This window comes from Pogona vitticeps, chromosome 1 (genome assembly GCF_051106095.1).
Source record: "Pogona vitticeps strain Pit_001003342236 chromosome 1, PviZW2.1, whole genome shotgun sequence".
Taxonomy (NCBI): domain Eukaryota; kingdom Metazoa; phylum Chordata; class Lepidosauria; order Squamata; family Agamidae; genus Pogona; species Pogona vitticeps.
Genome location: NC_135783.1, coordinates 136,818,788 through 136,890,691, shown reverse-complemented (window position 1 = coordinate 136,890,691; position 71,904 = coordinate 136,818,788). Strand labels below are relative to the sequence as shown.

General features: G+C 45.0%; 1 protein-coding gene and 2 long non-coding RNA genes across 4 annotated transcripts in view; 1 reads left to right on the top strand and 2 right to left on the bottom strand.

Moving 5' to 3' along the window:
• Positions 1–27,408: 27,408 nt before the first annotated feature.
• On the bottom strand, positions 27,409–52,395 carry TRIB2 (tribbles pseudokinase 2). Of its 2 annotated transcripts, none has more exons than XM_073001692.2 (3): positions 51,122–52,395; positions 47,103–47,395; positions 27,409–30,280 (listed from the first exon to the last, which is right to left on the bottom strand). In XM_073001692.2, exons 1-3 carry the CDS (start codon positions 51,407–51,409, stop codon positions 29,812–29,814), a joined length of 1,050 nt encoding a protein of 349 aa, XP_072857793.2. In that variant the 5' UTR covers positions 51,410–52,395; the 3' UTR covers positions 27,409–29,811. The 2 variants fall into 2 exon arrangements, with proteins under 2 accessions (XP_072857793.2, XP_072857801.1); XM_073001700.2 differs by lacking the exon at positions 51,122–52,395 and adding an exon at positions 50,002–50,409.
• Positions 52,396–53,176: 781 nt separating this feature from the next.
• LOC140707604 (uncharacterized) lies at positions 53,177–65,350 on the top strand. Its single transcript, XR_012087757.2, has 2 exons — positions 53,177–54,269; positions 62,129–65,350. It is a non-coding gene; the product is annotated as an uncharacterized LOC140707604 (long non-coding RNA).
• A 5,844-nt stretch (positions 65,351–71,194) lies between these two features.
• The window catches only part of LOC110083689 (uncharacterized), a 5,230-nt gene continuing 4,520 nt past the window's right edge, over positions 71,195–71,904 (bottom strand). Inside the window, exon 3 of the long non-coding RNA XR_002301351.3 lies at positions 71,195–71,546. This is a non-coding gene — a long non-coding RNA (uncharacterized LOC110083689). The remainder of the gene's footprint in view (positions 71,547–71,904) is intronic.

Sequence of the window (71,904 nt, the reverse complement as noted above, 5' to 3'; positions counted from 1 at the left end):
CAAAAATCTATAGGAAACATCGTTTTGCTATCGCAATTGCAATCGCAAAAAAGTCATCATCAAGCGATTTCATCATTCAGCAGGGTAAGCGTCTAGCGGGGCACCACTGTAGTCTGCTGAGTTTATATACAGTGGGGGAATTCTCGTCCCCTGCTTTCTGGCGAGTAAGGGAAGCTATTAATTTGCCAATATCCTGAAGTGGTTCACATATTAAACTAACTTCACCATATTGGCAGGAGCCATTTCCACATGAATGGGCACGCTTGATCAGATCATTTTAAGAGGTAGAATCGTTCATCACCTCAGTCAACAAAATGTCAGAGGCTGTCCCAGCCTAGAAGACAGCTGAACTGCATCTGCTCCCCACCTCACCTCCTATATATGGTCACCAGAGAGACTGCAAAGTTGAGGTGAATGAGTGTGAATGGAGGTTAACTGGCAGGTGGAAATTCCCCTTCCCCAAATAATCCCACCCTCTGGTAAAGATAGGAAGCACTGAATTCTTTCTATTATTGTGGCATCAGTCCACATCCTGTTGGGTAAATTACACCGGTGTAAGACCAATGAGTCAGACTCATTGCATGCAAATTGTGTGAACCCCCAGGCTCAAAGCAGGAACTTTTTAATTACCAGCAGTCTTCCCCTCCCCCTCCCCCCGCCAGTATTATCATGTCCCTTACACTGACATAATTTATATAAAATGTGAGTGTGGGCCATTATCTTGAAGACTGAATGACGGCACTGTTTCCTGCCCTTGTTCTAGGAGGGAACTGTGGTGATGGAGAACAGGACCCCCAAAGGTTTTGTTGCCTCCACTAGGCGCAGAGAATATGCAGTAGAGTCAACAACAACAAAAAATGCTTAGGGATAATTAAGTAAAGCCGCACAGAGAGAGAGAGAGAGAGAGAGAGAGAGAGAGAGAGAGAGAGAGAGAGAGATTACTTTGTTGATGAGCACTGCTTTCCACACGTTCATTTCCACAGCGTATGACCGCCATCTGCAAAGGGTTGAGCCCATACTTTATCTAAATGGAATGTCTTAAGTATATTGTTCCTGCCGAAAAACAGAAGCGATGACTCTTGGGACTGATGCTGAGTACCTTGCCCTACTTCCCCTATGAAGGAACATACTTTAGATTACGGAGATATTAAAGCCAACAAAGAGATGACATCAAAAAAAAAAAGGAAGAAAAAATTAAAAAAAAGAAAAAAGGGAAACAATAGACCCAATAGAACAATAGAGTGCTCACACAACACACATGCCCATATTGTGCTCTTCATGCTTAAGTGAAGATTGTTTATGGATTTGCCATCCATCTTCCAAAGGACTTTGTACAGCACAGCACACTCATGGTTGCGTTGTGTCGGGGAAGTGAACATGTTTATACTGAGAGTCGCCTTTTCCTTAAGGCTTAATCTGTCAGGTGCCCCTTGCTAGCAGTGGAGTGGGTTGAAGCCATTGCTGGGAGGGCTCCCAACCTTGTCTGGCTGGCATCTTCTCCCTCTCCCTCTCTGTCTCTCTTTCCAACTCTCTCCCCTCTCTCCTCCCTCTTTTCCTTGCAGAGCAGATGGGCAGGGCAAGGGGCAGGCAGAAAGATGCTTGACAGAGGTCTGGAGACTTTTTTGAGATGAGGGCGAAGTGCCAACATTTATGGTTTGTTTCATTTACATCTCTTTGTTCCTCCACTGAGCTCCAGGTGATGGTATATATGATTGTCCTTCTTCCTGCTTTGACCCCCCCAAAAAACTCTTTATCAGGTAAGTCAGGCTGAAATTGTGTGACTTAGACCAAGACCACTCAGTGAGTTTCATAATGGAATCAGGATTTGAACACAGGTCTCCACTCCTACCAATGTGCCACACATCTACTCTGCCTGTTTCCAGAATTCTACTCAATTATTTTCTAAATACCTAAATCCCATAGCTGAGGCAAAATGTGAGAAATCAGAGTGCATCGTTTTCTACAGAAGATCTCAGGAAAGGGAGACTGATTGGCATGCATTACAAATGGGGAAGACCTGTGATCTTGTTTAGCATAATGTCTATGCAGGGCCACAGGGGACCCCCCAGACAAAGGGTAACACCGAGACAACTTTTCTTTAACAAACACAATGATAATTTATAGGAAAATCTAACCCCAAAGCATTCTACCAAGGGTGCACAGTATGTTCAATAAATGTTTATGTATGTACATTAGTTATAACATAGCTCAAGGCAATGTACTCTTAAACGAGGTGTCCCCATCAATCTTGTATTTCTCCCCGACTAAATGCAAACTGCTTCTAAGCCTGTTCTGCTCCAATAAATGCAAAAGCCATTTGCACAGCAGCAAAGTAATGCATTTATTAACCAAGATTATCATCATCATCCATGTTTCCAGGGTTAAGAACTCAATTGAAAAAGGAATGCCTCTTCACATTACACGAGCACATTTTGTAATGAATGATATCAACCTGCCTGGCACCCAATGTTCCAGGTTGTTTGGTTCTGTGCCTTTTAAATAACAGGCAATTGACTCTGGTGGACAAATTAGTGGCATGTCCAGTTTGAGAACTTACAGTTGTGAGTCCCTACGTGCAAAGCTGCATTATGAGATAGACTCTTGGCAGAGGCACAAACAGTGAAAAGTATCAATCTAATACAGGATGGAGAACCTACAGCTCTTTGGATTCATTTGGACTCCCCAAACACTGGTTATTCTGACTGGCTGGGGCTGATGGGATTTGGTGTCTATCTACATGTGGGAACTTACCAATTGCCCAGCTTTGACTTAACAGTTTTAGTACACCCCAGGCATACTAGATTCTGGAAAAGCTGCACTGCTCACAATAGATGATCATGATAAATTCAGATTTAATTATAGTGAATTTCACCAGTTGTGGTGGGTTTCAGTGTGCTTAGCCATATGTTCGATTGTAACTAGTAAGCAGAATTTATATAGCCACTGTTGCACTCATGAACTCAATGAGAAGGCAGCAGCTAGATATAAACATTCAAACTTGCATAGAAATGACTTCTTGTAGAACAGAGAAGTGGGATAGTCCTGATGTAGCAGAAGAAATATGTTATTTGGGCCACAGTCCTTTGCATACTTACCAGCTATCAGTCCTCCCTCAACATCATGGGATCCATGGCTTGGAAATGCTATTAATTTTGTACAGTACTGAGTTTATGCCGGCCCATGGTTCACCAAATGGCTTTTTTGTTTTTATATGTTCAATTTTAAAAAATTATTGTACAGTATATTTTTGCTATTTCCTGGAAGCTGCCCAGAGTAGTAGCTTGTCTACTAAATGGCCAGGGTACAAGTTTTTTAAACAATAATTTAAAGAAATGTTGGGTTTTTGAACTACAGTTCCTAGAATTCCCCAGCCAGCTGTATTAGCTGGAGGATGTCTGGAGCTGTCGTCGAAAAACCCAACATTCCCAAGCAAACATTTTGTGCCACAGGACAGCATACTTTGTGCCCATCTGTGACAAAATATGCCTTTGGTTAGAGTACTGTAGCGTGCATTGGGTTCTAACGTAGACCTTTAGATAGTGGGGGGGGGGGGAACCCATTGATTTTTCTTGACTTGGAGGAGGAGAAAAATTAGGTATCAGGTTGACACTCTGTGGGCATTTCATGCTGATCTCCCCCATCTTTCTTCCCAGTTAGAAGCAAGGGAAGGCCCAGAGAAAGGGTAGGTGAGCCATTTGAAATGATAATGGGCCCATTCAATCACTGTCAGCTCATTCTGTCCACCTGGGAGTTGCGCAACAGGCAACAGCCCCTTTCTTCCTCACCTACCAGGAGACTTTACAGGTCAGGAACTTATGATTGGACAACATTGAGATGAATAACCAAGGGAAACAGCTGAGCAGGTACTAATTGTGACATGGGGACAGGAAAATGCCATTTGAAACCAGTACCTAGACATACTGGCAATTACTCCCTGAGTATCTAGACTAGGCTTTCACAAAAAGGGCCTTGCATTGGGAAGGAGTAACTCTAGGGTGGCCCTTTATCTCCTTGGCCTCTGACCCTGGAAATTAAAGAGATGGTGCTTGGGAACCTAGGGCGAATGCCAGAACTTGAAAATGTTAGGCTCCATCCTCCAACCCATGTGGCCAGTGACACAATGACTTCCTTGTTTAAAAACTAGCAGCAGAGCTATCCCCTTCCCTCTTGACACTTTCATGCTTTCTCGTGTCACTTGATTCTGGTCCCTATCCCCACCTACCCCAATCGCAGCTGGTATGCCCTCCTCTTCAGCAGGACCAGGCAGTTCAACCCAATTTGGGGGGGGGGGGGGTTATAACAAATAGTGCAAATCAAGGGACAAAGAGAACCATGGCTATCTTCAGTTTCCTCCAGCAATACATAGAGTATTTCACAGTTCGGTGGGTTTAAAAAACCTCATTTTCCACCCATGAAAATCCTTCACTAGCTGTCATTCTCTCACACTGTTCTATCTAGGATGGCTATATTATCCAATTGGGTGGGTTTTGCCCTGACTTTGGAAATGCCACCTGGTGTTCATTTATCCCATCAAGTGATGTGAATTTTATGCTTCCCCCCCCCTTTCTTGTAAGGGTAAGCCTCTAGCCCTTATAGCAGTGGCCCCCAACCTTGGGCTTCCAGATGTTTTTGGACTTCAACTCTCAGAAATCCTGGCCAGCAGAGGTGGTGGTGAAGGCTTCTCGGAGTTGTAGTCCAAGAACATCTGGAGGCCCAAGGTTGAGGGCCACTGCCTTGTAGAACCAGATATAAAAGGCAAAACGTGCAGTTGCTGTTCAGGCCAATTGTTTTGCAAGAAAAAGAAAGGTTTTCTGTATGATTTGCGAATGAGTGAAGCCGCCCACAGGTTAACAGTAGCTTAGAGATAGATAAAGCAAAGTCTAATAGGTAGATGCTTCAGTCATGGGAATGCTTAGACCTTACAGAGCTGCTGGTAAGTCAGTGGTCCCCAGATGTTCTTGGACTACAACTCTCAGAAATCCTGGTCAGCACAGCTGGTGGTGAAGGCTTCTGGGAGTTGTAGTCCAAGAAAATCTGATGACCAGATGTTGGGAATCACTGCAGTAAATGCTATATAAAAGTAGATAAATTATAGCATTGAATGCTGGCTGGAGGATTATGGGAGTTGCAGTCCACGAAAAGATTTTTTTTGTAAGCTCTGATATTATTACTGTACTCTTATTGCATATTCTGCGGTGCCAGAGGGGTTTGGACTCTTGGGGCGCTATGGTTCCATCATTCTGTGTGTCTACTATTCTGTGACCTTCTGTCATTCTGTGTGTCTGTGATTTTATGTTTCTCCCAGAAAAATCTATTGAATTTTATCTTCCACAGCCTTCTGGGAGCTTAGCTGGAGTTTAGGTAGGTTTTGCCCCAAGGAAATGAAGAGCTGGCAAAAACAAGGATGGGAGGAGTAAGGAGTGTAAATTGTTATATGCTTTCTGTTGCTGTTGAATTTGGGCTTAGTGTTGTAGTGAATATTAAAATTCTGGGAAGAGGTTTAAAAAAACAATAAGGAAATCAAAACACTATTTTCTAAGAATGAATTTTGCATGTTTTTCTCCTGAGAGTATGCTAGGACTCTTAGTACTGCCTACTCATAGATGTGGATGCTACGTCTCAAGAAACGTGCATAGAAAGTTGATATAGATGTATTTATTGCAAAACAGAAGACAGGAGAGGGGAGGGCAGGCAGTGTGTCTGCAATGGCTGCTTCTCAAACTCCCCTACCATGCTCAGCACAGAGACAATGTGGAGTGGAGGAGAGAGCCAGGGGATATTGCAAGAGGGGAAATTTGGCAACTGTCGATATTGCCTCTTAGTGCTTTCTTCAGTATGAGGTAAGATAAACCAGGCTAAGTTCCAACTTAACTTGGGACCACTATAGGTTCCAACGTATTCTTAATGATTAACACAAAGTTTATGTTCAAATAAATGTTAAACTGAGTGACTCTCCTCTTACCACCACCACCCCAGAACTAATTCAATGGACTAACTCCATATATTTCTGATTGTTGCTCTCAGAATATTAATGAGATCTTTAATACATTGTACAGTACAAATGTAAAACAAGTACAAGCCACAGCAAAAGACCAATAGTCACGTGTTTGATACCCAAAGCCATCCAAGTTATTTTGGCACGTGAGAAAGAACATTCCACAAGCAGCTTTCCCACTATGGTAATAATGCAATAACAGCAACTAAATAATGACAATGTTGTTGCTGCACTTTTGCAACATCTAGAACCTACATCTTTATTTATTTATTTCTTTATTTTATTTATATCCCCCCTATCTGGTCCTGCATCAATTACTACCACTCTAGGCGGCTTACAACATAAAATACAGAGATAAATACAAAAAGGATTATTACATAATAAACAAATCCAACAAGATGGAAGGCGAACAATAAGAGGAGTGAAGAAAGGAAAACATCAGGGATTAATTGGAGGGAAGGCCTGCTGAAACATCCACGTTGATTTTTAAAGATACCCAGCGAGGGGGCCGCGTGAATCTCTGGAGGTAGGTTGTTCCAGAGGCGAGGAGCCACCGCCGAGAAGGCCCGGTTTCTTGTTTTTTCCTTCTGGGCTTCTCTCGGCATTAGGCTCCTCAGCCTCACCTCCTGACTCGCACGAGTGACACGGGTAGAACTTGGTGGGAGTAGGCGTTCTGCCAAGTATCGAGGTTCTAAACCATTTAGGGCTTTGTATGTAAGCATCAAAACTTTGAAGTCAGCATGGAAACGAATGGGCAGCCAGTGCAGTGCGGCCAGAATAGGAGAAATATGATGGCATTTTCTTGCTCCAGTAAGAAGTCTGGCCGCTGCATTCTGAACCACTTGGAGTTTCCGCGTCAACCTCAAAGGTAGGCCCATGTAGAGCGCATTGCAGTGGTCTAATCTGGAGATTACAAGCGCATGAACCAAGGTAGTGAGCGCCCCCATATCGAGATAGGGTCGCAGCCGGGCTATCCGCCAAAGATGGAAAAAGGCGGAACGGACCACTGACGCCACCTGAGTTTCCATGGTGAGCACCCGGTCCAGATGGATCCCCAGGCTGCGGCCCCACTCTTTGTGGCATAGGTGAGCCCCCCAAATGAGAGAGAGTCACCCAAGCCACCAACAGTGAGGGCAACCGTTAAGCGAGGCACCCACTCTCAGAACCTCCGTCTTGTCTGGGTTCAGCCTCAGCCCATTTCCTGCATCCATTGCAGTACAGCCCCCAGGCAATGCTGAAGGGACAGGGTGGCATCTCCTGCAGTAGGTGGAAAGGAAATGTAGAGCTGGGTGTCATCAGTGTACTGATGACGCAATGCCCCACACCCCCTGATGACCCCACCCAGCGGCCTCATATAGATATTAAACACCATTGGGGAGATAATCGACCCCTGTGGAACCCCACAGTTGAGACTCCACGGGGCCGAGACGCTCTCCCCAAGCTGTACTCTCTGGGGATGGTCCCCCAAGAAGGAACAGAGCCAGGCAAGCGCCAGGCCACCAATTCCCTACTTGAAAAGCCTCCCCAGGAGGATACCATGGTCGACGGTATCAAAGGCAGCCAAGATGTCGAGAAGGACCAACAGATATTTTACCCCTTTCAGCTTCCCTCAACAGGGTACATGTGGCAGATGCCTCACTTTATCTAATGTTAGAGCTCTGTGGTTGAACTTTAAGAGAGCGGTCTTGATAACAACAAGTTCTACAATGAAACGAATTATTAGTAAGCTGTACCTAAAAATTGAAATGATTATCTTATATATATATATATATATATATATATATATATATATATATATATATATATATATATATATATATATATATATATATATATATATATATATATATATATATATATATATATATATATATATATATATATTATTATCTTATCTTATATAACTTATTATGTATACAGAGGTGCCTCACACAGTGACGATAATCGGTGCAGCAAAAATTGCTGCAAAGCAATTTTGTCGCTATGCGATATTAAAAAGCCCATAGGAATGCATTGAAACCCCTTCAATGCATTCCTATGGGCTTCAGACTCACCTTTAAGTGAAAATCCTCCTTACGGTGGCCATTTTCGTTGCCCGGTAAGCGAGGAATCCATCCCAGAAAACAGTGGGCAGCCATTTTTTTACCCAGTGGCCATTTTGGAACCGCCGATCAGCTGTTTAAAAATCATCGCTTTGCGATGATCGGTAAGTGAAACAGGGTACCAATCATCGCAAAGCAATTTTTTCCCATTTAAAACATCGCAATGCGATCGCAAAAGCGATCGTAAAAAGTTCGTCGGTATGCGGTTTCATTGTTAAACGGGGCGCCCATTAAGCGAGGCACCACTGTATATTCCAAAAGCATCTTTCCCACTATGGTACGTATATGTGTGTGTGTGTGTGTGTGTGTGTGTGTGTGTGTGTGTGTGTGTGTGTGTGTATGTCTATACAGTATATATGTGTATATATATATGTGTGTGTGTGTGTATTGTATATATATATATACTGTGTGTGTATATATATATATATATACTCTCTCTCTCTCTCTCTCTGTGTGTGTGTGTGTGTGTGTGTGTGTGTGTGTGTGTGTGTGTGTGTGTGTGTATGTTTTGTGCACCTGAAGAAAATGCATAGAATTTTGAGTTTTTAATCCCAAATCCTCTATGAATGGAGGATTTGGCACAACATTATATGCTAAGTAAGATTTGTTAGTTTTTAAGGCACTACAAGACTTTTTGCTGTTAGTACTGCTTCAAACTCTCCAATCAGAAAAAAAAAGCAGCTAGCATGGCTACTAGGGGTTGTAATCACCAAAAATGCTTTTCCCACTTCTCATTACCTTGCCGGAGACTTATGCTACCCAGCTGTTTGGAGGGATTTTCTAATTATATTTACTGTGCCAAGCAAGAACTTAACACTTGTTGTCCTACAAGTGCCCCTCTAACTCTATGATTCAGTGTTTAATGCCTTCTCAGCATTTCTGAATGTGCCTCAGAATTAGTGTGACATCACAGACAGAGCATCAGGGGGAAAGCACAGAGGTTCAGATTCAACCCAAACTGAGCCGTGAAGCTCCCTGGGAAGAGTCAGAGTTTGGTGCTTCATATTCTCCAGCTGCAACCTATTTTTTTGATCAGTAAAACCATAATATCACTTCTGACTCTTTTTGTGCCTTTCAGGGCACAAACTTCATATTCCCCCCCCCGCCTCCAAGTATCTGAGCAACTTGCTTCATCTTGCGCAGTGGTATGGGTTGACCATGAGGACTGCCTTGCCGGTAAGCACATTCGTTCATCTCTTTACTGATAGAGACATGAGTTCTTCTAACACTGACAGTGTAACTTGGAAGCAATCGTGCACAACAACAACCGTTGCAGCTGGCGAAAGCCATGATCATGTTGTTGAAGTAAACAAGACGTTTATCTTTGGTAAGACCAGAAACAAGGGTTGGTTGTTCTTACTCACAAACTGCTTACATACCTAGAAATGCATGTTGGTTCAACCTATGTTCAGGAAGTTAACCTACTGTTCCGAGGAAGCATCTTTGCAGAAGAAACCCCCAGAAACTCCCACCTGGAACTCCTTGTTGGATTCCAAAACAGGAAGAGAGAGCGGAAGAAGATTAAGGAGCCTGGACCAGGGTAGAGTGTCCCCATTAGCTATCTAGTTTAACTGTTCAATCCCTTGAACTCTTGCATAAAAGGTTATATTATGTCCAAAAAGTATTTTAGATGGAGAGCCCCCACAAAGAAGCATCTTCACTTTGGATTCTAAAGTCCGGAGTTGTTCCCTTCCCTGTTCTCGCCATTTGCAACAGAAAGCTCTCATGCAACATTTTACTCGGCCTTGTGCGCACACAAAATGGCCCTGGTTTTATCTGTGAACTATGTGGTGGTGATGTGATCTTTCCCAGCGTACTTTACCTCACGGGTTGTCACTAGGATGAAATGACAGAAACTTTATGCATGCCAGCTACAAATAACATTTTAAAATAGCCTATTCACTTTCAAAGGGTACCTTCTTCTACCTTATCCTGTGATTATAAAGCCACATGGTATCCTTGTCTTGTAAACATGGCCTCAGTTCTCCGGATTCTTCTGCCACAAAAGCGCCACTATTTGGGAAATGAAGTGACCCATTGTGAGCTTTTGTGTAATGAGGTGGCCAGCAGCTGCTTCTACCCATGTGAAAAATGACTCAGACGGGTTTCAGTGATGGATATAAATGTCTGGGGTGGGACAGGAAGACTCAGTTAAAGATAATTCTCCCTTTTATGAACACACACACACATACTGTATACATACTTCCTCCTCCCCTCCCATATGTGCCCTCAAATAATATGAACTGAAAACAAGATACTGTACGGTTTATTTCTGAAATATTTTCGGGCATATCTGCAAAATATATTTTGCGTGCAGAAGTCAGTGGCAGAAACTGGTGGTGACAGCAGTGGCTTAGTAGCTTTGGTGGACTGTAGAATATGGAATGGGTTTCGCAACAAATACTAAGCATTTTACCGATCTGAAATATTTAAAAAATATGGTAACAGATTGTTTTACAAAATACAAGAATTTTGAAATTTGAAATGGACTTTTGACTCTTAACCACAGTTTGAGTGGTCTTCCCCAAAGAATTGAATAAAAATGTGTGAAACAGGTAGAGCTCAAATGTTATTTTTAAAGGTGATTTGTTTTTGTGAACTGGTATGTTTTTGACATACTAATTTATCATTATTACATGTTGCACTAGTGGAGTGGAAGCTTGTCTCATTACTTACTACTTTCCAAATGAAAAACATGTCATAAATTGATAGGAGAATGATGTAATACTTGGGGAGAAAAATCCACCAAACAGTCTTCTAAAATAACTTCTAAAAATAACCAGAAAAAAAGAGTCTAGATCTAGAATAATTTATTTGTTCAACAACAGAATAGAATGTGCACAGAATAGGGTCATCCCACCAAGAAATTTGAGAGTGAACTCCCCCATACGTAGATTCAAGCTTCCCCCACATTACATCCAAAATAGATAATTCTTGATTCTTTAGTTACTTTTGAAACATAACCTTGTCATGCCCTCATTCCACCAACAACCACATATTTCAGGTAAGTTTGACATTTGGAATGCATGCCTTCCACGCTTTTGCTGGCAAAAACCAATTTGTCCTGCACCTCAGTCTGTGGTACCTCTCCGTAAGCCCCCTGAAATTTAAAGGATCCTGTTGCAACCCAGTCAGCTGAGGGAAATAGTCTCCCCACATGAGGCCGAGCTAAGCTGTTGCTTTTTCATTGTAAGAAGCAAACTCCTGCAAGCAGCAACTCTGCTGTTCAAAACTGCCTGATTTTTCCTCTCAGCCCCAATGTCACAAGTCATCCCATTTGGAGCCACTCACTGACATATAAGGAGTTGCTTGCAGAAGAAAACTTAGAGGAGATGGGTGATGGAGCCACAGAACTCTCTCTTTACATTCACCCAGTTCTTAAAATTTGGACATCTGGTCACCGAAAACAGATCCTCTTAAATATTCTCTGTATCCAGCCTTATTTCTCAGCTCACAGCCTTATTTGCAAAGCCCACTGACAGAGTTGTGGAGGAAAACAAGCTTTCAATCTACCGATCAGACGACGTTGAAAACAATTTGCTATGAAAAATTAGAAAGCCATGTCAACGGTGCAGGTGACCTTTTTCTAGATGGAGGGGACAGAGAGCAGGAAGATCTTTTCATTTATTCTTAATATTGCATGCTCCTAGTTACATTTGTGTGGTGCTGAAATAGATTATTACTGTGTTTTGCTCTCAAGAGCTGGGCTAAATCCTGCTTAGGCTTTGTGTGACAAATGGATTTGGTGATTTTCAGGTCATTCTTCTCTGGACATGTAGGGTTTTGTTTGCTTTTTGAGTTGCGGGGAGAGAGAGTCTGGAATTGTTACAGGAGCCTGGCTGCCTGGCAGCCATCTTGCAAAATGGCTCATTATTTTTTGAGAGGCGAGCACCAAGCCCTTATTTTGTCTTTCCTCCCAAGATAGTATGGCAGGTCATTTGTATTTTGTTTAGGAATGTAAAAAAGAGAGGAAGGCAGGATTTCCATAAAAGTGAATAACCATGAAATACGATCCTGTGGTCAAAGAAATTAAATTAAGTGAATACGGCTCTTGTCAGCAGGAAAAACAACACCTTGCCTGTGAACACACACGCTCTTACAGAATTTTGTGTGTGTGTGTGTGTGTGTGTGTGTGTGTGTGTGTGTGTGTGTGTGTGTGTGTGTAAATTCATTTATATGAGGCCACCCAAGTTTGAAGCCAGGCTTTGGAAATTCAAAATACAATTACACAGGGCAAAGGGTGTCAAATGAACAGATGGCTCCAATATCCAGATCTACCTGGTGTGTCAGGGAGCTAGTTGATAAGGAGGGGTTGTTGGTGTGGGTACGTGTTGTTCGGGGTGGGGGGGAAAGCAAGCAGGCAACGGCGCTTGTCTTTATATATGAGACAGGGTGAGAGTGTGTGAATCCTTTTTCTAGATGTACAACTTCTTGACAAACAAATATATATATCGTGATAGATCTGAGCGGTACATTCAACTTGATTCAGTTACTGGAGTGATCCATTTTTATGTGGCATTTAATTTTGCTTCCCCAGTTTCACTGAAATTCAGATCAGATATTCTCTGCCACTGAAGCAGCCATTGAAAAGGAGAAAATGTCTAAGCAGTTTTCATCCACCCCATTTGCCAATGAATTCTACCCTCCCAACCCAACCCCACATGTGTACACTCCCAATAACTTCACACTTCCTCCGAATGCTATCCATTCAGGGTGGATGGCCTGGTCCTCTCGTAGATCCACACCTACTTTCAGCCTCCCCAGGGCTTCACTCTTAGCTCCTCTACCGTTCAGCGGAACAGGCCTATGGGGTGAACGGCTGTTCTAGATGCAGCGGCGGTGGAGTGGGGGAAGAGAGCAGGGACTAGTTTGGCTCAGCTTCACACACAGAGCTGTCCTGGTGACTAGGTATGCCTAGTCATCAGCATTCCCATTCCCCGATATTTGGGGGCAAATACCTGAGACAAAGAGATGGGCCCTTGGAATGTCAAAGAGACAAAGCCAATTTGTGAGGAGGCAGCAGAAATGCTGCTGGGCCAGCCGACTGTGCAAATGGGCATAAGGGGAGACGGGGGATCTGGTTAAGGCCTGGCTAATCAGGTAGTATGGCAGAGTTGTGTGGGGGGGTCATTCTTCATTGACCGGAGAGGTAGCAAAATGTGCCTGCTGGCTGCCACTGTTCTTGCCAGAGCTCACAGCCTATACAGCAATACCTTACAGCAGCAGTCCCCAACTTTTTTGGGACCACAGACCGGTTGGGGTGTATGGCTCCGTGCACAGGGGGAGGGGGCACCCCCACGCTCATAGGGGCGTGTCATGCTTGCGGAGGGGAGTGTCACGGGTGCACATCACACTTGGGTGGGCATGTCACCCCCCCACGCATGTGCGCAAGCGTGACACACCCCTCCACGAGTGTGACACACACCCCATGGGGGGCCAGAGATCTGTCTCTGCAGCCCAGTTCCAGGAAGCCCACGGACCGGTACTGGGACGGGGACCAGGTGTTGGGGACCCTTGCCTTACAGCACTCAGGACACTTCAAGGCCAGAATCTTACCTGTATTTGTGTATTGCATAACTTGCTGCCACTAATTGGTGAGGTGCCAAGGCGTATTTTGCTCATGTTACTGGCCATGCTCCCAATTGCTCATCCAAGCACCTCATCAATAAGCCACAGCTACTACTGCAAGCCATGCAAACTTCTTCCTGGCCTTGTGCAGCTGCTGTTGTACCTTATGCAGTGAGAAAGCTCATTGTTCATGATGCTTGCAGTCAAGTCCCTGCCTTATGCCGAAGAGTATGAGGGCCCGAAATTGCATGCATTCACTGGCTCTCTGCCCGACCAGCTTCCCATTGCTTTTGGTCTCTTGCTGCACCAACACCATACCAGTGCAACTTACCTCTCAACATCTTCATGCTGAACCAGTAAGCCCTGAGTGGAGGTGGTTTTCCAGACTTCAAGCCAATTCACACGGAAAAAATCAGACTTAGTTCTTTTCCACCACTGCTTGGAGTGAGAATTGGCTCCCTGCCTGAAGACCTGGAGAAGCATAGTTGTTCCCTGAGGTCCAGTCAGGGCACTGAAATCTGGCCATGGGGGGAGCATGGGGGGGCAGGGGGGGCGGAGAAGGCAGAATAACTTCAGCCTGAAGATTTAAAACAAATAAAACCGTCATCATATTGCCTACAGCAAGTCCCACCCAATTTTCCCTTCAGGCAGAGATTTGACATACTCGAGGTGAAGACACAAGCAAGAGAAATTACTGCAGGTCCCTTGCCCATGGTGCTCAGCTCATCTTTTCCTGCCTTTTCCATCTTCACATACTAGTTTAGCCATTATTAGTCTTGCCAGTGCCTGATCTATCGATCCTCCAGGCTGCCTGCATCTGACATATATTTAATTCATGCACCTAAGACCGTTCCTTAAAAACCAACCAGTACTTTTTGTTGTGTGGGTGATGTTTGTTGTTGCTTTGATTAGTTACAAAGCTTCTTCAGGGATGCTTGCCACCAGATGATGTTTAAATGGAGGGCTGATTAGCTGGGTGAGAGGACAGCAGTACAAAGTACACAACATAAAACTGTCTTTTCTCTTTCCTTCCACGGCTCCGTGCTTAGCATGGAGAAGCTGAGGAAAACTGATGAACATTTGTGTCCAGTTTGATATAAATATAATTCATGGAGATCTCCTTCTAAATGTGAGGACAAAAATGTTTTCATCATGCGCATTTTGTACTTAAACTCAGAGAGAGAGAGAAAGACATAAGGCTAAAATTTTCTGAGAAGTGAGAGCAACAATACATATCTTCGTGGGTTATGGAAGATCAGGACAGCCTCATGGAGAGAAAGTATTAGTGAGTCATTTATTTCTGTGAATTACCCAAACATTCTTTGAAAGTAGAACACCACATAAGGCAGAGTTCAAAAATAAGGGAAGTTACACAAGACAAGCAAGAAAATAAGCTGATGACTCCTCTAAAATAATATTGCAACACATTCTGACTCATTTTTATTTCACTAGGATGTTTGCTGAGCAACTAAATGTTGGAACTCAATCAAGTCCATGCCATAGACGGGGTCAAATAAACACACTGAGGCCCCATAGCATTTTCTTATAGATGATGGTGGTGATGGTGGTGATGCTGTTGATGATAAAATTCAAAAGGTATTAAACTGGCAGGGGTAAAAAAATATCATGGCTGAAATTCAGTAGTAAGTCATGGCTAGAGTAAGCCCATTAAATCTGTGGGGATTAGGTAAGACAATTTGATGGATTCAATGGGCCTATTCTACTGGATTTTAGCTAATATTTAGAGACATTATCTGAGGCAGTAAACAACAGTATAATTAAGTTTTGTACCTGAAGCCAGCATTCGCCAGGGGTGTCTTTAAAGGGAGGAGAACAGGTGTTAGTTAAAGGTTAGAAAACATGCACATACCACTATTTCCCAGTTGTTTTAATCCAAACATGCTGGCAACTGGGATATGATTTCTGGAAGGCTAATCTGGATCGGAATCTCTCTCACTCTCTGAATATTTAGGTTTCACTGTGAAATAGTCACTTGCCATGCAAGGCATCACAACAGAAGTCCAAGAAAACTAAATTAAGAAACAATGAAATGCATCAGGAACACTCCTCATCCATTTTCAATGAGATAACTGCTTTCTGTGACTTGATTGCTTGAATATAGAATTCACTGGGATAACTGTGATAAATCGGGGGGAAACCCATTACTTGTTGGACTACAGCTCCCAGAATCTTCTAACCAGTGAGAATATGGGCACTGTAGTGCAAACAAGTAACTTTTCCAAAGTTTGACAAATAGGAGTGAGAATGTGGATGATGTATCTGCTCACAAGATGTTCTGACCTTTCACTTTTAGCCGGAGAAGTAGGGCTGGTGAATACATTGTATGCCAACAGATGGCTTCCTTCAAGGAGAGTTGACCAAGACTGTGTATGATTCGAGAAAGTTTGGAGGAAATGTTTTAATCTTGAGTTTTATTTGTGAGCTTTCATGAACTGTATACCCTGGAACATGCTCCTTCCTCAGTTCATCAGTATATGCAGTTTTGTGGTACAGGCTTTGGAGTTTCATGGCAGATAAGAATCGCTTCCCCCCCCCCCACACTTTCTTGCGAGGAAAGTGCTTTCCCCCTCACTTTCTTTGCAAAACGCTGCTTTCCACTTTTTGTGAGGGGGAAAGCAGCTTTTTGCAAAGGAAGTGGACGGGGAAAGCAGAGATCAAAGTGCTTTGATCCCTCCACCTCCTTACTTCCGTGTATAAAACGACCCTCGGTTTTTTCTCTATTTTAGGAAAAAGTGTCATTTTATACACAGAAAAATGTGGTAAATGCCCCTGAATTCAAATAGGGCTTCCTTCTAAGTAAGCTCCCAAAGGAGTGCAGTGCAAGGTTGTGGTGGGTTTTTTTGGGGGGTGGGTTGGCACTTATTTATGGTCAACTCAAGGAGAGGATGCTTCTGGATGTCTACCAGTGATCCTATCTACAAGGATACTCCAGAGAAAGTCCGATTGAATTCAATGACATTTATTCCTATGGGAAGGGATGCAGTCATTGGCTCACTCTTGCCAAATACCTGAGAAGGAAAGAAAGAAATGGGGAGAGGAGGGGCGAATAGATGGTTTGGGTTGCTACAACCTCCAAGACATTCCAGAGGGTATCTGTCTCTCCTGTGCAAGCATGGACAAGGCCAAGCATCTTGTTAATGTGGGCAATTTGCCTCTAAGGCTTATGCAGTTTCCCTTATATAAGCAAATATTGGCAATAGGATTGTGACTACAGAAATATTCATAGAATTGTGCCAATACCTAGATCACATCACACTCACCCAGACAATTCCACACCTCAGTGGGCACTGGATCCCACAAATCTCTAATGCCAGCCCAACACTCCGGCCTTTGCACCGCACTGCCTCCCCATGTTCTTGGAGGATGAATTCTGCTGTTTTTGCAAGAGTTGCTCATCCTGTGTGGAAACTCAAGAGAGCAAGAACATGGTTGTCTTACTGAAATCATAACCTTTTGTTTTCCGTAGAAGTGAAACAGTCAATGAGCCTGAACCAAAGCCCTTTGACATTCTTGTTCCAAAAGAACAAGAGCTTGCGCTTCAGTTCAGCCACAGCCCTTCAGAACAGATCAATAGCATCCCATTCCAGGGGCTTGTGACCTGTAAAATAAAAGGAGATGCAGAATGTGCTGACTCTTCTTCAGGTGTTGTAGGAACAGAGAGACGGGGAGAGGTGATCTCTTCAAACTTTTTTTCCCCACATGGGTAACCTTCCTTATGTGAAGTGTGCATTCTCCCATGAACGCATGATTAAGACCACACCATTTACCCACATGCTGAATAACCACATACCCTTTCGGCCACATCTCGCATGTTCATACAGTTAGTGTAATGTGAGAAAGAGGCTGTTTAATGATTATACATGTACAACTATGCATATGTAGTGGCTTCCATACAACCAAGTACTCTACATGTTCAGTATTCTTTTCTTTTTTCCTCCTCCTCGAAAAATTGACATAACTGTTAAAATTGCAAGCTACAAATGTTTAACATCACAAACATAAAATCAGAAATTACACAGCTCTAAAGCTACAAATATCTAAAATCCACTATTACAATATCTTTTCGTATCTCAGTCACATGTGTATAACTGCAATCTTGCCCCAGCGCTAGAGATGGGCATGAACTGGTTCGTCCTACTTCGTCCCAGTTCATAAGGTGCTGCTGCTCCTCTCCCCCAACTCCTCAGCCGATCAGTCACTCACCAGGCCCCGCTTGCTTGCTCTTCCTACCGCCTCAGTCCACCTCCTATTCTCCCAGTCATGAGCAAGAGGAGGGGACCAGTCCAGAGGGAGGGGCAGAGAAGCTGGAGCTGTTGCCGGAACTGGAAGATTAGCTGAGGAGGTGCAGGAAGCTACTATGCTGGACCTCGGTGAGGGGCTGGTTGAGCCAGAGGAGGAGCAGGAAGGAAGCAGCAACACTTGTGCTGCCGCCTTTATGAACTGAGACAGGCTGGGATAAACCAGTTTGTGCCCATCTCTAGCCAGCACCTTGTCAATTAACCACAGACACCAATTTACACAAATGTTATATGAAAGCAATACAAACAAAAAGCAACTGAAAGCATGTTGAACACATGCTTATTCCTTAAATCCATTCAGAATTAGAAGTTTTTTAAATGGGATCTGGAAGACAAAAATTTGAAGGACACACAGATTTTTGACAGAAAGGAGTTGTTTAACTCGACTGGTATAACCTCTCTTGAGCACCACAAGAAAACTTTCACGGGCTAACCTGAAATCTCAGATGTGACAATAACTGGAGCAGGTAGCCATTCAAGTCTCTTGGTCCTGACCTGTTTAGGGCTGAGTACACTAATACTAGCATTGTGAATTGGACCTGATAGTTTATTGACAGGCAATACATCAGCTCTTGCCTCTGTATTATCTATCGTCAAGGGAAGCTCCAGATGGAGTGCATTGCAGGAGTCCAGTTGTGTAGTTACTAGATCATGGACCGTGTGACCAAATTATCCTTGCCCAGGGACAGTCATTGCAGGTGGAAGTCCTGTGGACTTGTACAGAAGCTCTAATTTTCACACAACAGTATACACAGTGTTGGTAGATCACTAGAAGGACATGCCAGTACTGGGCATACAGTTAAGTGGTGAGGCCCACTCCCTGCTCAGATGGGGTCCACTGAAGGGGTGACCACTCCATGTGAAAGGAGTGTATATTCTGAAGAAGTATTATGGGGGGGGGGGAGTGAAATACTCACCCCTTCTCCATTCCCATGTATAGGCCACCTTCTGTGTAGTTACAGACAAGACAGAAGCATGACAGCTCCTTGCTCTGAATTTAAATGAGACAAACAATGTGTTTTTGTCGCTCCGATACAAATGCAGTTACAGAGTCAGAGCTGAGTTGTAATGCCTGTCATGAAATAAGGCAAAATTTTTACACTTTAAATCTGAAACATTAGAATGTTTCTGCAAATCACTCCCGGGGGGGGGGGGAATAATACAATGCAAAGTTTCTCTAAGTAATAGAGTAAGTAATAAAACAGAAAGTGCATACCTCTATGAGTCACAAACATTTACACTTAAATAGTTGCCGGGTCCTAGGCCAACCTGCATCTGAGAGCCGATTCATCCTTTTTTATTTTTAGCAGAGTCGTTTAAATGTTTAAGCAAACATTTTGAAAAGGTTTAAATGGCAAAACACACATGCAGTGGCAACAGCTATGAATGGTACAGCGGTATAGAGATGGTCAGGTTTCCCAGCAATAAACATAGAAACTACTCATTGGAAAACTATTTGTGGACCTCCATTTATTGCAAGGAAGCTTGGCAGTTTAAATGTGTGTGCATCATTCACAGTTCATGTCAATACATAGAATCATAGAAATCATAGAAAAGTGAAGTCGGAAGGGGCCTTACAAGGCCATCGAGTCCAACCCCCTGCTCAGTGCAGGAATACAATCAAAGCATATCTGCCACGTGATTATCCAAGTTTGTCCTGAATGCCTCCAGTGTTGGGAGCCCTCACCAACTCCTGAGGTAACTGGTTCCACTGTCGTACTGCTCTAACAGTTAGGACGCTTTTCCTGATATTCAGCCAAAATCTGGCTTCCTTTAACTTGAGGCCATTGTTGAGTATCCTGAACTCTGGGATGATCGAGAACAGATCTTGCCCGTCCTCTGTATGACAGCCTTTGAAATATTTGAAAAGTGCTATCATATCACCCCTCAGCCTTTTCTCAAGGCTAAACATGCCCAATTCTTTCAGCCTTTCCTCATAAGACTTGGTTGTCACCCTCCTCTGAACTTGTTCCAATTTGTCAGCATCCTGTGTATGTGTGTGTGTGCGCGAGCGCGAGCATGTGTGCATGCATGTGCACCGTTAAATTTGGATGGGCCTTATACCCTCATTCATAGTATGAAGTATGACTTGGCTTCAGCTCTTGAGGTGAAGCAGATGTTACTCCTTCCCTATTAACAGCTTAATGTCCTGGAGGAGAATTGCAGCAAAGAAACCCCAGCAGATGACCTTAAGCAAACATTCCTCTCCGTCTCCCCATCTGGTCAGAAGGATGACTGGCCACACAGGCTTGTTGAGAGAGTGAATGAAATTACAGTGGTACCTCACTAGACGACGACCTTGCAAAACAACAAATCCGCATGACGATGAGGTTCTGTGATTGCTATAGCGATTCGCAAAACAGTGATTCCAATGGGTGATTTTCGCTTGATGATAATTTGGTCCATGCTTCGTGGAACATTTTTTCGCAAGACAATTTTTACAGCTGATCTGCAGCTTCACAAAATGGCTTCCCTATGTTTTTGGGACCGATGCTTCGCAGGACAGCCATTTTTACAGCTGATTGGTACTTCGCAAAATGGCATCCCTATGGGTGATCCTCGCAAAGCAACGATTTTTCCCCATCGGAACGCATTAAATGGGTTTCAATGCATTCCAATGAGGAAACGGTTTTCGCAAGACGATGAATTCGCTAAACGATTTTTACGGAACGAATTATCGTTGTCATGCGGGGCACCACTGTAAAAGCCTTTTTGCCTGGACACACTGTTGTATAAATGTTCCATTACAACATTAAGAGCCTTGTGGTACAGTGGTTAAACTGCAGTACTGCAGGCAAAATTCTGCTCGCAACCTGAGTTAAATCCAGGGCTCAGGTAGCCGGCTCAAGTTTGACTCAGACTTTCATCCTTTTGAGGTTGGCAAATTGAGTGTGGTGGGGGTGGGGAATGTGCAGCCTTGTAAACCAACCAGAGAATGCTTTATGTGCTATGGGGTGGTATATAAGCAGCACACTTTGCTTTGCTTTTAATTTTACCACATGATAAGAAACACACACTATAAATGCATGCATATGTCAAAAAGACTTCACGAAAGACTTCTGATGCTCTAAAAAATTAAAATATATTCAAAGGTTAGAATAAGTAATATAAAGTACATAATAATATAAAGTGGATATAGACACAAAAAACATCAACTCTACTGAAATGTGGAATTTTCAAAAAGTGTTATACTCAGCCCACTTTTCAGAATCATGCGAAGTTTTAGGTTATAATGCTGATTCAGATTTAGTTGCCTGAGGGCAGGTTTTGATAGTCACTCCAAGATTTATGAAACTTCGTGCCTTTTTTTCAGACAACGTAAATTCTATGATGTACCTTTGACACCTTCCCTGCTCTCATCCCTTTAAAGCAAGACACCATCCAAAAAACAAAAAAACCTCCAACCTAGGACTTTAAATACCAGCATGATAAGCACAAAGGCTAAAGCCATTAGTCCTAATTAGAGGAAGCCCACAACACTAATGTAAGTTCCATTAATTTACTAGGTCTGCTCTAAAGGAGACCAACAATTGGATTTAGCTGCCCAGGAAACATGCTAAAATAAAACTATTTTTTCCTATGTAGTACTCTGTTTTCCTGAAAATAAGACAGGGTCTTATATTAATTTTTGCTCCAAAAAACACATTAGGGCTTATTTTCAAGGGATATTTTTTTCATGTACAATAATCTACGTTTATTCAAACACAGTGACGTTATCGTCTTCTGGTTGCTGCACAATGGTGGAGGGCGGGCTTTCACTTAACTAGGTCTTATTTTTGGGTAGGGCTTATATTACAAGCATCCTGAAAAATCATACTAGGTCTTATTTTCAGGGAAAATGGGTAATGTATAATTTCTAAAGATTATAACTTCCAGAAAATCCCTACCTGACTTTTCTAAGCTTTGCTCTTATGTTCAACATGTGGGCAGCATTTCCTTGGGGTAACAGAAACCCTGTTCACACATTCTCTAAAACCCTGTTCAGGCATTCTTCGAGGGGTGAAGTGACCACGGGAGGAAAGGTTCTGCTTGCCCTGCCTCGTCTGTCCTGTCTCTCTGAGTGTGAAGATCAAACCCTGGACACCTGTGTCCATCTGTGGAGTATTTGCCCACAAGCAGAAGCTCTGAAAAATCAGAGTTCCCGATCCCATGGAGATGCTCCATGAATGGCAATAGCTCTCCTTTTCAGATCTAGCTGTACACACAACGAAGAGGTGAGACAGAGGAGGAAAGCCCTCACACACTCCTTGCTGTCACACATCCTCTAACTCCTTTGTAGAAAACCTGAACAGAGCATAGGTAGGTTAAATAAATACACAAGGCATTCATTCAACCCCGCCAGGCCTCCGAATCACATGTAAAACCTCCACGAACACATTTCTTCTTCACAAAACTCATTGTAGGTCTGTGCGGTTGAGTTTCAAAAGGTGAGAAAAGTCTTATCTGTGCTGATTTCTTTGCTACTTGCTACACCATTATTCTTAAGGGTCACTCAGCTATTTCCAGTGCAGAATTATTTCAAGATTTTGAAAGACATTCTTCTTCCTCGCTCTATGGGCGTAAAGTTCCCATTTACAGCTTGGAAAATATGGGACATTTGGTTTGGATGAAGACCTTCATCTCCAATTTAGCAGGACAGCGTTCAGTTTATAGTGGGATGTTATCGTACCGTGATGTTTTTAAAATGCCATAGTGAATAATCTCCTCTAACTCAGCTAAAACCTGCTGTAAGACTGCAGAGGAAAAGCAATATTGAGTTTAAACCTACTGGAGTGACCACTCTTCCTCCGAAGCAAAGCTCCACTTTTTTTAAGCAGGTCCATGCGGCATAAAAAAAGTCTCACGGCCTCAACTTTCGCCCACACAACTTATCTCACAGGGTTGTTAAGTAGAGATTTGAACCTGCGTCTAGGTGAGGAGTCAGTCCTAATCCAACACTGACCATTACACCACATTGGCCTCTTAGGCTTGGGTGTGTTGTTTCTGTCATTATCACTCTCTGAATTCAATCTTTACAACACGAATCATATAGTTCTGTCTCACTGGGCTGCTATTACGTTCTACCACTGAGCTATAGACTACCCTTACGCATTTAGTATAAGGAGTGCTAATTTCTCAAAGATTAGTATGCAATGCAGTGCTTTTCCATGAGTTCTCAAACCTGTCCACCTCAATCAGAATAAGCAAATGTGGGTTCTCCAGATATTGTTGGACTGCAGTTGTCAGGATCCCTCACTCCAGCAGTGCTAGCTAGCAGAGCTGATCGGAGCTGCGGTCCCGTAGCTTCTGGAGGGCCACGTTTGCGCATCCCTGATCTATGATTTATCAGTAAGTCCTGTGGGCTAAACCGCAGAAGCCTGTGCTGCAGGGTCAGAAGACCCAGCAGTCGTAAGATCGAATCCACGCGACGGAGTGAGCGCCCGTCGCTTGTCCCAGCTCCCGCCAACCTAGCGGTTCGAAAGCATGCAAATGCGAGTAGATAAATAGGTACCATCTCAGTGGGAAGGTAAACAGCGTTCCGTGTCTAAATCACACTGGCCATGTGACCACGGAAAGATTGTCTTCGGACAAACACTGGCTCTATGGCTTGAAGAGCGGGACGAGCGCCGCCCCCTAGAGTCGGACACGACTGGACAAAAAATTTCAAGGGGAACCTTTACCTTTACCTTTTTTACCTTTCAGCCTAGTGTATTAAGGCAACATCATCCCCATTTTATAGTGGGAAGGAGGGAGACTTGAAAGTGAAAGACTTGTATAGCTTTAAGTCTTCTAGTAGAACGCATTTGAGGGAAGATCACAGATAAAACAAACACTTCACCAACATGAATATCAAGCCAACCCATTCACCCTTGCTATCTTCAAAAATCTATAAAAATTATTATGGGTCACCTGAGGTGTGGTGAAAAGAGTAGCAGTTCCGTGGAAGCACTTGCCAATAAAGTCCAACAGCTCCACACTGCAGAAGTTTTTTCATTAATGTTTCCTGCGGTAATTATCACCCAGTGCTATTAAGGTAAACAACCCTCTGTCAGCTTCACAGATGGCCGGCAGAATACAAAGTGGAGTTCTGGAGCTCAAGAGTATGAGCAGTGGGGCTGCTATACAGTGCTAGGCAGTGTGCCAGGAAACACACACACACAAAAAAGGAGCACAGGTGTAGCTGCAGGAATGTTGTACGAAAACAAGTTTTACATTAATGGAATAGGCGAAGGAAACCGCCTGTGTTCCGTTATGTTTGGAGCAAGGCCACAGGGTGGAAAACTTGTGACCCTTAAAAGTTTAGAGGCTGCAAATCCCATTAGGTTTAGCTAGTATAGCCAGTTGTGAGGGGTGACAACAGGAGTTGAGTCGAACAATATGCAGAGGGCCACAATTTGCAACCCATGGGGTACGCTGTCAAGTATACCACCCAAAGGGCTACCTTGTGGGATCTGTCCATCTGTTTGCCACATCCCAATAGCAAAAAGGAGTGAAGACAAGGGAAATTACTTTTTCAGACAACACACCCCAGAATCTCTTAATCAACTGGCTGGACGATTCTGGGAAGCACAGTTCAAAAAGGAACTTTTCCCCGCTTATGGGAAGTGTTACTGGTTGTGCCTCCCACTTGTGGAATTCCTCTTACATAAAGACCCTTTATGGGCTTAGGGGCCACTTCTCACAAGATCTTAGGAGATACAGTACAGGGCATCTGCTCTGTGGCAAGGTGCCATGCTCCTCTGCGCTAAACAGCAGAGCTCAAAATACACAGGGTCAGAACCAGCTGTGTGGTGCTTTCTCACGCACGTTGTCTACTGGCTGGAAGGGCAAGAAAACAGGAAAAGATCTACACCTGAGGTGCTCCACTGCGCCACACAATCCCGGGATAGAGAAAAACTTTCTAAGTAGGTGAGAGGACTATGCCAGCTGCAGTAATGAGAAGCTTACACCCTCTTCAGCACAAATCTTTCTCATTGCATTGCTAGCGTGGAACAATCTGAATTTCGTCCTAAATCATAACGGCTGCACTACGGTGCTGTAACAGTTGTTGCTTGCCCCACATTTATGGTGACCTGGGGACTGAAGCATTGCTGCTGTCTCTAGTTGTCAGAACTCATTTCTAATCCCTGTACTGTACGGTCATCAGCAGTGATTAATGATTTAGCATCAGATCATGCGCGAACACATTTCTGACAGAATCCTGAAGGAAAATCAGAACCTTTCAACACGCTTGTCATACTGGAGTTATGCACTTTTTAAAAAGTCCTTAAAAGACCTTTGGAGATACATATTAAAGCCAAAAATAAAAAACTGGAAAAAAATTTTTAAAAAACCTATGGCGAACCCAGGTGTGTCAAGTAGGAAAGTTCAGTCCTGTGTAAGCACAAGGCAATTATTATTGGCCTCTGACTCGTGTTAGGAAATTGGCAACTTTAGCCAAAAGGTTTTCTTCATACCAGCATGAAGCAGACCTCAGTATTTAATATAATTCACTGCAAATGAGCAGCCATTAGTCAGCTACATTTTTTAATATAATTATTGGCAGTGTAAAAGAAACATGCATGCTTCTATTTCCACCCAAACAGAACAGAAACTGCTCACACAGGCTGTAAAGGAGGTGGGCTGAAGTAAGCATGAGCTCGTGTGTGTGTGTGTGTGTGTGTGTGTGTGTGTGTGTGTGTGTGTGTTGTGTGTGTGTGTGTTGTGTGTGTGTTTGTGTGTGTGTGTGTATGTAGATACAATTACTTTCATCCAAACGTTTCAATCTTTTTGAAAGAACGAAGCAAGCAAACAACCACTCTGCTTCGTGAAAAAAAAGCACATTTACTGTAGGAGTATAATTAGAAAGTGTTTAAACCCGTTTAAACTAGATGCATTAAAAAACTAATTTCTCCCGATGTTTACATATTGATGACATTTTAACAGTTTTGCCTTCCTGAGAAAGGCTATGAAACTGGAAGACCACAGCTGGGCCAAAAGGCCCCAGGGAAGAGAGCAGAAAACAGGTTCCAAATTGTCCGAAATGTGGCATGTTCTTCCAAAATCTATATCTATTTTTTAAAGAAACATCCCCATCTGAGACTCCACAACGGCCATTGTTCTTGTCATGATGAGGGTTGGGTTTTTTTTAAACCACTACTATTACTATTTTATTCAGTCAGCCGTTCAGTGTGTCAAGGGTAAGGATTCTGAAGAGAGTTTAAAATCCTGTTTTTTCACTTGGGAGCATACAATTCAGTTTGTACTACTAGCAGACGCTGACTGAAGAACAAGGCTGTGAGGTATTTCTTGTTCTTCATGGAAACTTGTAAGACGCTCTTTTTGAAAGTGTTATTGGTCAATCTAGCTTGGTCTTCTTGTCCACAGTGACCAGTGAGTGGTTCTAGTTTAGACTTCAGGGCAGGACTTTGTTTAGAAGTAAGGGATTCAACTTCAGACCTTCTGGCAGACAGATGCCAATGGTCTGTTGCTGAGCTACAATTCCCTCATCCTTTTATTTTTCAGATCTTGCAAATATTCCGTTTGGCTTACTCCCTGCAAGGCACCTGCAGTTCTCCACAACTGAGAAAGAAGGTAGACTTTTGCCTAATAAATACTACGGTAAGAAGACAAAGATCTGTTATTAAGAGTTGGGAATTTTTAGCTACAATCTCCAGAGTGCCCCAGGCAGCATTTCTGTGAGACTCTGGGAGTAGGAGCTACAAGGGGAAAAAAAACACAAAAAATAAAAGCAAAAATTTCTGCAAGTCTAAAAGTGCACTATCAAGCCAGTTAAGCTTTTAAAACCCATTGATTCCGGCTGGAGGCTTAAGTACACATACAAGGCTGTAGTGCTTGTTTACATTTCCATGGAAGAAGGTATCACAGGAAGCTGCCTTATGCTGAGTCAGACCATTAGTTCATCTAGGTCAGTACTGTTTCATCCACACCAGGCGGAAGCAAATTTCTAGGATTTCAGGTGCGGAGTATTTCAGCCCTATCTTGAGATGTTGGGATCTAGGGCCTTGGCGCGCCACTAAACGACTACGGTCCCTCTTGAACTCAAGTGAAAACTGCAGATCTGAGCGCACCATAGAAGAAGCTGCTCTTCCAATGTGATTTCCATGAAAACGCATTTATGTTGCAAAGAAACAACCAGCAATGTCAATAGCCCTATTCAGGAATTACCTTCCCTCCTTTTATCCATCACACCAGCAGGTGAGTTCTTGCTTGTGTAAAGAACCTACCTAAGGACAGGAAGCTGCCCCCTGCAGACCCTGTTGTTTCTCTTGTAGAGAAAATGATAATGGTAAGTGGAAGGTCTAGGGGTTCCCCTGCTTCCGTGATGGATAACAACAGACTGAGTAATGCCTGAACAGGGGTGACTGTGACGAGTAATGTCAATGTTACTACAGCATTTGGAAGCAACAAAGGGGGTGGGAAAAAGGAGCCATCACAAGCTGAATTTAGTTAAATATGCACAATTTTGTTTATTGAAGAGATTAGGACAAAAAACATTAAACCAAATACAAGACAAAGCACCAGAGGCAGTAAAATCCCACCATGCACATCACCAATCTTTCTTCCTACAAGTTTATAAAATAAACGTTCAAAAAACAAAAACAAAAAAAGAGAAGTCCCTCAACACAGCACCATCTTCAGAGTGTAAAAACATTACTCCTCTATATTTTCTTAGATACCAAAATAGAACCAAGGCAGGTCAGCTGCAGCTTTATCTCTTGATAAGGAACTGTGAACCATCAGCTTGAGAGTGGGATTGAAACCTTCCTGCAGGGCAGGCAAATAGCATCCATACGTCAAATGCCGAATAGCCGTACGCACATGCCACATACTACAATAAAGCACAAAATTCAAGTAACATTTACATACTACGGAGTCCACATGTACCTATCCAAAGAACATGACCACTTCACAAAAACGCATACAGGCCGTAACATCAGAACAACTGAGGTACTGGAAACACAAATATTTATGCCAGGAGATCTGCTTGCTTTGTTTTGTTTCCCCCATATCAAGACAGCAATATAAAAGCAGTAATAAAATCATCTGCCAATCCTAAATCAAAATGAAAGCTCAAAGGAAGGTGGGGTTGGTAGGAGAAGATTAAAAATAAGAATCAAAAACATATGTCATTCAGGGATAGGAACACCTGAAGATGAAATATATATAAAAAAGAAGAAGACGTGTTAACTACAGCATGTAACATGTCACCTCAAGTCAACCCGTAATTGAAGTACTGGCTTAATTCATCACAACTGTGACAGTTTCATCAATAAATAAAAAGTCTTGACTATACAAAAGGTGCATATTACTGTGTACTTTTTAGGAGACAGATCTGTGTCCTAGTGACGTTCAGCTTATTAAGATGTCAACGAGAAGAAAACGAACAGCATCCTTTTCAGAAAACAAAACCAAAAGCAAGAAAACCTAAGTCACCGCCTTTCTGCAAAATTAGAGGGGGAAAGAGGAAATTACATACACTTTTTTCTTCAATAGTAAAGAGCTACTCTGTTCATATTCAGGGCACTTTGACGAAGAATTGGTTCCAGGATCCAGTTTTATTTTTATTTCTTGTCTAATAGATTTAATATATTTGCCTCCCACCCTCAAATATGGTCAAATTTATGTGCCATGTAGTAAAGTAGAAGCTACTATTGGAAATTCCCTTTTATTTTATTTTCTTAAAAAAATAGAGGATTATGATTTTCTTTTGCTAATAAAGCAGGCAGATGCATCTGGATGTCTGGCCTATAAATGCTTCCTGCAATAAATCCAAAACTGTAAAAAAAAAGCCCCACTCAACATGAGTTATATCCAGCTGTAGTGCCTCCACTGACAGAATATTCTGTGACCCAGTAGCAGAATGAAGCAGAATGGTGGTCATGGGGAGGAGATTTTTTTTTTCAAAAATCCCTACTTGTGTGTGAATGTTCCTCATGGCATATCCCACACTTTCCAATATTTTTCTCAAGGAAAAAAGCCATCCCCAGTCCTTAAGGGCTGCTCACCGAAGCCTTTGGCGGCCAAAAGAGCCTTCCATTGGTAGGGACAATACAACAGGATATTACCCAAGTTGTGACACAATAGTCCCTTCTCTCATGAAAGGAACAGAACATTTCAAATATCATTTCTCCAGACAAGAAGTTGTTGATTTAGAAAAACTGTGAATTCAGAACTAGCCATTCACAGAACATGAACTAAAAGCTTCCTTTAAGCCCCCCACTTCAAACGTCTTCATTTGTGCTCTTCCCAACCTCCCTCCCGAAGATTAACCCCACTGTAACAATTAAACATCAGGGTTTTCTTTTTTAGAAACAGGAAACAAAATGGAATAACGTAATAGCTAATTGTACCTTCCCTGAATAATGGCTGAAGTTAAATATCTAACAGTGCGATGCCAAGATGCAAGTTGAGGCAAAAGTTTTTATTCAACTGGGAACCCTTTAAGTATCTGAATGAAACGGAATCAGGAGTGGATCAGTGGCTGCCCAGGAACCCGAATGAATGTGCAGTGTCCTTGGCTCCATAAAGATGAGAAGCTACAGTTGCTCCATGCTGCTGCCGCCTCCTTCTTGTTCCTTGTCAATCTAACTTGATAGCAATTATTCCTCCCATCCAGGCATCTTCATGAGAGAGTTGTCTTAGCTCTTTTCTTGGGCACTCTTTTTCCGACCGAAGAAAGCAAAAAATAAAAAAACGGTATCTCCTCCCAAGTCATTTTTCTTTTCTTCTTTTTGCTATCAAGCCAGGCTGACACACAAATGTCATTTCTGCATGATCAGAAAAGACTCCCTTCACGTTATCTTTTTTCTGCACCATGCAACTGCCCAAACATAACATGTCATGTTCAGTTGAAGAATGGGTCCGAGTCCTCCTCCATATTGACATCAGGCACCAGCTGATCTGTTACTTCCTTAGCACCATATCCTGAATTAGACACATTAAAATCTGTGGAAAACCAAGGGTGGTCCAGAATTTCGTGCGAGGTCAGCCTTTCCGAGGGCTCCCGGCGCAGGATGCTACGAATAAGGCATTTTGCCTTAGGGGATAAAGTCTCTGGAATGCTGAACTGCCCGCGACGGATCTTGCTGAAGAGAGAACTAGGCTCAATGTCATGAAAAGGGTAGCGTCCAACCAGCATCGTGTAAAGCATGACCCCCAGGCTCCACACGTCGGCTGCCTTTCCAGAGTAGCTGCCATTTGTGTTCAAGATCTCTGGACTCACGTAGGCGGGGCACCCATGCTTATCGGAAAGGGAGTCATCATTTCCTCGCAAAATGTAAGCATCTTCAAGGCTCTCCAATTTTACTCTAGTCCTGTAAGGTAGGAAGCAGAGACAAGTATTAGACTTCACAGCAACATACACACATGCAGTTGCCAAAACATACAATTCAAGATGTGAGCACACACATACAAACCCAAAAAGCTATGTGGCTCCTTGCACAGAATAGAAAAACAACAGTGGGTAAAACCTTCATGGACTTTCTGGTTTCTTAGTACTTTGGAAAACAGCATCTAACTAGAGATCTGGAAATTGAGTCATGGCAACTGGACTTCTTTCTTATTAGGTTGAAACATTTACCTACTCATCCAAGTAGCTTCTTCAGTCTGAGGAGAGTTGGTAGGAGACCCGTGATGTATCTCTCCTCCACATTGGTTTCATCTCCCCATGATCTGAAGAGGCTTGTTAGATGGACAAAGGACAGGGTGAGTGAAAATCCCACCCCTGCAGTCCTTCACCCACTGTCAACGCCTGCTAACAGTTGTTAACAGTGGTCTTTCTGGTGTGTGCAATCCTAATCTTTTTGGGGATGGATGAAAGAGCAGCATGACAAATATGATACAGACTGTGTCTAAGGCCTGTTGAATGTTTGTTTTGGGTTTTCGGGCTCTTTGGCCATGTTCTGAAGGTTGTTCTTCCTAACATTTCGCCAGTGCTGTCCTCTGAAGATGCCGGCCACAAAGACTGGCAGAACACGGCCAAAGAGCCCGAAAAACCCACAACAACCATTAGATCCCAGCCGTGAAAGCCTTCACGAATACCTGTTGATGTACTCATTCTGGACCAAGAAGATAGGTGGTTAGAGAGAGGGGTCAGGGAAGCCATAAATGTGCATACAGAAAATCCCTCATTCAACAGGGGTGGCTACATGGTCCCATCCCATCCTGGCCAGATTCCCCCACTTACCAGTCAGTGCATGCTCCACCCCTCCTTTGCTTTGGTCGTTTCACCAGTCACAGCAGGAGCACGGACTTCCCTTCTCCGCCTCCTCCAGCAGATGCCCACTCAGACAAGGAGGCGCTGCTTCTGAGTGGACAGCTGCTGGAGGAGATGCAGAAGGGAGGTCCGTGCTCCTGCTGCAACTAGGAATGGGACTGCACAGCATCTTTTGTGACAGTACAAAGATCCAGCACAATCTGATGATCTTCAATCATGCCCATTTCTACTTTCAGGTTCAAAAGCCTTCGGAGATGAGGGAAGTTATTCTTTTATTTCCAACAGGGCTTCAGGAGTGGTAAGAACCAGGGTACACGTAAAGAAAGCCACATTCCAAACTCCAAAGTAAAACTACACTCCACCCTAAGATGTCTGAACTGAAGAGGTATAAAGCTTCTCTCGCACCATGACTGTCCACAAGTGCAGTTGTCTAGAACAGGGGTCCCCAACCCCTGGTCTGTGGTCCATTGCCAGTCTGTGGTCATGGCAGGACCGGGCTGCGGAGATAGATTTCCCACCCACCCCACTCCCCCCTGCACACATGGCCTGCCCACCTGCACACATGGGTGCCCCATCCCCATGTGTGCAAGCGCACCCTCTGTGAGTGCGCCCCATCCATCTGTGCATGCTCATGAGTGCGCCCCACCCATCCGTGAGTGCCCCCCCCCACACGGACCCCACCCTCCACCCCAACCAGTCCGTGATTCAGAAAAGGTTGGGGACCCCCTGGTCTAGAAGACCTTCTCGGCTTCTCCTAGGAGGTATCTTTGTGAGTCCTGATATTTGTCATTCACATGTTCAGTCATGTGAAAAGAAGCAGTCCAAAGACTCAAGGAACAGCGCATTAAGAAAGAGACACAAATAACTGCTGAAATGCCAAATATCCAGAGAGTTCAGAAAAGCCCAATGGAAAGATGGGCAGAAGCTCTTCCTAAACAATTTTTGTTCCTTCCACCAGCTCTCAAACAGCTTGATCAGAGGGGCTAGATTCTGTTCCTCTTTCAATTTGTGTTTTAGAGCATAATTAACAGAAATAAAAAAGTGTAGATATATCATGTGTTAGGTGAACTGCAACCAAATAAAAATAACCAGAACACGGTAAATGTGAGGAAGATGAAAAAAAAAAATCCCAAATTGTTTAACCCCCAAATCAGATTTCTAGATATCTGTGCAGCAAAGCACCCGAGTTAGCATATACTTTCCCCTTTAAGTTTAATCACCAATATTTCTGCAACATACTTTTAATTCTATTTAGAAATTTATAAAAGTAATACTATCCATTTGTTTAAAAAAAAAAACACTAACAAAACAATAAGAGAACAAACCAAATTATCCTGCTGCACAGCATCAATCAAAGCTCTGCCTATATATATAAATAAAAAATAAAAAAAGAAGATAGATAAAATTCCCTTGGAAAAGTCTTCTGAATTCTTATCCAGTGAGACAGTATTGCATTGTGTAGTCACCAGCCCTAACCCCTAGTGGTAGGAGCAGAGAGAACAGATCCTGAGATGATCCCCTGAGCATACTAGGTAAAGTCCATATAGGAGTGGGAGGAAAAGCATTTTGCTTCTTGTGTGTGAGAGAGATAGTTCTAATTCTCATAATGAAGAACTCAAGATTATTATGACTAACAATGTGACATAACCATGAATGACCTTCCCTCACAGTTGAAGTACCTGATTAAAAGTTTCCACAGATTGAGAAAAGCCACAGGTTTGATGCAAATCCCCTCAAATACAAAACTATAAGGCAAGTGGTAAGAGAACAGAAGAATGTGTTTCATAAAGAGAGAATAATTATGCAGTAATAATCTTAGATGTTCGTGACTTCCAGGAACACTACCTAGTCTCTGCAGAGCTGGTTAACATCAGCGGCCCTAGGCTGTGACAAAGGAATTCTGCAAATTTCAGAGGAAGGGCATTTACTGCGAATCCATCACAAACTATGCTTCACTTTGGAAAAATCTGTATTTATGAAACCTGAGAGGTATTCTCACTCTTTCAATCATCTGTGAGGGGCAGGCACAAAAGGGTGAGGGGCCAAGCACCACACAAGCAAAAATGTTCTCCAAAGTCTCCTCAGCGATTCTCATCAATGACAAAATAGGCATATTCCAATTCTACAGATTACTGAAAAGCTCCAAAGCGAAAACACCAGAGACTCAATGTCACTTTGAGGAAAGTAGCCCAAGTAGGCTAAATTTAGATTTGTCCGACTGTAGTAGAAAGGATGAATGAATGGGACCTATTTAAGTGTTGACTATCAAGTCCCATTGATTCAGCAGGTCTACTCTAGCTGAGACTAACAGCTGTATTTAGTCCAATGTTTCAGTAGAACAGTTTAAAAAAAAACCTGAGATGCCCTACCCAGTGTTACCGGAACTGAAAAAAGAGGGCAGGGCTCAGTTCTATGTGCTTAAGAAAATTGGTAATACTGTATTTTTGATTTTGTTAAACACAACCTTTTAAAGCCTCCAGCCACCTATGGAGTCTTTTTTAAACACTGACGACATATTTACTAGCAAAAATTGCAAGTCCATTTAGAAAACTCTTCACAAAGGAAGTAATATATACATTATGACCAAAATCCTATTGTGCCATAACTCCTGTGGAAAGCAAACAGCATAACTTGACAGACTTTTCACTGCTACCTAATGAGTCCCTACTTGGACTTTGTAGCGTACGCTAACCCACTGGCGGTGCTGAATGGTCAAAAAACCAAGCAGGGACTCATTAACTAACCAGTGAGAAGCCACTGCGAGTTAACCCGTTTTCCTTCCGTAGAAAGGAACAGGATTTTGGCCAATCAATAGTAATTGGCTCCACCTAACAAGGCAGAAACTGGCTCTTTCTTTGCAGGACTCTTCCTTAGCTTTTCACAAACTCCCCTGCAACCCAAAACAGACTTGCGGGGAGCACGACTTGCACCTGCTAAATGGTGCTGAGGGGGACATAAAGCAGGGAAGGAATAGAGAAAAGAAGACTCACAGCGGTGGTTAGTTGAAGAAGTGGTGATTTCTGAAGAAAATAAGATCAGGAAGAAGGGAATTAGGAGACCGCAGCGGTAATCAACAAGAGTGGCGGTGTCAATCCACAAAATGCAGCAGTTCAAAGCGAAGTAAATTAAGCCAGTCCACAATCCAAAGAGTAATCAGAGTCAGTCCACGGTCAAGGGGCAACAGAGGAGTTCCCGAATCGAAGAACTGTCCGAGTCAAAACCGAATTTTTCAATCAAAAAGAGTTGTGAAGAGAGCTCTAACCGAGAAGTTCCAAGCATGATAGCTTAGAAGTTCCAAGAACTGAAGGCTGAGGTGCGCGGAGCATGCGCAATGGGGCAATGCTAAACTTTGTTACTTTTTTAGAAAAGCTCTAGAAGATTCCAGGCGCTGTTAACCCAATTGTGTGCATTCACAGAGGCCACGAAGAACTATCCATTATAAACATAAACTGCCAACAGTTAACACTCAGCTAAGTTTCACCTATATATATATTTTCCACATATCACTCACAAAGCAGTAAGGTGGATTTGATACTATCCAAATTAGTTGACTGAAAGTGTAGGAAAAGCCAATTATGAGTAATATTATCAGGTGCTTCCATAAGTCCTAGAGTGCTATTTAGCTGACCAAGTCTGTCTCCTTACTTTTTAGCTAAATAATAATAATCCTCAAATGGGAATGGTAAAAATAGGTATTTGAAGACACAAACACCACAGATGAACATTTGCAGACAGGAAATGACCTATGGTTTTAATACTGAATGGCTGAGATGATGAACTGGGGGTCTGGACTGTACCACTTCTATATTCAAGTGGGGCTCGTGAAACGGAATGCTTGGCCATACAATGAAATTCCTTCCATTTAGAAAATGTATCTATTAGTGAAGTAAGTAAATTAGAATCTTTCTCCCTCCCTATGTGGCTTTCTACATGTTTTGTTTTGTTTAAATGGAGGAGAAATATTATGTAAGTCTCTTCTGCTCCATCTAAGGCTCACGGTGGTACAGCCCAAGAAATGTTTATTCAGCTCCCTGGGGAAGCATCAAACCCAGGCTGGCTTTATTGTATAAGTTACAGAACCGCCCTGCTCTTTCTCAGCATCTAAGCCAGTGCTTTCTGACCTTGGGTTCTCCAGATGTTCTTGGACTGCCAACTCCCAGAAATCCTGGCCCCCCACAGCTAGTGGTGAAGGCTTCTCGGAATTTCAGTCCAAAAACATCTGGGGACTCAAGGTTGGGAACCCCTGATCTAAGCAGCGCGGCGAACCCAATCCCACCAGCTGCCAAGTAACCCCTGGTACATGGATGGGTGCCCCTGGCTGGTTCCTGCAACGGGCAGCAGACCCACTACTACTACTGCCGCTACTCTCTGGTTGGGCTTGCTTCTGAGAATGGAAGAAAAATAACCTCCCAGCTTCCAAACTATGAAACCGATATCTTGAGAAACTGCTTTTTTCTCTCTCTTCCCTCTTCATAATACATTTGCTCCACTGCTGACTACAACGCCAGTTATTTCACACAGTGCTGACTGCTTTCTTGGGGCGCTAATGAGGAAGGCAACAAACACCACTAAAGAAGCTGCTGCTGACACAGGACACTTCTGCTGCCTCCTATTTTGCTTTCTGTTTTGTGACATGCCTATAAAACCTCGCTTCCAGAAATAATTGCTGGCTTGTTCATCTGCAGGAATATATATATATACCCCTGCAAGCTGGCTTTGATTCCTTTGTCCCCCTGAGGGTGGCTCATCACAATCATCTGGAAATATTGTTTGCACAAGAGACACTGGGCCCCGCATGTGACCCTCACCATGGGTAAGACGTAACACACCATGTGAGTGCCATGGCCCATTTCCATTGTTCTTCTACTTCCAAAAATAGGTGGAAGGTCTGCAGAAATCCAGGCCATCACAAGCACAGCCACAGTCACATGCTGAGTTGCACATTTAGTTAGATGCACAATGGAGGGCTTTGCCAGACTGCTAAGCAGGGGTTCCTATACTGACAGCAAAGCAGTTCTGAGAGAATGCTATTGGATTTCCACTTTGGGGGGGGGGGAAGGGTTTTGGGTCTGGGCTGTTGGGCTTAACGACCAAGCTGGAAAGCTGAATGGTCGTCTGGCCAGTGAAATGCCATTCGGTGACTGGGTTGGCTAATGAGATTAAAAACAACCAACCCTGCTGAGTACACACAACACTTCCAACCTCCAAACATCTGAGCCAAATCTTACAAGGTAAATGAAAGCAGGAGAAGAATGAGGTAAGATATTACTGAACATAATCTCAATTCATTCATCTGCTACCAGGTATTGTTATGGCAGGGGTGGCCCAATGACGGCAAGAGGAAAAAAAATTCTGGACCCTGTCAGATCTTCACCAAGAAGACATGGTTTACAATGCTGCTTAAAGCTTCACTTAAGGTACAGGAGTACATCTCCACATGGTTTCATGGAAGGAAAATATTACCTGCCTGCGCTTAAATAACATGTAAAAGAAAAGTACTCTCAGTCAGATTATGAGTGCATCGAACTCGGCACTCTTGGCTGGCAGCAGTTCCTCAGGATCTGAGAGAAAGATTTCTTCAGCCTTATTTGGGAGATGTTACAGACTTAACCTATTTTATTTTACATCCAAAGCACAGGCTCTGCCAGTGAGAACAGGCTGGCTGTCCTTGGCATTTCTCATTAAGATAAAGGAAATTAATCCCCACCCAGAGAATACACACAGAGGATCTGACGCCACTGCATTTATCCAGCAGCAGTGCATATCATATCTGCCCATTCACTTATTTACCTGCCTTATTATCACACCTCTAGTACTACATACTCACTTCAATGAAAACTTATTTTTTTCATTATATCTCTTTATACTATTTCTGGAACACAGAATTTGCCTTCATTTGTTTCTAAACCAAAAGAAAAAGACTTGAAGCCACCCTCTACTGTACAATATATATATACCTTTTTTTAAAAAAAAATCAAAGCTCTGCATTCATAGAAAAAGAGATTTGTTTAAACGAGGGCGTTGAACAACAGCTGGCCTCTATCTCCTTGCTCCACCATAATCTCTGACAGGATAAAGCAAACGAGGAGCAGCCATGTTTTCATCCTGCTGAATGGATTAGGCCAGAGCAAATACACTGAGGATGAAGGTTTGTGTAGCTCACACACTCTTGTCACACACGCACTTCCTTCATTACAAAATGAATACATTCATTACCCAGAGGTTCCAACCTACAAGTCTCCTATTATTTGATTCTGAAAATTGTTGCAGTGCTTTACTCAAAACAGTGACAGAAGAAACCAAACCAAACACACATAACCACAAAACAAAAACTCCCACATTTTATACCATACAGTGAGACATAACAGCCATATGCCAGCATCCATACTGTTGGCTGGTTTGGCATCTCAGAGAATAGAACACAGACAGAAGATCCTTCAGGCTAAGCACTGTAGGGAGAAGCAGTGACAGCCAAGGAGGTCCTTCTGATCATCTTCAAAGCCTAGCACAACGAGAGCCCATTAGGAGGGCCAGAACATGGCAAAAAGAAGACTCTCCATAACCCCTCCGCATACTCTGTAATTTACCAAAGCCAAACCAAAACCAGAAGAACCCCAAACCCACCAGTCTACCCTTTTGTGCTGCTCATCCAATACAGGTGCACATAGCCATTACCAGGCTGGTTCCCATGGGTATATCTTTACAGCCAAACACACTGAAATATGCAAATACCCTCTCACCCCAAATCAGGGTGCATTTGATTTAAATCACCATTTAATGTTTTTAAAAATCTGATTTTTTTTACTATTTAAATTTGCAAAAAAAAGCCCATGTATTTAAATCAAATTGGTTTTTAAAAAAATAATTTTATCCACCTTGACTCCCAATTTATATTAAAGCAGCTAGAAATGACATCATCTTTTAGTTGCAGATGCAAAAAAAAACTAAAGAAAAAAAGAGTCTTCCCCCCTAACTTAAGACATCCGTGATATCCATTGTTTGCAACCCCTCACTCCCAAATTCTGGCCACAGAAATGACGGTATTAACATTTGTCAAACAGACATGGACTTACACAGTAATATTTGCTTTATAATACTGAATATATAATGCAAAGCCTTTTGTCAAGGCCACTGTTATTACAGTGTATTATTTCAATTCAAAAAGTACAGATGGAGCAGTCACTCAGAGAAACAGCATTATGTGCCTATCAGATCACTGATAGAACGCTACATTAGTCTCCATGCTTGGGATGAAGAGAGAGAGAAAAAAGATGCAAGCTTGAATCATTGTTATTTAAAAAGAGGAAGCTATTCTGCCTATGAATGCTTTCCCATTACTGGTGAATGAAACCACAGAAGTACAATCAGAGGGTGGTAAAAAGCACTCAAATGGGAAGTGCGCCTTTGTCCCCATAGAAACCACAAGGGAAGCCCGTGAAAAACAATGCTATTCTGAATTTCTTATCAATATGCCATTCATCACTTGAGGGTGCCTTTAGACGTGGCTCCTTAGAAAGGGAACAAAAAACGTGATCCACTAAGTCTCTTCCAGAAAGGCCTTCCATGTGTACATGCCTGAGATGCCATCCCTTTCTGGTGAACCCTTGGCAGATCCTAGACTTCCCCTCCCCTAGTGGTGTACCTTCTCCTCCTCTGAATAATTTGAGGACTGTGTCAGTTTCAATTTTTTCATATCCCACCTACTTCTTTGTATCAGGTTGTTTCCTCTTCCCATCCAAAAAAACATGTTTATTTTTGGAAGCACTTTTCATAACATACATACTTTTTAAATACATTTTTAGTGCAACACTCGCATTTTTACATGTTTGTCCCCCACAGACTAACTCTCCTTTTTTTAGCACATTCTTTACAAAGTCTTCAACAGAATTGGGTGCTTGCTGTTCTCGCATACTGCATGTTTTAGTTACCAGTCCAGCAGAACTCAAAATGGGGTGATTTCTTTTTTTAAAATCTGCTTAAACTGAATTTTCTATTCTGTGGAGGAAGAAGTAGAAAGTAGAGAAATTAGTCCTGCTGATGGTGGGACATTCAAAATAAAGTGGCACAACTTTATATCCTCTCAACTCAAGTCCACAAAGAGTTAACTGCCACAATGGGCCCCACAGGACACCACCTAAAGAACTAATCAGAGAAGAGCACAAGATGAATGTGGGAATGAAACAGGGGAAGAGAAAGGCAGAACACTGAGCTATGTCATAGTTGCCACCAGTGTCCATACTTGTCTAAACAACAAGACATGTGTGATGGGCCACCTGAGCACTACTTAACAGCCAAGGGAGGAAACAAAATAAAAATCAGGAACATATGGACACCATATATTCTCAGAACCCTCACAGCAGAAGTGGACAATTTGTTATCCTCCAAATGTTTCTGGACTAATTACCATCAGGTCTGAGCAAGCACAGCCAATAGTGAGCAATCATTGGGGGGGGGGGGAGAGAGAGAAACATGTACATTGCCACCAAATCCCACTTTTTCCACCCTACTCCCACTGCAGTCCATTTCAGGAACATATGGAGGCCCCCTTCTTGCCCACCCTTGCATTTCAGAGGTATCCTGCCTCAAGACTCCAGACAACAACATCCACCAAGTTCCTCAACACTGTCACAACTGGGGTTGAAGGACAAAGATCCCAGACAAGGTTAAGTCCAAGGACATGAAGGAAATACAGCATGACCTCTGTATCCACACATCAATATCCACTGTTTACTTATCTGTGGTTTGCCACAGCCCTGTATACCACATACAAGAGCACCCCTTGTGGCCAGTGTCCTGCTCCTTTGTATGCTTTATATAAGGGTTCCCTCATATCCATGGCTTTAGGCGTCAATGGTAGATCATGCAACTGATCCCACTGTATATCAAAAATAATTAAATAAAAGCCAAAAGAGCACACATTGTGTAATTGTAAAGCACATGAGCCACATCTCACTCAAATCTATCTGCCACTTGTACTCATTGTCTTTGTTACTGTCATCGTCGTCATCATCACTGCAGCTTGAAGATTCCCAGGATAAGATACATGAGTAATTCTGCATACAATGCAACGTGCTACGGCCGTATTACAGAAGGGCTCCCCCCGTCCGCAGGCACCATTGGAGAACCTCATCGCCCCTAACATCTCAGCAGATGTCTGAGCAAATTCCTAGGTGTCGAGTCAAATTCAGAATGAAGTGTTGGGAGTTGAAATGCTTGACTTTAAACTTTAGACCTCTACCACAGTCTTGTGATATGCTGTGTCCCAGGGGCCCAATGGAAACTCCATGGAAAAAGGATCCTCTCTCCACACCCATACCTGCCCAACCCTTGCAAGAGCTGCTGTGGGCAGCATACGACACGGATAGCATTTTTTTTTGGCTCTAGCGTCCTGGTTGTGGGAACAGAGACCCACATAGCACAGACACTCTCTTACATTTTGGTGCCAAGCAGACACCTGGCTATTGACCCAAGATGGCTCACCACCAATTAGAACAACATAATACAAAGAAATACACAGGTAAGAAGAAGAAAAAATTAAACAACTAACAATATTAAAACCCACCATTCAAGAACACCCACCACTCAAAAACACTTTAAACCATACCCACTTAAACGCAGCATCCCATAATGGCCCCTACTTGGCCAAGTCAGCACAAGGACAAGAGGGAGGGTCCAAGAGAGGCTTTCACGGCTGTGGAGCAGAGGCTGAAAAGGCCCTCTCTCGTGTCCTGAGCAAACAAAACTTCAGGGATGGCCAGAATAAGAAAAAGGCGTCTTTGGAAAATCACAAAAGCCAGAGAAGCTCATATAGGGTGATGCAGTCCTGAATGGTATTCTGATAAGCAAACTAATTAGGTGTGGGATGGATAGAACAAGTGTCCACTTCTGGGCACCACAATTTAAGAAGGATGTTGACAAGCTGGAACAAGTTCAGAGCAGGGCAACAAGGATGATCAGGGGGGCTGGAAACCCAGCCCTAGGAGGAGAGGCTGGAAGAACTGGGCATGTTTAGCCTTGAGAAGAGAAGACTGAGGAGTGATATGATAGCACTTTTCAAATACTTGAAAGGTAGTTGTACAGAGGAAGGACAGGATCCTGTTCTTGATCATCCCAGAGTGCAGGACACATAATAATGGGTTCAAGCTACAGGAAGGCAGATTTAGGCTGAATATCAGGAAAACCTTCTTAACTATTAGAGCAGTACAACAATGGAATCAATTACCTCGGAAGGTGGTGAGGGCTCCAACGATGGAGGAATTCAAGAGAAAACTGAACCACCATCTGTCAGATCCGCTTTGAACTGCATTTCTGCACTGAGCAGGGGGCTGGTCTCAATGGCCTTATAGGCCCCTTCCAACTCAATTATTCAATGATGGTATGATTTTAGCATAAGGGTCTGCTCCAGGAGAAAATTCCTGGGTGGGTGGGTTTCTTTATATTAGGACTTTAAAATGTATCTGTTACAAATGGAGCTGGCAACGGTAAAAAATTAGCATAGCTTCTTTAAAAAGATGCAAAGGAGGAAAATTAAAAAGGTACAAATAACAATCTGGAATAGCGACTGGAAACCAGAAACAAGCTTGTTAACTGAAAAAGCAGCAGTAACTTTGATGCTAAATTGAGTTGCATAACTATTCCACTTTCTATCACTTGATAAATGGGATTTATTGCCTAGGAGGATGAAATTCAGGCTTCCCACACACGGACAAATTCAAAATTAATTAGAAAAGTGTTTGTTTCTGGGATGAAATCTGATCGCAGCTTTCACCTTCTATAGCTAGGGAGCTACTCAGTTTGACCTTGCAACTTTTCTTTCCGTCCTGAGTTAATAAGGTCTATTCATCTTGATGTCTAGAGCCCAGGCTTTCACCATCTGTTGGGGTGTGTGCACAAGGATGCATTAGTACAGCCCCAGCACAAACATTAAACAAAGGGAACAGACTGATGAACACACAGGTGGGATGAGAAGAAGGGACCAAAGGGAACTAGGAAATCAAGTGGATGAAAATTAGGAATACCACCTGCCATCAGAGATTTTGTAGCAATATTAAGCGTAGAACACATGGTTAATTACAATGTGGACTACACTTGATGACCCACAGAAGAATTCACATGGTTTCAAACATCGATCTTTAGGCTATTTCTCCATGATTGCACATTTTATTCATGCTCCAAAATGCTTTTGGTCTCCTTTCCAAATTGAGGGTTTCTCTGGCGTTGGCTGATGCCAACACAGCCAAACCCATCTGAACTACATGGTCAGAACAGAAGGTCAAGAAGCTACAGAATCACTGCAGGTAGTACGGCACACAGGGTAACTGACACAAAGAGATGTTATCCTATCAAGTTGAAATTTGGCTGCCCTGACTAAGCAAAAACAGTCAGAGGGTGGACCTGCCGCCTGAGCTCTGTATTATGGCACGATCCCAAGATCACTGCTTTAGAAGTTAAATACCATTAAGCGGCAAGATACGGAATAAGCAGAGGCATGTGAATTAGCTCTTGGTACTAGAGATGAGCATGAACTACACTTTGGCAGTTCTGCCCAGTGCATGCACAAGTGTCCTGGGGGCACTGTGTGCTTCTCTCCCTCGCCTCCTCTGGGAGACGGCCCACTCACCAGCAGGAGCACACTTCCCTCCTCTGCCTCCTCAGGCAGTCACCTGCTCACTGCCAGCAGTGCGGGCTTCCCTGCCCCACCTCCTCAGACAATCACAGACTCAGATGATAAAGCAGGGCAGGGAAGCCCTGCCGCTGCCAATATTGGGGTTACTGCCCAAAAAGGAGAGAAGCACCTCTTGTGGGTGGGTGGGCAATGACCCATAGGAGATGGGGGAGGGAAGCGTGCTGCGCCCATGAAATACCTCTACAGGTGCCACACTGAACCAGGCCAAACCACCAATGCGCAAATTCGTGCCCTTTTCTCCTTGCTGCCTTCTTAAAAGTATTTGAGGGAATTTGGGCCCTAATCAACAAGCCTGAGCTTCAAGTGTCAAATATTATGACAGTTAATATTTGAATATAATTGAAGACTTAAAGTGCTCTTCAAACATTAATAATTAGCTAGCAGGAAAATTACTTGCAATCAGGGAAAAACAAATTCAAAACAGTGTTTGAATTCTAACTGTTTAATTTTGGAAAACTCATTTAACTGAAAGTTAGCTCACACAAAACTAAAAGTTTGGCTTTCTCCACTATCAGGCAACTTAAAAATTAGATGGGATTAACAAAAACCACATAAAGTGGTGCCTCGCATAACGATGTTAATTGGTTCCAGAAAAAAAAACGTTATGTGAAAACATCGTTATGGGAAGCACCATTTCCCATAGAAATGCATTGAAAACCGGTTAATCCATTCCAACTGGAACGGATTATCCGGTTTTTTCCCTCCCCCCCCGCGGCTTGGATCTGACCCATGGCGGCTACCTCAGCCATGGCTGGACTCCCTAGAGTCCGGCCATGGCTGGGGTAGCCGCTGCGGTTACCCTTTAAGCGGCGGTGTTAGGCTGGGGGGTGGATCGGGGAGCTTGAAGCCTCTCCGCGCCGCCTACCCAGGTCGTTCCCGGACTTCTGGAAGTCCGGGAACGACCTGGGTAAGCAGCGCTGGGAGGCTTCAAGCTTCCCGATCCACCCCCCAGCCTGTCCCCGCCGCTTAAAGCCTCCTTGCGCCGCCTACCTAGCCCGTTCTCGGACACCTAGGTGTCCGAGAACGGGCTGGGTAGGCGGCGGGGGAGGCTACCGGCATCGGGGACAGGCTGGGGGGTGGACCGGGGAGCTTGGTAGGCGGCGCGGAGAGGCTTCAAGCTCCCCGGTCCACCCCCCAGCCTGTCCCCGATGCCGGTAGCCTCCCCCGCCGCCTACCCAGCCCGTTCTCGGACACCTAGGTGTCCGAGAACGGGCTAGGTAGGCGGCGCAAGGAGGCTTTAAGCGGCGGGGACAGGCTGGGGGGTGAATCGGGAAGCTTGAAGCCTTCCCGCGCTGCTTACCCAGGCTGTTCCCGGACTTCCAGAAGTCCGGGAACGGCCGGGGTAGGCGGCCCGGAGAGGCTTCAAGCTTCCCGGTCCACCCCCCAGCCTGTCCCCGGAGCTCGGAAGGGAATCGTCGGCAGGGGACGGTGGCTTCGGGGTCCTTCCGAGGCCGCAGCCCACTGCCGACATTTTCCCCCAGCTGAGCAGCGGGGCTTCAAAGCTCCCGCCGCTCAGCTGGGGGAAAATGGTGCCTATGGGGAAAAATCGCAAAGCGATTTTTCCCCATAGGCAAGATCGTTGTGCGATCGCAAAAGCGATGGCAACGAAGCCATCGTTATGCGATTTTTTCGTTAAACGGGGCACTCGTTAAGCGAGGCACCACTGTACTTGTAACACCAACATATTGCTGATTTCTTTCCTGAACTGCTTGCCCACACAAGAGGCCTGAGGAACCACAGTTCAAAAACATGGGTAAAATAGTAATACACTCAGATACCACTCTTCAGCAAAACGTCGAGCTCTAAGAAACCACCCAAACAAGACAAAATACATTAGCATGGATTTTAAAAAAAACAAGACAACACAGGCCAAACTGCACTACACATAACTGCTCCAACAGGCACCTCTAAATTTCCATCTAGGTCATGCATGTGCCAAACATTACAGATCAGAAATCATACACTAATTTACAGTGTGTGTGTCCTGTGACAGAAGGGGGACGCCCAATTCATGTGCCATATACTATGCCATCAGAGGCAAAGACTATGGCAATGTCTAGCACAACAGCAAATTTGCATTCTTATCAAGATTCACACTAGCCTAGAATACAACATCATGCTTCTAAAGCAGACAACGAACAGGAAGAGTCAATACAAGCAAAACACTGTCAACAGGAAATAGATCACACAAGAGCACTAGGGGGTGACAGGTAAATTAAGGTTGTAAACCAACAATGAAAGTTCACAAAACATCAGTCACAAAGGACAATTTCTCCGTCTCACACAGGAAGATATAATCCTGGATGAGTTTTTCTCCCCAGGGTACTGGACGCCCAACTACTATGAAAAATCCCCACTGTTGTAAGAAGGTGTGCAAGAAAAAGGTACATAAGGCACACTGTGGGTCAAGGCACTTCTTGCGGTAAATTTGATTTAAAAATCAGATTTCTTGATGGCTTACATTTTTTTTTCATTGTGTGGTTTTTTTTAATTATATGGTGATTTAAATTTTGACCAGCCCTATTCAGACATTCTACTCATATGTACAACTGAATTACAAGATGTAAGAGCAAGCACACTGATTCTGCCCCATCAACATCCTCATTACCCTTCACAAGCTGAGGACAGATGGCTGCAGAAAGGCATCTTCTGCAGCTAGAAGATGCAAAAGCCAGAGAAGCTGGAGGGGCAGGAAAACTACTCAGAAGCCCTCTAGGGAAGTGAAACCTACAGGTAGGCAGCTCCGAGTTTGTACATTGCAATCCCCTGAATTATTTTAGGAATCCAAAACCACAAAAGAGCACACAACTACTTGAGAATCCAGCTTGGATACATTACATTACATTGTGGGTACATTACATTAAAAAAAGTGTGGCAAAATGAAGGGAAGGTGCTTTCCACCCCAGTTTAAAGCTATGCAAATGTGTGTGCCGTGCATGTAAAGATGCTAAACATTAGGCTTCTTTTCCAAAACTTAAGCATCATCTACACAAAATCAGTTACAGGCCCGGGGGGGGGGGCAACACCTATTTAAGTAACAGAATCTACATCTTTTAGTGCTGTGTTTTACATCATTAGATTAGATCCTCATTTTAAAAAGCAACAGTGGGATCAGTCAAAGCTATAGAAATTTGCAAGAGCAAGAGAGGGGGGACTTTTGGCTGTCCTGATTTTTTTGTGTGTCTTTTAACTTGCTGTGGCCAGTGATTATGGGTGCTGTAGTGCAAAACATCTGGTGAGCCCATTGTGCCCCACCCCTGTGTGAGAGGTCAGCTCGAGTATCTTCTGGCATCTTTCTTCAGGAATCGCCCCCTCATTATGAGAAAGTTCTCTCTTTACATTCTGGATATCCGGTTCCACTTAGTGCAAGGTTCTTGTATGCAGCCAAACACTGAGTGGACACACTTGAGCCTTATGATGGAGTGAGTGCCAATGAGAGCATATATGCCAGACAGTATCTGGCTGCTCCTGGTGGTGGTGGTGGTGGTGATTCCATACCCAAGGGGCTCGGTCTTTTAGGGTGCCATGAGCTTCGCTGTTGTTCCTGCTGCAGCAGCAAAGTGAAAAGAATAATTTTGCTGGCTGGGAAGAGAAACAAGAGAGGTGGTGTGTTTTTTTTTTCCTAGAAATCGTCTCCCTTATTAGCATGGGCCCCACATTTTGGTCCACAATATGAAGCCACCTAGAGAGGACTGGAACGGAGAAGAACTTCACAGCTCAAGAGGTATGTGCGCTGGCAGAAGTGACATGAAAACCAGTCAGCTCTATGAAGGAAACAGACCAACGCAGAAGTCTGTACAAATGCTACAGCAGGAAACACAGGAAAGCGTTGTTCTCACACAATATTCTGCTCCTTTCTCAGCATTCCAGTTCGTATATCTGAACTCCCGGCAGGACACCCCATCCAGGTACTAACCACACCTTAGCCTTCTTTGGCTTCAGCCAGGTGCTAACTTCTCCCTCATTCCCCCCCACCACCACCAAATGTTCATTGCTTTACGGAAACAGAAGCTTTAATTTCACCACTTTCTTTCTGGACTCCTCATTATAATATCCAGGTGTATTTCCTTATCCACCTCCCAATAATGGGCTGGCATGAATGGGAAAAAAAACTTACAACAGCACTGAGCTGTCAGTAAAAAATAACTCATTCAAAACTGCAATCCTATAATATTCAGCGGAAGCCAGGCAGGGTTGAGGCGGGGGAAAGTCAGAGGGAGAGAAAATTCCTTACCTGTCTTCATCCTTGAAGATGAATTTCCGCAGCTTAAGATCCCGCAATACCAGCCCACCGTCGTGGCAATGCGCTACAGCAGATGCTATCTGATAGAAGAGCTTGGCAGCTTCCTCCTCCTTCAGCTTCTTGCAGTTACGAACAAAGGAATGCATGTCTCCATGACTCCTCTCAAAGAACACGTAGGCTTTGGTCTCCCCGAGGATGATTTCAGTGATTTGGTTGATGTTGTCATGAGGAGCCAGACAAAAACACGGCGCCAGCAGTTCTTGGTAGCAACCGATATCGTACACCTGGAGATGGGATTGGCAACGGAAGAAAGGATTAGCGACAGGAAGAAGAAAGGAGCGCTATCTGACCCACAGTTTTAGAACTAATAGTACCATCAATACCAAAAGATCTTCAGATGGTTAATTGGGAACTTTAAAAGCCTGCTTCCCTTTTTCCTCTCTTGGTAAGTGAAATATATGGAGTCAGGAAAGGGATAGAACAAACTTCCGACTTGTCAAGAGCCAGAGACAGAGAGAGATTTTAAAACCGAATGTTCACTAAAGCTACTAAAACTATGAGAAAGATACAGCAATTCAGTAGCTGATTAAACTCTGATTCTCAAACCTGATCCCCAGGGCTGTTGCAGAAAGAAAGAAGTTGCTGGGCTTTAAAGTTGCTGGTACTCCTTTTCAAACACAATTCTAGAAATAGCTCTTAAAGAGCATTTCTTAAGAAGAACCCTGTCATCCTGTAAATAGACAGCTTGCAAGCCAACTGCCGCTAACACATATTGTTAAAGATTCTCATTTATACACAACACTTTCCTCTACTCTCTGGCAGCAAAAAGAACCAGATAATCCAATTTTGCTTTCAGAGGGTCAGCAAAAACACCAGCTAAAGGCCAGGGGTCAGCCATGAACATACGGTCCCCTTCCCAGCAGGCTCCCATGGCATAGCACAGCAACAAAAGAAAAAGGGGTCCAGCAAAGCTTCCCATCTCTTAAGACACAGCTAGAGACCTCTTTTTCCACCCCTTTCCCTTTCTTCTATAGCACTGGTTCTTAACCTTGGGTTACTCAGGAGTTTTGGACTGCAACTCCCAGAAGCCTTCACCACCAACTGTGCTGGCTGGGGTTTCTGGGAGTTGCAGTTCAAAAACATCCGAGTAACAAAGGTTAAGAACCACTGTTCTACAGGATCCACTCTTTATGCACTTAGCCACTCCATCCAATTCCCCTTGGTCTCTTTGGAAAGAAAGCTAGTTGTAACCTTGTGAACAAGGGTGGCACAAGTTGAAAAAAGGGACGCTTCTTGAGAGCTGGACAGAGCCCTCTTCCCGGTCTGCCAGTTGCCCACATAGGCTTTAAGAAAACATCCAAATGGCCTCCATTGGTTTACTGAAACGAGTTTTATTCTGAGCAAAATCCCTTTTAAAGCCCCGAGTGACTCTTCAACAGCAAACACATCACCTGTGATCTTGTGAATGAATGTTAAGAAAGCATAAAGCATGACGGGAAACTCCAATATAAAAACGTTACACTAATCCACCGATTATGAATGAATCAACGCTCCAGACATTCGAAGGCACAGATTTAAGGCGCCCTGGACATTTCATTGAGAAGAACAGGCATGCTGCAGTTAGAAGAACAACCAACAGATAACAAAGGTTTTCGTTACTGTGAAAACCAGTGTCCTTCCTAAGCTTTTGTCCTTTGCTAACGAAGATCAGAAAGTTACAAAACCGGATTAATGCTATTACTGCAGAACACAAGCCGACAATGTTGCACAATAAAAGGATAAATGAGACTATCTGCCCTGTTAGGAATATGGACATTAATCAGTACAGATAAAAAACATCTCCCCCCCCCCTTTCCCCTCTCTTTTGCAAAGCCTACTTGAGAAATATAATAGTCTCCTGCATCTTCTGCAGTGACATTGTCCCCTACCAGCCATGTCAAAAACATCATTTTGGATAGACTCCACAAAGACTCATCTTTGTTGAACTTTTTTTTTAATGGTGGGATCAGAATGTAAGGTTTCAAAACGAAAGTAGGTATGTTTTGTTGTTGCTAGCAATGGGATGTTAAAATCAGGATTCTGAAAGGCTGGCGCACTAAGGGGGTGCCAGCCAAACCGAATGAGGCTTCACTGGTATGTCTTTGTTACCTGGCATTCACGCTGTATGCATATAAGGACGGTGGTGGGCAAAAAGAATCTTAAGCCTGTTTTCCTTGAGACAAAACCTAGTAGAATTAATTTCTTCAGCACTGTATGCAAGGCCAATATTTATTCAGAACAGGAATAAATGTGAAGGCACACATTAATTATTGCAGATGTGGGGGTGATGTTGTTCCAAGACCCGTGTGCAGCTGAAAACAGGAAGAATGTCAGATGTACCCTGAAAACTGAAGGGCTCTCTCCTCACACAAAAGACGCAGCAACCTTCTCATGGCAAGGGACAAAAATCCTGGCTTTTCCAGGAGCTGCACCGGGTTCAAACAAGGGCTGGAAGGGGGAGGAAGGGGAGCAGTACCATTTTTTTAAAGAAACGAGCACTCTTTTTCCAAAAAGTCAAGCAATCGCTTGGCAAGGTGTTTGCATCTTCACATGTAAAAAGCGTTCCTATCGGGGCTCCCCAGCTACTCCTTCCGCAGCGGCAGGCTAAAAAACGTGATAACCTGCATCTATCCCGGCAAACAAAGGAACCTATACTTCAAATACTGTACAAGGCAGCATATTGTTACTCCCGTCGCCGCCACAGCCACCTTGCAGCAGCCCGAGTTCTGCTCGCTCCGAGACACAATCGGGTAGAGCTAACTGTGCAGAAGAGCTAAGCCTTCTCACCAGAGAGGTCAAGGGCTCCCAGGTGACCCTTCCCTTCCCTCCTGTCCTGCCAGGAAGCCTTTACTGGTAATCCCGAGAAGTAATTGCATTTTTCCACCGCCCAGGAGTCTGTGCAAAACTATCCGGGATCAAGAGGCCAGCGTCCGACCACCTCTCTCGGGGTGTCCGGGAGTCTCCCCTGCAAGGTCATGTGTCCGTTCAACCTCAGGTTTTCCTTTGGGTTTGGAGGCCCCTCATGACACCGTTGGGTGTCTGTCTGTGTGTGTTTTAAAGCACCGTCTAGAATGCAAAAGGCGGAAGGAGAGTCCCACGCTCCCCCCCTCGCACCACCATCACCATCTGCCGAGGCCCAACGGTCGAGGACTCCCGCCCGAGGCGCCCACGGCGAAGAGGCGCCGGGGCCGTTTGGGAACAAAGGAACCCGGGTCGCCTGGGCGCGCGTGGGAGCCGGCCGACTTCCTCCTCGCCCACCGCCGCCACCACCCCCCGCGCCCCACTCGGTGCGCCTTCCAGGGGGAGCTGGACACAGGCCCTCCCGGCGGGAGGGGGCACACGGGCTGATGCCGGCGCTCCCCGGGAAGAAGCGGTTCCAACCGGAACGCCGCCCAAGTTTCGCTCGCTTTTGTTCGGGAAGAAAGTTCCAGCTGGACTAAGCACGGGAGGACGTGTCTGCAAACACACACACACACCCGTGTAAAGAGGGGGCTCAAGGAGACGGGGAACGGACTCTGCTAGACCACGCGATCCCTCCCCCCGACCCCAACCAAGTTGGCCGGCGAGTGAAGTCCCCCCCCCGGCCCGGCGTGGGGTGCGCGCCCTCCCCTCTCTGCCCGGGGAAGAAGGGAGGAAGGGGGAAGCGCTCCCTCCCGCCGCCCGCCCCGGCAGGGAAAGGGAAGGGAGCGATCCTCTCCGTTTCCCCCCAGGGAGGCGGGCCGGAGCCCCCTCGCCCGCTTCTCCCCCTCCTCCAAAGGCACGGCTCTATTGTCCGCGAAGCCTCGAAGGTGGCGCGCGGGGGGGGGGGGAGGATTTTGCTCGGCCGGGGGCTGAAGCGCGGGGCCTTCCTTCCTTCTCCTGCGCCTCCTCCTCGCCAGGCCGGGGCGCGCGGGGAGAAGGGAAGCGGGAAGGGAAGAGGACAACAAAAAAGGAGAGAGAGGGAGAGGGCGCGAACGAGGGCCCGCCGTTACCTTGCACACCAGCTCCTCCTCGCTGTGCAGCTGGACGGCTCGGAAGCGGCGCTCCCCTTCCAGCGGCTCCAGCAGCAAGTAGCTCCCGAGGCAGGCCACGCACTGCGCCAAGCTCGGCGTCTCCGGCGGGCTGGGCGAGCCGAGGTTGGGGCTGAAGCTGGGGCTCGGCTCGGCAGCTGCGGCGCGCGCGGCGGCGGCGGCGGGCAGCAGCTCCTCGAAGTCGTGCGCCTTGGTCCGGGCTCTCCCATAGCGCGCGATTGCGATGGGGGTGGACCGCGGTATGTTCATGGGGATGGGGAGAGGCAGCCCGCCGCCGGGAAAGCCCCCGCCGGGATCCCGCTCTCGCCCCCGGCCCGGCAGCGGCGCGCCTCCCGAGGGCGGCGGGGAGGGGGGCAAGACAGAGAGCTCGCTCGCCGTCCGGGGCCACAGAGCGGACCGTCCCCCGCGCGGCCCCGGAGGGCACAACAACGGAGACCGGCGAAAGAGCGGGGCCCGCGCCCAAAAGGTCGCCCCTCGCCGGTAAAATCCCAGGGATCGGGCGCAGGAGGGTGCCAGCAAGGCGATGGAAGGCGAGCCGGTCCGCTTCCCGGATCCCTCTTTTCAGGAGATCCTCCCCGGTATTCCAAGCCGGAGCCCACGGCTACTGCAGCCGCCGCCGCCGCCGCCGCCGCCGCCAGAGGAGCAGCCGGCTGGTCCTTGTCTCTCTCTTTCCTGCTTTTTTTTTCTTCCCCCTTTCCAATCCAAGAGAGGGAACGATCACTCTTTCTGGTTATGATTTTTTTTCTCTCTCTCCCCTTTTTGCCTGCGTCTTAACTGTAGATGGCGTCGGATCCTTTCTCCTGCTCGGAAAGGCAACCAAAAAAAAAAAAAATAATAATAACGAGGGAGCCTTGAACTTCGCAGGGTCGGCAAAGCAGCTCCGCCGGCAAACCGAACGAGGATGGGAAGGCTCGGGAGGGGAGGAGGAGAATGCACGCTGCGGGCTCGCCGGCTCCTTCCTTCCTTCCTTGCTCTCTCGCTTTCTCTCCGGGTGTCTCTCCCTCGTTTCCCGCCGGCGTTCTCCTCGGGGCTGGCAGGGAGCGATGCTCTCCCCGCGTAAAGGCACCGGCGGCGGCAGGAGAGGCGCACAAAAGCTCCACCACGCGCTGCGAGCGACGGGCGCGCGACGGGGGCACGCGCGCGGCCGTCTGGGCTTTCTCCTTTGATCAGGGGGAAAAACAGAGAAAGGTGCAAGCAAGGACAAGCGCGCGCGCGCACGCACGCACACACACACACACACACACACACACACACACACACCGGGGCGACTCTTCAGCTTTCCATCGCCGGGCGAGGGTGACGGGGGGGGGAGGGCGAGAAGGGTGCGCGTGCAAAAGGTGGGGGGGGGGAGCCTGTTCTGCGCGGCTCCTTGCCCGCGCTTGGGGGTGCAAGGCACAGGCGAGACAAAAATTAAAATAATATTGTATTTAAAAAAATTGAAAATTTTTAAAAATTGCAATGATAAACCACTAAAGATTTAAAAATATTTAAAAAAAAAAGACGGGGAGGGAAAACACGATACAACCCTCCCCGAAGAAGAGAGAGTATCTATTGAACAAACAATTGCTGCAGGCAGGGTCCTCCTCTTTGTGACGGTGCCGTGTATGCCTGTGTGTGTGTGCGTGTGTGTTCCCCCCCAGAAGTCCTGAGATGCGAAAAGCAGGGAAGAAGGAAAGGCAGCCGCCCGAGCGAGGGAGCGAGCGATGCCGAAGATCCCTCTCTCTCTCTCTCTCTCTCGGCGAGTCCTCCTCTCCGGCGCCGTTCCTGGAGAGCGGGAGGGAGGAAGCGGGCGAGGCAAGGGATGGCCGCGCCGCGCCGAGCCCTGCCTGCCTGCCCGCCAGCCGCTCGCCCGGGAGGAAGAGCCAGACTTACGTGGCCGGGCTTCTCTCTCCCTCCCTCCCTCCCTCCCTCCCGTCGCCCGCCCGCCCGCCCGCCTGCTCGCTCTGCGCCGTCTGCCTCGCGGCTGCAGCGGCCGCGACTGCCCAGCAGGAGGAGGAGGAGGAGGAGGAGCGGCGGCGGCGGCACTCCTGGCACTCCTCGCGGAGTTCCGCTGCAAAAGGCCGGCGGCCGCCGCCGCCACCGCAGAGCACACTCAGGCTCCAACACTTTGGGGGGGGAAGGGAAGGAGAGCGAGGGCGGGGGAGAGTCAAAGCCCGCCCCGAGCTCAGCCACCGCCTCCTTCGCCTCCTCATTGAACCAAAGGAGCGTCAATCACGCCGGCCGCGAGCCAACCCTCTCTCTCCCTCTCCCCCCCTCCTCCCGCCTCCCTAGCCGCTCACTCCAGGGGAAACAAGCGGGGCGTGTGTGTGGGGGGGTGACATAGCCTTCCGCAGCGCAAAGGGGGCTGGGCGAGGGATCGGCGCCTCCTGGAATCCCGCCCGCCCCCCTCCGTCGCGCCTCCTGGGCCGCCTGGCGCGCGCTCTTCCGCGGACTCCCTGCGCGCGCCCACGGGGGCTGGAGGCTGGCGCTCCCGCGGGCGAGCCTTTTGGCCGCCTCGGGCGTTCAGACGGTCTTCTACGGCTCCTTTCGCCGGCTGCGGGTGAACCTTGCAAGGAGAAAAGCCTGCTTCCTCTTCCTCCTTGGCATGCAAAGGCTTTTTCGTGGGAATCAGATCTGAAGGGCTCAGTATCTATCTATCTATCTATCTATCTATCTATCTATCTATCTATCTATCTATCTATCTATCTATCTATCTATCTAGCGTATCTGTTGGATTTAAATGATCCTAAATAAATAGTGTAACCGATGAGGACTTGGCACTGCTCCGCGTGAATGCTGGGGAAGGTGGAGGAAGGCAGCAGGAAAAGAGGAAGAACAGACACAGGTGGAGTGACCCTCTAAACAAGGAAGCCACCAGCTTGAGTCTGCAAGAGCTGAGCAGGGCTGTTGAAGAGGGGACATTTTGGAGATTGCTCGTTCGTAGGGTGGCCATGAGTTGAGAGGTGACTTGGTGGCCCGTAACAACAGACCGTGATGAGATCGCGTTTGCAAGCTGTCGCGGGTCCTGGAAGTAATCATCAGTGCACTGAACTCTGCTTGAAATGGCGTCCTTGGAGCGGTGGAACTGCTGCATTCTGCACTAGATGCAGGATCCGTATCACCTTCAAAGGTGATTGCTGCTAGCACAACACGTTACAACCATCAAGGCGGCATTGTATTCCCAATGCGTGGGGTATTAGGGCCACATTGTTGCTATTTAAGGGGTGATCAGACTTTGCAGACAAACCAGAGCTGGCCAAAAGCACTCTGTGAGGCCGAGGCCATTTGCGCCTTTGGCGACCGCGACGAAGCCCAACCTGTGCACTTTGATCCTATGCAGAACCGTTTCTAGAAAACATGGTTCATCTGGGGTCACCTGGGGCTGCTCATTGCCAGGAACGATGGGTTTCCATTTGCCTGCTCAGACCAGCTTTCTCCTTGCCCCCACACTCTTCTGAGTCCATCAGGACTCAGACATGCTGTCGTTTCCTGAGAGGAGCATAACAAGAACTCAGCACCCTTTCTATTCAGCCGCCTGGCCCTATCCTCTTGTTGGCAGCAAGACAGCTTCCTATGATTTGCTGGACACATTTGGGGCTTTTGCTTTTGTGGGGAAATGAGGGAGGGAAGGAAGTACACTGACAATCTGTTGATACAAGTAACATGTCATCATAGTATGGTAGAGCACCATAGACTGGGGGTGGGTGGGATCTGTCTTTGTAGATGATGCCATTTCCGTGGGGTGAGGAGGGGTTCACTTGGGAAAGGTTGGTGAGAAAGAACCACTGGGTGCCATTTGTACTGAAGTAGGGAGTGAGGAACCGGTGCTGTGACTTGTGAGCCTTCTTGCACAAGCACTGCCAATGGCACTATAGCTCTCTCTCTCTCTCTCTCTCTCTCTCTCTCTCTCTCTCTCTATCTATCTATCTATCTATCTATCTATCTATCTATCTATCTATCTATCTATCTGTTACATACAGCACTGATGTTACCTGTCTGTCATGGGTTTGGAGGGAAAGTTCCATCCTATGGGGAGTGGAAGGCGGGACATCAGGAGGAGGGGCTGTACTGTATATATATATGTGAAGCGTGTGTGGAGAAGTTTAGACGCTGGGATGTGACGAAGCAGCAGCTGGGAAGAAGAAGCTGGTGTGGGAGTCTGTGTGTCAGACAGGGTACTACTGTGTGTCAGAGTACCAACCTGATAGGTTCAGGTGTCTGTTGGTTAGCCAGAACTGATAGGTTCAGGGTCTGTGCTTCAAGCAGAGTGTTCTGTGTGAACCAAACTGTGTGTCTGTATGAATGAGAATAAGCCACGTTACTATATCTTATTCACCTGATCAATTTATTTTCCCTGTGTGTTGTTTTAAATAAACCTTATTCTTTTATTGGTTAAAAATCCATCCCTGGTCTGTGTGACTTCTTATAGGGAATGGTTGGTGGCAGCTTAGTTAACGTGTGGCAGATCCCAGTAGGTCTGGGTTTGTCACATTGATTGGTGTCCAGCGTGTGGGATACGACTGGTCCAGTTGTCCAGCGGTCCAGCAAAGCCTTGGCAAGTGTGCCCAGAGCAAGGGGGGTCTAGTCAGGGACAATCTGAGAGCGCGTAGGTAATCTTCTAGGTGTACCTCACGGGGGGGGGTGCACTAGTAGAAGAACGTGTAACCTCAGATTGGGGGCTAGATTAGGGAGCTCTGAGGCAACCTGTTTTTGGCGGGAAAAAAGCTGAGGCAAAATTGTAAAGTAGAAGTGATTTAGCCTGCCTGCTGAGAGGCCCAGCAGAGGGGGGTAGACTCTAACTCGCAACTGTTGCAAGTAGTGCTGAAGGACAGCAGCAATCTATAGGGAAAGCTGGTTCTGAGGCAAAAGAAAAAAAAAGTGGTCGCTTTATTTTGAGGCTTGACTTTTGAAAGCAGCCTGTTCTGGGGGGGAGTATGCCCTTGACTCGAAGCCAAATGGCAGAAATGGGTGAAGTGAAAGACCCCCAGGTAGACCAAGGTTCTGAGGATGAATTTGGCTCAGTGCAGGGTGACAGCACGGGAGAACAAAACCCAGAACTCAGAAAAATACTCCTAGCCCAACAGCATGAACTGAGGGTGAGGGAAATGGAGGAAAGGGAAAGAGAGAAACAACGGCAATTTGAATTAGAGAGAGAGAGAGAGAGAATGGAGAGGGAGGAAAGATTGGAGAGAGAGAGAATGGCGTTTGAATTAAGAAAATTGGAACTGATGAACCAGAACAATAATAACAATAGGGATTCTGAGGGAGGCCAATTGTCTAAGGCTGACCTGAAGAAATTCCCTGTGTACCACAAGGGAGATTGTCCTGAGGTGTTCTTTTCCTTAGTGGAAAGAGCGTTTGTGGACTTCTCAGTGAGGGAAACTGAGAAGATGACCATCATGCGATCTTTAATCAGTGGTAGCCTGGCTGAGGTTTATTCAGAGATGCCACAGGAACTGATGAGAGATTTTGCAGAGTTTAAAAAACTGGTGTTTGCAAGACATGGGATAAATGCGGAACAGCTGAGGCAAAGATTCAGGTCCCTCACAAAGAAACCAGAGCAGACTTTTACCCAAGTGGGGGCTCAATTGGTGAGGCTGCTAGAGAAATGGCTATCTCAGGAGGGGACAGAGACCTTTCAGCAGCTCAAAGACTTGATAGCGCTGGAACAGTTCTATTCAGTCCTGCATGGGGAACTGAAATTCCAGGTGAGGGAAAGGAAACCGAAATCTGTGGCAGAAGCAGCCGAGATCGCAGATTTTATTTACCAGATAAGAAAGCCCTTAGGTGAGGAGAAATCTGTAGGAAAACCCAAAGAAACCTACAGCAAGTACTCTCAGGGACCAGGGAAAAGCCAGCAAGGGGGAGGGGCCCATGGTGAAGGGAAGCCCTCAGACATGAAACCAAGACCTCAGATTTTGGAGGGAAAACCAAAACAGGATGAGAAAGACTCAAAATATAGCAGAAAATGCTATTTCTGTCAGGGAAAGGGCCATCTAATCTCAGAGTGTGAGAAATTAAAGCAGCTAAAAGGAATTGTGCCTCAGGATTTGAGTGGAACCAAGCCAAAAGCTGTGTTCTGTGTCCAGAAAGAGCAAGGCTCATTGTCACTGAGGGAGCCTGTTGCCATGGCTACTCAATCTGGAACAGCTACATCTGCTGATCAGGCTGAGGAAAATGGTCCTCTTGTAGAGGTCGGGCGCTGCCTGCTGGTGAGAACAGATTCTCAGTTGTTTGAGACAGCAGGGGTGGACGTAGGAATACTTGACCGTCAGTATCGGGGGCTGCGGGACACTTGTTCTCAGGTGACCCTGTGCCATCCAGATATTATTCCTAGGGAATATGTGATCCCAAATGAGAGCATAAAGGTGGCAGGGATTGAGGGGCAGGTGATCTCACTGCCAATAGCGGAGGTACCTGTGAACTTTCAAGGCTGGAGGGGAGTTTGGCGGCTAGCGATTTCATCGACTCTGCCAGCTGCCGTGCTCGTGGGAAATGACCTGGCTGAACATGTGAAACGGGTGCTAGTGATTACACGCTCACAAGCCACCACGGGGACAGTTCAGGGGGGTAATGATGAGCCAGAGACGGAAGCAGAGGGGAGTTCAGAAGCTGTGGTGGAAACCTTAACCACAGACAGCAGATTTGGACAAGAGCAAAAGGCAGACGCCACTCTCCAAAAGTGTTTTGAACAGGTGACTGACGCCCAGCTAACACCTGAAACCCCAGTGAGATTTCTAGAGAAAAAGGGGATTCTGTATAGAGAGACCCTGAGGAATACCTCAAAAGGGGGAGATGGGATCAGAAGTCAGCTAGTGGTGCCTGAAAAGTATCGCCCCATGATCTTACAAAGGGGGCACTCTGACATGTTTGCTGCGCACTTAGGGGTGAACAAAACACAGCAGAGAATCACACAGAATTTTTACTGGCCTGACATAGGGAAGCAGATCAGGGAGTTCTGTAAACAATGTGATGTGTGTCAAAGGCAGGGGAATAACCGCGACAGGACCAAAGCAAAGTTGTGCCCTTTGCCTGTGATTGACACTCCGTTCAAATGCATAGGGGTGGATATTGTGGGACCTTTGCCCAAGGCCACAAAGAGGGGGAACAGGTTCATTCTCACAATTGTGGACCATGCCACGAGGTACCCTGAAGCCATACCCTTGACTAACATTGAAACTAACACAGTGGCAGATGCCTTGGTGGGGTATATGTCCAGGATGGGATTTGCCTCAGAAATAATCACAGATTTGGGCGCATCGTTCACATCAAAGCTCATGAAACGCTTATGGCAAATCTGTGGAATTAAGCACAAGGAAACCACTGCCTATCATCCTGAAAGTAATGGGTTAACTGAGAAGTTCAATGGGACTCTAATGCGCATGATTAGGGCTTACTTGGCAGAGAATCCAACCAATTGGGACCAGAAGCTGCAATCCCTTTTGTTTGCTTATCGATCAGTGCCACAAGCCAGTACCGGGTTCAGTCCATTTGAACTTTTATTTGGGAGAAGGGTGAAAGGGCCCCTTGATTTGATCAAACAAAATTGGGAGCAGATCACCCAGGATGACCCACAAGACGTTGTGACATACATAGACACCTTGATGAATGACCTAAAGAGAAACCTAGAACTGGCAGCAGAAAACCTGCAAGCTCAAAAGGTCAGAAAGAAAGCCTGGTGTGTCCAGAGAGCCGGGGAGAGGCGCTTTGACCCAGGGGAGGAAGTGCTTTGGCCTAGGCTCTGCAAAGAGAACAAACTGCAGCTGGGTAGCCCAGAAATAAAATACTTGGGTCACATGGTAGGGGGAGGAGTGATAAAACCCCTGGAGGCCAAAATAGAAGCTGTTCGTGATTGGCCCAGACCCAACACCAAGAAAAAAGTCAAATCATTTCTTGGGTTGGTGGGCTACTACAGAAAGTTCATCCCGAGGTTTAGCGAGATTGCGGCTCCGCTGACCGATCTGACGAGGAAGAAGGCTGATGACCGCATCCCGTGGACCAGCGACTGTGAGGAGGCGTTCCAGAGGTTGAAGCAGGCGCTCATCAATTATCCAGTGCTGCGTGCTCCAGACTTCGATCGGGAGTTCATCATCTACACCGATGCGTCTAACAGCGGGGTAGGAGCAGTTCTGTGCCAGGAGGATGAGAATGGTGACCAGCATCCAGTGTCCTACCTGAGTAGGAAACTTCAAAAAGGTGAGAGACATTTGGCAACCGTGGAGAAGGAGTGTTTGGCCATAGTCTACGCGATCCAGAAGGCCAAGCCTTACATCTGAGGAAGACATTTTGTTCTGTGCACTGACCATTCACCACTGCAATGGTTAAAGACAATGAAAACCCACAATAGCAAACTTATGAGGTGGGCTTTAAACCTACAGGACTATGACTTTGAAGTGAAGGTGGTCAGAGAGTCAGGGAACTGTGTTGCTGACGCCTTGTCAAGAAGACCTGAAGAATGAAGACGGCGAAAGAAACATGGACTATGTATATATATTGATGACAAAAAGTTAAATGTACCTGTTTTTTGAACTTGGTTTGTATGAATAAAGGTAAATTGATGTAATGTATATGGTAAATGTTTAAATGCCTAATTGCTATGGTTAACTTAGAATGTAAGTATAAGTAAGTATGATATGGTATGTATAACTGTTGTTGTGTGTTTTATCCAGGTTGTTTTTTGGGAAAAAGCACCTTAGCTTTCCCCCTACAAAACAACTTATAAAGAGGGGAGGTGTTACATACAGCACTGATGTTACCTGTCTGTCATGGGTTTGGAGGGAAAGTTCCATCCTATGGGGAGTGGAAGGCGGGACATCAGGAGGAGGGGCTGTACTGTATATATATATGTGAAGCGTGTGTGGAGAAGTTTAGACGCTGGGATGTGACGAAGCAGCAGCTGGGAAGAAGAAGCTGGTGTGGGAGTCTGTGTGTCAGACAGGGTACTACTGTGTGTCAGAGTACCAACCTGATAGGTTCAGGTGTCTGTTGGTTAGCCAGAACTGATAGGTTCAGGGTCTGTGCTTCAAGTAGAGTGTTCTGTGTGAACCAAACTGTGTGTCTGTATGAATGAGAATAAGCCACGTTACTATATCTTATTCACCTGATCAATTTATTTTCCCTGTGTGTTGTTTTAAATAAACCTTATTCTTTTATTGGTTAAAAATCCATCCCTGGTCTGTGTGACTTCTTATAGGGAATGGTTGGTGGCAGCTTAGTTAACGTGTGGCAGATCCCAGTAGGTCTGGGTTTGTCACACTATCTATCTATCTATCTATCTATCTATCTATCTATCTATCTATCTATCTATCTATCTATCTATCTATCTATCTATCTATCTATCTATCTATCTATCTATCTATCTATCTATCTATCTATCTATCTATCTATCTATCTATCTTGGAAATGTGGACTTCTTACTCATCTCTGCATTTATTCGGAGGTGATGCTTTAGTTCCCCATTCCACAGGTGAGGAGGATGTTAAAAACCCTGAACATTACAACTGAAGTGAGTTGTGGACTGGCTTTAACCCTAAACTGGCCATACTTATGGGTGGGCAACCTCCTTCCCAAATGGCGGGGTGGGTGTCCCCATTTCTTGATTCCCCCCAGCCATCCAAGCTCTTGAATAAAAACATGCCTGAGATTGCAAATCATCAGTTTGCAAAACATCTAATTTTTTTTCATTGTGTACATCGCTTTGTTGACCTCAGGAGCTGCTGTGTCCATTGGTTCAGTACAAGGTTTGGAAAAGTTGTGGGGTTGGGTTTTGTTTGGGGCTTTTGTTTAAGGGGACTGAAACTACCAGACACTTTCCCCAATGGGTTATATGAGGACATAGGTTCTGGGAGGCACAATCCAAAAAGCAAATTCTGCTTCAATGCAAATCATTCACCCAATGTAATGATAGCATTAAAAGTTGAAAACACTTTCCATATTCTCTCATTTCTATTTTATTAACATTGGCTCTGCTCCTTCACTTTGAATAGCAGCAGCCTCTCCCTCTCCCTCTCTCTATTTGAGGATGGTTTTTTTATGCCATGGAAGTCTCTACCTGAATTATCTCTGCATGTGCAACTGTGTGACACCAGTATTTAAAAAAGAAGAAGTGGAATCCTGGCATAAACCAGCAAGAAAACAAACAGAGTGAATAGCCAAGAAAAATCTTTATAATGTGCATTGTTTGAAAGCCTATTTATTATTGCTTCTTTGTGGAAAAATGTGACCAAGACACCAGGACAAATGAAAACTGGATGCGTGGCAAAATGAATCTTTGATTAGTTTTACAAAGTGTAAAAGCAATTTTCTTCCAAGTAGAAAGCGTAGATTAGAATTCTTTTGAAAACTCAGTAGAGCTCCACGGTTGATAAAAAAAAAAGGTTGATAAGTTTCATAGTGGCAAGGCTGATGGACCTTCACAAATTCCAAAACGTATTTGGCTTAGGCAGGTCTCACTGAGCTTCTAGGAAATCAATTTTTAATTTAAAAAGTCTTCATTTTCTTTTAAAAAAGTTAAATTCAATCAAAATACTCGAGGGTATTTGAGACCATGCTCAGTTTTTTTTTAATGCTATTAAAAATAGTAATCTTTGGGGGCAAAGTTGATAGTTTGCTTTATATAATTTTAAAGTCTTGATCAACCCAAAGCGATTTCCTTAATGAGACATGCAGCCTGCTGTTGGCTGTATAACTTCAACACAAGGACAACATCACATTGATAAAAGTCCATGTGTGTGGTTCATGATGTGTGGATGGATGAGAAAAGGTAACCAAACAGACTGGAAAAAAAATGATGTCTACTGTAAGGGAAAAAAAGGTGAAGGAATTACCTTGATCTGGGTTGCTTTTCTCTTTCTTTCTTTCTTTCTTTCTTTCTTTCTTTCTTTCTTTCTTTCTTTCTTTCTTTCTTTCTTTCTTTCTTTCTTTCTTTCTTTCTTTCTTTCTTTCTTTCTTTCTTTCTTTCTTTCTAATTTGCTTATTTGTTTCCGCTAGGACTCCTCCTGCGCCTCTAAAAAAGTGAGGTGAGGAAAAGATGCCGAACAAGCGAAGCTTTCCATCTCCGTGTTAAGGATCCATGAACAACTGGCTGCCACACAGCTGTTAAAAGTACTGTACGGCAGGCCTGACCGTGTTCGCTGCCTTGATTCCCTATGAAGCCCATGCGGTTGCCATATAGACTGAAATCCCAATGAATTAAACTCGGCGTGGCGTCTTTCAGCAATCCTATGGCGTAGTGATTACAGCCTGGACAAGGACTGGTGCAAAAAGCTCTGGCAGCCGTAAAGCTTCTTGGATGACCATGGGCCAATCAGACTCATTCGCCCTTCGTGCGTCCTGACCTACCTCACAGGGTCTGTTGTGGTTATAAAAGAGGAGGAAGAGTCATACAGTCTTGAGCTCCAGGAGTGGGTGGGTGCCCCAGTCCACAAGCCACAGTCCTGTACTACACAGGAGGAGTACTATCTCTGTGGCCTGTACCCAGGCTGGGCAGCTGGCCCACAAATCCAAGCAAGGCTTGTCTTACAGCCTTGTGTTGCAGGAGGAGCTCTCAGAAGGCCTGGGTGGGTGGCATGTCATACGTTCTGGAGTTGGGACCGGCCTGTATATAAGGCCTGCTTCCATGCGACTTCAGTTATGTGGGGCTGAGTAAGCGGCAGGTCTCAGCCTCGCTCCTGCACTGCCAGGGCCACCTTAGGTGGACCCTGGGCAAGAGTTGCCAGGAAGGGCTTTTCCAAGCAGACTTGGCCATTGGCACGAGTTGTTGTTTTTAGCTAGCCTTCCCTGGGATATCACATTAGCGATATGCACCATGCCATGTTTGTCTTGTCATGTGTGTGCAGAGGAAGTTCGCCGCACTTAAATTGATTACAACTTGGTGTGTAGGCAATTGAAGCAGGGCTCTAATACTGGTAGGGTGGAAGTTGAGACGGAAACTGGAAGAGCAGCAACCTAATAGTAACTTTAGGCGACTGCAGGGATAGCCTTTAGTGTAGTTTTCAGCAACAAGATGCTGCTAAGACAGGAGCCCCAAAGAACAGAGTGGTCTCACACAATGGCGGCTCCATAGATGTGCCAGTAAATTGGGCACAAGTGCGTGGGTTCTATGATTTCCTTTAAGAGGGTGTGTGTGTGTGCGCGCGTGTGTGTGTGTGCGTGTGTGTGTGTGTGTGTGTGAATGTTCCCGAAAGAAAAGAATGGCAAGCGACTACTGGGTGCCTCGTGCACTGTGCCTTGGACACCCTGGAAAAAATGGCCATAAGTTAAGAACTTAAGGACTGGATGCCACCTGGCTAGTTAAATCCAACGCGGTTGACCGTCTGTGTATGCAACCATCTCTGGCAGGAGGGGTTATCCAAACAAATAGGTGGATCCTCTTTGCAGTATAAAATGGGGATCAGGAACATCCCTTGTTTCCATCTGGACTGCAGATGGGCATTTGCAGCACCAGCTATTGCTGCAGGCAACATGTGGAAACGACGGCCGAAAGCCAGTTGCTGCCCACAAGTCAAGAAGAGACATGGAACCAATGGGGTTTTCATGTGTGGATTTAACATCCAGCAGGGGGTTCAATGGGTGTAGTCTAGTGGGATTAGGACTTAGATTATGGAATACACCTGGGCAATGGCCTCGAGGTACAGCGGGCAAACTCAGTGTGGCAAAGGAATATTATAATTGGGTGGGAAAAATCACTTTCATGAAGGATCACTCCTAGAATCTCACAGCCACCCTGACCATGGTAGCTGTGGGGCTCTGAGAGCCGTCATCTAAAAAAAGAGTTACCTAACTTTTCTCCTGCCTGGATCTCAGCTTCTTCTGAAGGTGACATCATGGAATATGTTGAAGGGAGCTGGGAATTAAATTGTCAAAAGAATTTCGGTGCCAAATAGGAAGCTATTTATTTTCAACATGAGCATGTGTGGTAAATATCGGGGGGGGGAGAGTGGTAGAAAAGGAAAAGAAAGAAAGAGGTCTCGTAATGAATGTTCTGCTGCCAGAATGATGCAACAGTGAATTAAAAAGAGAAGAAGGAAGGAAGGAAGGAAGGAAGGAAGGAAGGAAGGAAGGAAGGAAGGAAGGAAGGAAGGAAGGAAGGAAGGAAGGAAGGAAGGAAGGAAGGAAGGAAGGAAGGAAGGAAGGAAGAAGTGTAGCAAAAAAAAAAAAAACCCTGTCTGAATAGCAAACTCTGGGCTCTGAAGCCTGCCAGAGAGTGACATGGGCTGACGTCCAAAACGAGTCAGTTCCAGAACTGCAAAGACTCCAAGAAGAATCTGCTGCCAGCTTGAGGGTTTTAACTGGAGGACCTGACAGCAACAGCGAACGAGCAGAAAAGACCACCGATCAAAATAGCCAGAGAACTGATTGGCTCGGTCAGCAGAGCGTCCGGCCATATCCGGCTTTATGGAGCCCAGCCCCTGGACAGAGTGGCATTTCCTGACAGCAGGCGGCCCTTTGGTGTGTTCAGGTTCCATGCCAACCGCTGAGAAAGAGAGCCAGACCCCACCAGTTCCCCCACCCCGGAAGACGAGACCTCCTGGACAGGACCCAGGGAATTTGGAGGGAGATTTGAAAGGCCTCAGGATTGCAGAACCTGGGGCTACTTTGGCGGGCGCAGGGGGGGGAAGGGCGGGAGATAGTAGAGGCGGAGTTAGGGGATATAAAGAGGGGTGGGAAGGAGAGTTACCAAGAGGCTGGGAGTGGATCTGGGCAGAAGATCCATGGACTGGAAAGATGGAGAAACTGCAGGTCCCCAAGCTGATGCATGGAGGCAGCATGAGTTAAACCCTAAGCCATCCTATTGGGGTGAACGAGAAACTAAGGAGTGGAGGAGGAAGTTGAGAGAGGAAAGAGAGAGAGAGTTGAAGGGGAATGAAGGGAGAAGTTAGAATGGAGAATTTGGGAGAGCCAACAGAGGGAATTCCTGGAGTCCCGTGGGAGATGGGGGACCCCCCCCCCCCAGGGAGTGTGACTGGGTGGACGTTCCAAAGGAAGACACAATCCCCCTAATGGAAGGAGAGGAGGGACTACTACTGAATGCTGACACTCCACCGGAGTGGCCCGGACCCTGGAATAGGCAGGGTAAAAACCCTTTCAAAGTAAATGTTTGGAACCCCCCCCCCTTCAGACCCGTTGTTGAAAGAGGAGAACGTTTGGAATGCTTTTGTTGACACTGGACTGTTGTTGAATACCCCAATAAATGTTAACCCCGTTTCTAAACCGAGGAGAGTGGGTGCGTTCTTTGACAAAGTGTTGGAGCAAAATTCTGAACCCTCGCATGCCACCACAGACTGTTGTGTTCTGCAGATATTGCCCTATATAGTTCCTAGGGGGTACCCAGAAGAGAGATTTCTCTTTCAAAGCAGCCTGTCCAGGGGGTGATTTACTGGTGCAAGACATGCATAGTTACTAGGTTTAGAAGATGGAGCCGTGTGAGTCTGTGCTAGCAAGTTAGGTGAAAAAAAATTAACAAAAAATAAGACAAAAACATTGGGGGTTCTTAAAGACTCACTGCTATATTTTAATATGAGCTTTCATGGACAAGTTCTGAAGACGTGGACTTGTTCATAAAAGGACACATTAAAATATACAAGTTAGTCTTAAAGGGACCACAGCATTTTTCTCTTAATTTTTTCTAAATTTTTGTTGTTTTTGCTTGACATCCTAGTTGTCACAGGGAAGTCAAGCTTCCTCCCTCCAGCCCCTGTGACATGTTGGTTCTTTAACCCAGAAGGGGCTATTTCGCTTCTTCTTTACATGCGTTCGTTGAGCTCGTGGGAGCTGCATGAAAACTGGTCACTCAGGCATCCCAAGCGCCTGTTGACATCTTTCAGAGGTTGGCATTGCTGGACCGTAAAGCCTACTCTCAGTATAAGCCAGAATCCTGTTGCTGAATGATGCTTGCCTTACGGAAATAATGTAAGTCTTGGAGGAAAAAATGGATGCTCATTAATGAAGTGCACCAGTATTCCTTTTTTAAACATTCTTCTTCTTCTTCTTCTTCTTCTTCTCCTTCTTCTTCTTCTTCTTCTTCTTCTTCTTCTTCTTCTTCTTCTATTATTATTATTATTATTATTATTATTATTATTATTATTATTATTATTATTATTATTATTATTATTATTATTATTATTATTATTATTATTATTATTATTATTATTATTATTATTATTATTATTATTATTATTGTGTCAAGTCAATTCTGACTTATGGTGACCCTATGAGAGTCTCCCAGGTAGAGAATAATCAGAAGTAGTTTCTCATTCCCTTCCTTTGGGGGCATCTTGGGACTGGGGCAGTGTAGCTTGCCCAAGGCCACACAGGCTGGCTCTACTTCTCAGAAGGCCCAGTGGGGGGATTGAACTCCCAACCTCTGGCTCTGCAGCCAGAGACCAAAACCACGTGGCAATTTATCACCATTTTTATTGCACAGTTGTCCTACAAAATGTAAATTAGTCAAAGAACTCTGGCTGCTGACTATTTGTGCATATCTTTATGAAGAAGGAGGAGGAGGAGGAGGAGGAGGAGGAGACCTTAAGTGTATAAGTACATAATTTGTTAGGGAATGTGATAAGCCTATGCATTTTAGCAGAGAATGCAATAAAAAACCGGAACATTTACACTCAACCTTCTCAGCAAGCATCTGAAGCAGTGTGCAATAACAACAGGAACCTCTCAAATTAAATGGAGATTTAATCAAAGACAAATAAAGAAACCATCAAACCAAATTAAACTGCCCAACAATAACCAATCTAAATAGGTTGAGGACAGAAAGGTTGGTGAAGAGGACCAGCATCATCTACTCTCCGTGCCATGATTCATGACTCTTCAGGCTCTTGGAGGGGTGGGGACAACTTTGAGGGTGGATGGCTCTCCTGAGGCAGTGTCTTTTAAGATCTGACGAAGGGTTGATGAGCCAGCCATGTTCAGGTGGAATGTTTCAACACGAGCTGAGATGGCATAATTGATGTGGAGGAGTTGTTGTAGACTGGAGGTGACTCATCATTCGTCCCTCCACCAGAAAAAGGGAGGGTCCAAGACAGGTCCCTGTGTAAAGCAGAGAATCAGACCCGCAGTTTTGGAGAGAGGTGAGCAGAGACACCGCTGCCCTGTTTTCTCGAAGAACTCTGTGGGGCTTATCCTCCTAGAAGCCTCATGGGGCAGCCGGGTCTGCTGGGGTATCAATGCTGTGGCCCGTTGCATGGAAGAGACACATGTCAGGAGGCCAGGAAGTGGAATTTTTTAAAAAACAGTCCAACACAGTTTGGTGTTGCAGGATTCTGCAGTCTTCTTCAGAGAGGGTCTACAGCTATTTCATTAACAAACAAAAAAATCTAAAAAAGCTTACTGGCAACAGAAACATGAAATGTTGATGTAGTGGATTCCTGCACTTTAAGTCGATTGTCTTAGTCTGCCTAACGATCAGGCTGGTCCTCCTACAGAGTATTCACTTAATTGGTTCATGTGATTTTTTTTGTTTATTTATTTACAGTTTCCTGGATATGGCTCCTTCTCTTCTCTAAAAACACTCCCCATGGCCAATATATGTTTTGCATCTGTCAGTGGCTTCTGGATTGACAGGCCTTGACTCTGCCTTCAGAAGACAAAACCAGAACATCCTATCTATGATACATTTCCCAACGATGTATGGGCAGATTTCTGCAGTATGAACAACAAATGGAGGGCTCCTGGTCTAGCATACGCTTGCTTTTCTCATCTTTTTCAGATATTTTGTGTGAATTTGATTTGATGCCATAAAATGGTAACATTGTCTACTCTCAAGGAAATGCACCAATGGGCAGCTATTCTCCATGTTACCTTTTTCCAAATTATTGAGACAGACTATTGGCGGTGATGCTGATAAGAAAGATGCCTTCTATTAAATCTTCATGCTGATGGGGGTGTTAGCAGGAAACTGTCTTACAAAGCAATGCTCCTTTTCTTTTTTAAAATGTTATTTTCCGTCTCCCCCCTCCTCCTCCTTTGCTTTTATGAATTTCACAGCTGATATTAAAGAGACCACTTACTTCAAATATTAAGGGAATGCTGGAAGGAAAACAAACAATGGAGGGAGGTGGTGGGAATAAACTCAGCTTGCTTAACTGCATAAGCAATGGTGTTTTTTTTTTTCTCTCCAGATAGTAAATAGAAAAATTCTCAAAGAGAAAAAAATAATAATACATTTAAGAACTGCTCCACACAAGTCATTAAGGGTAGTTTTCATGCCACCATCAAATGTACATAAGAAGAAACAAAAATATTAGTGAGAATGTCCTGTTTGCTTCAGAGTTTGAACAGATCTTCCACCACCTACTTGACAGCTGCTGTTTTATGTAATGAATGGGGTTTGGTTGCTATCAAAAGGAGACGTTTGGTATTCTCATTAGAAGGTGAAAGGAAACAAGCATTTTGAGGTAAAGACGGTTCATCAGAGCCATGATAGATGCCTTAGGAAGCAGTTCAGTCCGGAACCATGAATCTTTAATGGAAGATCTATATTGACCTCAAGGAGGTGTGAATTGAACTCAGTACCAGTCCAGTTTGCTGGTCCAGATCAAACATTGCGCTTCTAAGCTATGTGCAACTAAATAGACACATCAGGAAAAATGGTACATTTCAGTTTCTTGTTGAGCGTACACCCTGAAACAAACCAGCATGTGTTAATCTGTCTTATTGTATAATACTAAGATAAAGGTAAAGGTTCCCCTTGACATTTACTTCAGTCGTGTCCGACTCTATGAGGCAGTGCTCATCCCCGTTTCCAAGCCGTAGAGCCAGCGTTTTGTCCGAAGACAGTTTCCGTGGTCACGTGGCCAGCACGACTAGACACAGAACACTGTGACCTTCCCACCATAGTGGTACCTGTTTATCTACTTGCATTTTTACATGCTTTCGAACTGCTAGGTTGGCAGGAGCTGGGACAAGCGACGGGAGCTCACTCCGTCACGTGGATTCAATCTTACGACTGCTGGTCTTCCGACCTTGCAGCACAGAGGATTCTGCGGTTTAACCTGCAGCGCCACCACATCCATTTGTATAATACTAGATTACAGTAAACTAAAATTGGAGGGTTATGGTTCTTAAAAATCAGTTTTCTTAAAACTGATTCTTTAAAATTGTTAGGTTTAAACATAGACACAAGATTGTAACATACTTGTTCTGTATCCAAAAGTGTAGTTAAACGCCGAACAGCAAGGATCCATACATTCTAGCTGCCACAGGTTGTAGTAGTTATTCATGTTATTGTTCATTCCTGCATGGGACAAAACAAGGCCTCCCCTGTACAGCAGGACCCCTGTATCCATGTGGGTTTGGTTCCAAGTTCCCTGCCAGGCTGAAAAACTGAGATTATAGTACATTAAACAGTGCACATTAGCATGGTCTCTGGCACCTGCTAGTGGCTAGTTCTGCTAACTTTAGAAATATATATTTCTAGGATTTTTCTTTTAATTTTTTTTTAGTATTTTCAGACTATGGTTAAATGAATCAGCAAATACTGGTTCTGTGCATACGGGGGTCCTACTGTACATCATATCTAAGAAGAAAGCTCCATTCTATTAGAAAATGGCAGTCTCCTAATAAGTGCCATAAAGACAACTTTGTACATTGTTGGCACTTACTCTGTATTATGTAACTATGTGTGCACTCATTCATGTCTGATAATATTCTCTGTCCCACCCTATCCATTGCAGAATCCAAAGTAGCTTACAACATAATTTAAAAAAAAAAAAAAAAGGTGCAGCTAAAATAGCACAATAAATTCCAGGATTAACACCTTATTAAGTAAATTATCACATAAAAAAGAACACTAAATTAATGCATTTTCAAAAAAATATTTTGTAAGAACAACTAGAAGAAGGGTATCCGCCATTCAATGGATCTTCCACCTTAGCCCATCTGTGGCTAAAGGCCCACCGATACATAGATGTCTTTGTCTGCCTGCAGAAGGAAAGTAAGGGTGGACCAGCCTAGCCTCTGTGGGAAGGCAGTTCTGCTATCTAGAAGTGGCCACTGATGGTGTGGAAAGGAAGGACTCTTCTGAAGGTCTTAAGGGCAGGCAGGTTTATAGGGGGTGATACAGGCCGTCAGACAGCCTGGGCTCAAGCCATGTGGGGCTTTGGAACCCATTTGGAATCGTGTCTCAGAGCAGATGGACGGAAAGTGAAGCTGTTGTAACAAAGAACGTCTGGCTGGCTCTGGCTCCAGCATTTTGCACCCATGATGATTTCGAAAGGAAGCCTCGATTACCATGCGCGACAGTAATTCAAGTGAAATCTGGGCCCATTTCCACTGTTTTTGTTACAACGGGCATCATGAGGGATCTTGGGACAGACTGAATTGCAACAGGAGTGTTACCAGCCGCCTAATAGACCAGATGGGCAGGGTACAAATCAAATCAAATCAAATCAAATCAAATCAAATCAAATCAAATCAAATCAAATCAAATCAAATCAAATCCATCCATCCATCCATCCATCCATCCATCCATCCATCCATCCATCCATCCATCCATCCATCCATCCATCCATCCATACATACATACATACATACATACATACATACATACATACATACATACATACCAGGGACTCCTTGTCTAGCACTGCCCTTGGTCACACAAGCAAATGCCCGGCCATGTTTCAAGCTGAAGCCTTTCTCAGCCCCATTCCTCACCATGAGGGAGGGGGATGGGATACATTGCATCTGGTCACTATGGATGCCAGGGACTGAAACTAAGACCTCCCAAAGTGCAAAGTGTCTACTTTCTCAATCCATTGCATCCCTTTCCTTAGGACAGTTAAACCTGCCGGACCTTGCAAATCAGTATGGCTCCCATCAAACTTCGTACTGCCGTATATAGTCTCCTCCTATGCTGCACCCATTGTTTGCTTCTAACAGAGCATGTCTGAAGGACAAAAGGCAGCACGGGGATAAACAATACAGAAGAAGCGAAGATGTTGGACTGACAGCCAGATCCACAAGCCCCTTCAGATGCTGGCAAATGGAATTAAGTACATGTCAAAATCAATGCCACTAAAGCTACATAAATCCAATCATATTAACTTTGCTGAATTAGAGGTTCAGGCTTTATTATTTCCCAAACACAAGAGAGCTGATACCACACAAAGCACCTATGTATACAAGAGCCCTCTTCATTTAAAGGAACAATCAGACCACATGTTTTATTACAAAGCGCTGTCTGTCAGGAATGCATGTTAGCACAAGTAGCTGGTTAGCAGAGCTTCAGAAGGGTTTGCAGGTGGGACTACAACTCCCACAATCCCCAGGTGGTAGGAACTGTCAGCGTTGTGGTCCAAAAGAGTAACTTTTCCAGACCCTGCCTGTTAGGTTGATTCAGCAATGGACACCTCCATTCACAAGACACATAGGCAGCGACGGTGGCATATTCTGTACTCTATGAGAAAAGGAATTACAAAATACAGTAGTTATTATTTTGATTTTCTTCTGTGTCTTGTTTACATAATGAAATCCAGATGCCTTGAGCATTAGCTGCATCCTGTGATAACGACTGACCGTGTGTGTGTGTGTGTGTGTGTGTGTGTGTGTGTGTGTGTGTGAGAGAGAGAGAGAGAGAGAGAGAGAGAGAGAGAGAAAGAAAGAAAGAAAGAGAGAGAGAGAGAGAGAGAGAGAGAACACATATACACACAAGAAGTAATAAACATGATAACTGGGAAACAGGAAGTATTCTCATAATGTTTTCCCATGAGAAATTTCACTCCCATATTTTTAGCAGGCTGTCCTTGTATCACTCT

Bases quoted from the DNA above. Each gene is read 5' to 3' on its own strand.
- TRIB2 (XM_073001692.2), bottom strand. From the start codon at position 51,409: ATGAACATACCGCGGTCCACCCCCATCGCAATCGCGCGCTATGGGAGA. The intron at 47,396-51,121 runs GTAACGGCGGGC...TCCCATCTCCAG, and splicing joins AGGAGGAGCTGGTGTGCAAG to GTGTACGATATCGGTTGCTA. The intron at 30,281-47,102 runs GTAAGGAATTTT...CCTACCTTACAG, and splicing joins ATCTTCAAGGATGAAGACAG to GACTAGAGTAAAATTGGAGA.